Source organism: Chiloscyllium punctatum, chromosome 6 (assembly GCF_047496795.1).
Source record: "Chiloscyllium punctatum isolate Juve2018m chromosome 6, sChiPun1.3, whole genome shotgun sequence".
NCBI classification, from domain to species: domain Eukaryota; kingdom Metazoa; phylum Chordata; class Chondrichthyes; order Orectolobiformes; family Hemiscylliidae; genus Chiloscyllium; species Chiloscyllium punctatum.
The window spans coordinates 21,221,531-21,293,619 of record NC_092744.1 but is presented as its reverse complement, the minus strand read 5'-3'; the positions used below and the strand labels follow the sequence as shown (position 1 = coordinate 21,293,619).

Sequence of the window (72,089 nt, the reverse complement as noted above, 5' to 3'; positions counted from 1 at the left end):
CAAGAACACCAAGAAAACAATGGTGTAGAAAATGGTTGTATAACAGTCAGTGAGACTTTGGAAAAAAAATAAACAATTTTAGTTTTACTAATGAGCAAACAACTTAAACACTGATTTGGATAATTTGAAAAAATCCTTACATCCAAAGATCAAGGAAAGAAGTAGAAAATACAAGGTAAAAATCTAAACAAGTTTCTTTTAATGACTTGGTAAAGCCAGAAAGGGATTACATTTTACCCTCAAGTTAGATGCTGTCGTATTAAGTAAAGAAAATTAGTAATGAAAAGTCATTAGAGTAAAGAGAAATAAAGATTTGTCCAATAACTAAACTCTGGTTTAAAACCAGCATCTGAGTACAGAGGATGGGGCTGCTGTTGCAAATAAAAATCTGAGAGACTGTTTGTTTGATCTCTCAGGCTCAAGTGAGAGAGAAGTTGATCCCAATCTGTCAGTTCTGGGTTACAGAAATTTATATTAGAGTTGATCTTAAAGACTTTTCAGCAATTTGTAGAAATTAACATCATTTTGAACTTCTGCAGTAAGGTTCATAGGGACTATAAATTGCAAAACAAAATTTGGAATTGTCCTAAATGTACCAAGTACCCAAGACATTGGCAAATAATATGGTGCAGCTGGCTAATGTCTGGGAAGGAGAATATAACAGTCAATATTGAAATGTGCTTTCATAGTATATATTGTATATTCCAAAGATAAATTATAAAACTATCTGCTAAGTGTCATGAGATTATTTGAGGAACTAGGACTGTCCATAGAATTGTCCATCATTGGTCATCTGTTTTTCAGACTGGATGTATAGATTAGGTGGATAACAATGATATTAATCGTATGCAATGACTGTATGCATAAAAATGCTCTACTTCACTAAAGGGAGCCAAAGCGTCCCAGACAGGGACCTTTCCCTCACCATATTGGTAAGGAGCTCTGAATAAAGGCCAATTGTCCAACAAAACATAGGACTCAAGACTCCTATTTTATATTTGTACCTTCAACAGTGACTCCATGTCATCTTGGTCCCAAAGCTTTGAGCATTTACATCAATTTTGAACCAGAACATTTGCAAGAAAATCAGATGGATGAGACTTTAGCTTACAGAACCAACATATTGAATATTTATTAATGAAATGTGCAGTTTCATAATAATGATCAAAAGGAGAAAGAATTTCAGGTGAAGTGGAATTACTAGTGTAATATGCCATGATTCCATGATATTTTGCATCAAGAATATGATTTACAATGGATTACCAATTCCTCTGTACTTACATGCACACAGCCTCCATATAAATGTTTACATGTGTTACCATGCTAAATAATCTTTTGACAAGTAAAGGCAAAATAGTTCAGGAAAGTGCAGAAACATACTCTGCAAGGCCCAATTTGACAATCTGTCACACAGAATGTAGCAAGCATATTTTACATTGCAGAATTTATTTTTGCAATTTCTTCTCATGCATTTTACACCAAAACTTTGCAAGTGTTAATTTCAAAAGCAGCAAGTTTTGTGATGAAAATAATTGAACTAATTTCAAGCAGTTTAGAAAAAAGCAGTAGCACTCTGTACATTTGCATTACTCTAAGCTCTAGATTATGGGAATCTCTTGAAAGCAGATGGGATCTGTACAGTGAGGTTTGCTAGTGCCACTCAGGAGGGTTGAAACTAGTGTGGTGGGAGTGGGAAGCAGAGCACCAAGTCAGCATGTATGGAGAAAGTGGAGATTAGGAGGATGAACAATCAGGGCCTGTTTAATTAAGAAGATAGGACGATAAGAAGTGTATTGAGTAAGGACAGAGGGAGAAATAATAAAAATATACTGAAGGGTGGGATAGAATGTACAGCTGAAAGGAGAGTTTGTTATATAAATTCAGTGTGTAAGGTACAGATTCAAATTGGAAATTGTGATATAGTAGCAATTATGAAAACATGGATGCAGGATAGTTAAAACTGGGTGTTAAACATACCAGGTTCTAAGATTCAAAGGAGAGATAGAGAATTGGCAAAGAGGTGGGGGAGCGGGAGTCTGTAGATGTGAAGCTGGAAGAGTACAACAGGTCAGACAGGATCTGAGAAGTAAGAAAGTCAATGTTTTTGACTGAAACCCTTCATCAGGGTCCTGACAAAGGGGTTTGGCCCAAAACATTGACTTTCCTTCACCTCAGATGCTGTCGCACCTGTCATATTCTTCCAGCTTCATATCTACTGACTCTGACTTCCAGCATCTGCAGTCCTTACTGGCTCCCGTTGTAGTAGTATTACTGATTAGAATAAGAATCACTTCGACAGTGAGTGAGAATATAATGAGAGGGAAGCACCCAGTGGAGACATCATGGGTGGAACTGAAGAGCATAAAGAATCTAAAACCACAATAGGTGTCTTATATAGATCCGCTGGTAACAGCTCAGAATAACCACGCAACTTTGTGATATAACTGGTTTGTCAAACTTTCTCTATACAGTGCTCCAAACTTGGTATTGGGTATGAGTCTGACATTGTTACAGTGCTGACATTCCAATAATGCAGGCAAAATTGTTGAGTCCTATCAGGTTTAGGAACTAACATGATCAGTGAATTCCACTTGCTCTGACTCAGTTCAATGATATCTTTGTTGTGCATCACATCCACTTTCTTCTGGATCTGTGTGGCTTTGAAAGGATTAAGCCTGTAGGGGTGTTGTTTTAGGGGAAAAGCATTTCCTACTTCTATCTCATGCACAATAGCATTAGTCCTCACCATTTTATTCCTTTATATGTCCTCATACTGGTGTAACAAATGTTTCAATTGGATTCTTTTCTTCTGAGACAGATAGTTCATTAACCTATCCCACTCCTCAAGAATGTTGTCACTGTTTAACATATTTTGAGGAACATCAAACTCCCTGACATCTGGATTTGATTCCGTATTTTGCAGGGCAGTAACTAACACTTGTTTCTCTCGTTCCTTCTCTCTCTTATAACAAGGTTGCAACATATTCACATGACATGCCCAATACATTTTTTTTCCTATCTGGCATCTTTGCCAGATAGTTTACTTGACACAACTTTTTCTCAATTTGAAATGGACCACTAAACCTGGCTTTGAAAGAATCTCCAACCACTAGTAGCAATACTAATATCTGATGCACAAGGGAAAATGTCCGAAGTTCAGAGTTTTTATCTGCCACCTCCTTCATCCTATACTATGGCCTCTTCAGGTGCTGTTTAGCTAAATCACCTACCCAATTTAATCTCTCCCTCAACTCTGATACATAATCCAAGTGTGAGATCTCTGACCTTGGTTCTGTCAATTTGTCTTTAACTAATCTCAAAGGTCCTCTCAATTCATGTCTGAATATTAACTCAAAGGGATTAAACTGAGCAGATTCATTTGGGGCATCTCAAATGGAAAATAATACAAATGGGATACCTTTAGCTCAATCATTCCGGTAATCCTGACAGTACACTGGTAATATGGTCTTCAGGATCTGATGCTACCTTTCCAAAGGGATTCAGGATGATACGCACTTGATTTAAAGTGTTGTGTGCCTCAGCTATCCATGCCTTCCTTAAACAGCCTAGCAATAACATTAGATCTTTGATCAGACTGAATCTCTCTGTAAAGGCCATACTATGTGAAGAAAGTTAATAACTCATCTACCACCCTTTTTGACTTAATACTCCATAAAGGACATGCCTCTAAAAATCTGGTTGACACATCCATTATGGTTACCAAGTACTGGCTTCTACTTTTAGTTCTCGAGAGGGGACCTGCACAATCAATTATAACCCACGTGAAAGGTTCTTTGAATGCAAAAATTAGCAACAAGGTGCTTGTTTTATTACTATCTGTGGCGTACCTACCATTTGACATATATGACATGCACAGCAAAAGTCAACCACATGCTTGTGCATTCCAAGTCAATGGAATTTTATTTTATCTTAGCCTGAGTCTTCCTTACACCTAGGTGATCTCCTATTGGTAGTTCATGTGCTGCATGTAGCACTTCCCATCTTTATGCTACTGGGAACACAATCTGATGCACTTCTGTCCATTTCTCCTCTGCACTAACATGCCATGGTCTCCATTTTCATCTCAGGACTCTATTTTTAAGTTAATAACCCTCAGGACTATTCTCTGACTCCTTTTCTGAGTAAGCATCAACATATATATCCCTGATTATCTCGTCTTTCTGTTGTAAATCCATTAGCCTTTCAGGACTAAACACTTATGTCTGACCCTCTGCCTGTTCAGGCTTTTACTGCACCATTATGTCAAACAGTGTTTCTGCTAACTAAACCTCGACTCCTTTGTCTTTCTCTTTAGATTTTGTTTTGTGCTGTGACTTATGATGGTAGGATCTTGTCACCACACAATCTGGAAATATTTCAGGGTAATTTTCCTTTCACTCCTCCATTCCCTGGTCTTCGTTTGGCTTCTCCATGACAAGGGGTGCCACTCACACCTTCAATCCTGCTAAATAGTACCCAGGAATAATCTGTATTCCTGGAACTGACACTCTGTCAATCATTCCCACTGTTACTCCCCCAGTCTTGAGTTGGCACTCCAACCTGATTTTACACAGGAGAATGCTAAATTTCTGTCCATCTTTCCCACAAATTACCACTCTCTCGGGTAAAAGATCAGAAAGAGTGCAAGTACGTTCATCTTTTACTATTAGAGACTGATTAGATCCTATATCTCTGAAAGTTTTAACTTCATTCCCATCTCCCTCTGTTCTTTCTGAGTAAACCTTACCCACAGAGGCAAATTCTTTGTGAAGATCAGGCACTAACTCCATACCCAGCCCCTGCCAAGGGTGTGCACCCTCCTGCAGTACCTCGACTTTTCTTGGGATTTCCTTTGACACTTTCAATAATACCACAGGCTTAGCTTCTTTTACCATATATTTTCCCACAGTTAACAATCACACAACACCAGGCTACAGTCCAATAGGTTTATTTAGAAGCATTAGCTTTCGGAGCAGCGCTCCTTCATCAGATGGTTGTTGAGAATAAGATCATGCTCACAGAATTTATAGCCAAAAGAATCTAACAAACTTAGATTAAAACTTTGGCGAGGTGCTCATCCCCATTGATAACATGTTGAAGTCTGTGACGAACATGGTGTAGTCATTCAGCTCCTGAGAAGTACTGGACAACGAAGGGTACCCGGTCTGTTGCAGCCTGTGTCTGCCTCCTGAGGAGGTCATTATGATGTCTAACTGTGGTATGTCAGAACTGGCAGTCGATGAGCTGATACTCGTACTCTGTTTTTACGGGGGCATCCCTGAGCACTTTTAAGAGTCCGTCATGTTCCTCCTCATCTGAACAGATCCTGTGAATGTGGAGGGCTTGTCCATATGATGGCTGGCTTAATGTTTACGGTGGAAGCTAGAGAAGTGTAGCACCATGAGGTTATCTGTGAGTTTGCGGTACAGTGAGGTTCTGACGTGCCTGTTCTTGATGGAGATGCATGTGTCCAAAAATGAGACAGATACTAAAGAGTAGTCCATGGTAACTCTGATTGTGGAATGAAACTCAATGATATCACACTTAAGTTATTTCAGTGACTCATCAGCATGGGTCTAGAGGGAAAAAAAATGTCATCAATATACAGAAGAACCACGATTATCTGAATATCAATTATCCAAATATCGGATTATCCAAAAGAGATCTCAAGGTCTGGATAGAAACATTACATCAAAGGCGTGTTTCCAACACTGATCACATCTTTTGTTTACAGTGACTAAACAAATACCTTCTCCAAATGACTGACCTTCCATCCTCTCTCTCTCCACACAATTTCCCTGGAGTTCTACAAAAGGGTGCATCCTAAACCCCCTTCCCCAGATAATCTGTCCAATGTTGTTTTGTACAAGGCAAATATGGAATCTGTCAAAAAAGTTGTGTGTGGGTGCATGCTATTTGGAGACTCACCTCCCAAAAGGCAGCAACACCCATCTTGTTGTTGATGTCCAGTCCGGCTGCCCCCAAGAGAGGGTGGGGGCGGCCAGGGGTTGGGGGGTGGCAGAGAGGGGTAGGCGGGGAGGCGGTGTTGGACAGAGGCCAGCAGGGGGCGATATTAGACAGGGTCAGGGAGTGGTGTTAGACGGTGTGGGCAGAGGGCAGGGATGGGCAGGGGGTGGTGTTGGACAGGGGCGGGGCAGGCGGGGTGTGGTGTTGGATGGGGCAGGCAGAGGGTGGTGTTGGATGGGGTGGGGTGGTGTTGGATGGGGTCAGGGGGTGGGCAGGGAGGCACTGTTGGACAGGAGGGGGCAGTGTTGGATGGGGATGGGGGTCGGTATTGGATGGGGGGGTGGTGTTGGACGGGGTTGGCAGTGCGGAGAGGCAGTGTTGGATGGAGTTGTGCAGGGGCCTTGCGATGTGTGCTGCTGCCTCATCTCCTGAACAGGAAACGGACTTAAAAATCTCCAATCCCCAGAGGAAAGGCATTTAATCAATTAACTGAATAATTGATTATCTGAATGAAATAGTGCCTGCCCATCTTGTTCGGATAATCGAGGTTCCTCTGTACCTGATGTATAGTGTTGGTTGGAGGTTCTGTGCAGAAATGAAATCTTGTTCAAGCTTTTGCATGAAGATGTTGGCATATTGGGGTGCAAATTTGGTCCCATGGCCATTCTGTGTGTCTGGATGAAAAACTAGTTGTCAAAGATGAAAACATTGTGGTCGAGGATGAAGCGGTTGAGTTGTAGCATAGTGCTCGGAGATTGGCCATTGTTGGTATTGAGGACTGAGACTGTTGCCCTGACATTGTAATCATGGGGGATGCTGGTGTTGAGGGCTGACACGTCCATTGTGACAAAGAATGTCCCCAGTTCAACTGGTCCGGGGGTGCTGAGTTTCGGTAAGAAATCTGTAGTGTCACAACAGAAGCTTGGGGTTCCCTGAACAATGGGTTTCAAGATGTCTTCAACATAGCCAGAGAGGTTCTTACACAGGGTCCCATTGCCTGATACAATGTGACATCCTAATGTGTTGGCTTTGTATATCTTCAGAAGGCCATGCTTTTAGGAATTCTCATGCATGACTTTGTTTGGCTTGTCCTAGGATGGATGTGTTGTCCCAATTGAAGTAGTGTCCTTCCGCATCCATATGTGAGGATGCTAGTGAGAGCGTAGTGTGTTGCTGCCTAGTTTCCTGAATGAAGAGACATGACCGTCTCTCACTAGTATCCTCACATACAGATGAGGAAGGATACCACTTCAATTGGGACAACATATCCATTGTAGGACAAACCAAGCAAAGACACGCACGAGAATTCCTAGAAGCATAACATTCCACTTGGAACTCTATCAACAAACACATTGAGTTAGAGTCTATTTACCTCCCCATGAGAAAAGGAACAGAAAGTGACTTCAGCACGGGAAATGACATCACCAACCCAACGAAACCCAAACATATAAATATGAAATAGGAATTTCCAACATTGCTTCTCCTGAGACCCACTGAAGATGTTAACTATTAGAGTAACAAAACGTCTGGAAATGAACCTTCCAGCTCAGCAAGCAAACCTACCTCCAAGATTAGAAAAAACCTTGGGTTTCTTTCTCTGGAGTAGCGGATGGTCAGGGACACTTGTTAGAAGTCTATGTTTTATTAAGGTGACCTTCACTTTTTCTAACGTCTGTAAGTGCAGGCCCAAAATATTTCATTTCCTTTGAAATCAAGGCCAACTTCTATTTGACTTCCTATTAACTGCTGAACTTGTATTTGCTTTTGTAAATTCGAAAATGAGATAACAAGAGCCCTACCGTAGTGTATTCCTATTAGTGCAAAGGGAAAAGCTAGTAGGTGTATGGAATGCTCAATGATGACAGAAATAGAGGTTCTGATCAAGAAAAAGGAGGCATTTGACAGGTCTAGACACCTGAAATCAAGTGAATTGCTCAAAGAGAATAAGGGCAGAAGGAGAATATTGACTAGGGAAAGCAAGAGGGCAAAAAGGTGACATGAGACAGCTTTGGCAAATAGCAATAAGGAGAAAGCAAGGTATACAGAAGAACCTCGATTATCCAAATATCAATTATCTGAATATTGGATTATCTGAAGGAGATCTTGTGGTACTGATAGAAACATTACATCAAAGAGGTGTTTACAAATTAATTTGTTTGCAATAATTAAAAATGAACTCGGCTTACTGAAATGTTGCTGAGAGCAGTCCTGGACATTAGTGGGAGCCCAGGCACCATGTCCAAATGTCTGCATGCCCACGCTCTCTCTCTCTCTCTCTCTCTTTCTCCCCACACTTTCCCTGGAGTTCTATACACAGGTGTACCCTGAACCCCCTTCCCCAGATAATCTCTCCAATATTCTCCTGTACAGGGCAAAGGTGGACCCTGTGAAAAAGTTGCTGTGTGTGTGTGTGTGTGTCTGTGTGTGTGTGTGTCTGTGTGTCTGTGTCTGTGTGTCTGTGTCTGTGTGTCTGTGTCTGTGTGTGTGTGTATGTACACGCATGCGCATGCACTATTTGAGACTCACTACCAAAGGCAGCAGCATTCTTACTGTTGGTGTCCAGTCTGGCTGACCCGGCCATGAGGGGGGCAGCGGTTGGAGGGGCATGGGGGGGGGACAGGGTGGATGGGTTGGATGGGGGGAAGGGCAGTGGTGCAGATGGGGGTCTGAATGTGGGTGGGGGCAGACTTGGGAGATGGGTTGGACGGTGTTGGGGGAACAGACAGGGGCAGGGGTGGATGGGGACGGATGTGGGGGTGGACTGGGGGGGTAGGTGTAGGGTGGCAGTGACAGGGCAGGTTGGTCGGGTTGGGGGCAGTTGGGAGGCAGGTTGGGGGCAGACCCGGGAGTGGTGTTGGCCTTGCTTGGGGGCTACTGGGTACAGGAGTGGACGGGGCAGGGGGTGGATTGAGGGGTGGACTGGGCAGGGTTGGATGGGGTTGGGGGTGGACAAGAGGAGACAGCGTGGACAGAGGTGCAGATGGTGGGTGAGGGCGGACTAATGGGTGCGGGATTGGATGGGGTTGCGTGGTCACATTGGGGGCAGGGGTGCATGGGTGGCAGAGATGGGGGCGCATGCTGGGTGGGGCCAGACAGGCAAGGCAGAGGTTGGCCAGTGTGACAGGGGGGCAGACTGAAGTTGGGCTCTCATGCGCAGTATGTTGCTGCCCAGTGTCCTGAACGGGGAGCGGACTTATAAAGTGCTCGCTGTGTCAATCCCTTTGAACTGATGGGGGAAGGGGGTGTGCAGGAGTAGGCTTCAACAATGCTGCAGGTCTCTTACACACAAGTGTGTGTCTGCTCAGAAACAAACCCTGAGACAGAGAGAGGGAGCAAGTCAGGCAGAGAGAGGGAAAAGGAAACCTTAGAAAACTCTGAGCCCCAGAGGAGAGGTATTGAATCGATTAACCAAATAATCAATTATCCAAATGAAATAGTGCCCACCCATCTTGTTCGGATAATTGATGGTTCCTCTGTGCTACAAATATATTGAGCGTAATATAATCTTAGAGTCATAGAGTCATAGACATGTACAGCAAGGAAACAGACGCTTTGGTCCAAATCGTCCACACTAACCAGATATCCTGACCTAATCTAGTCCCAATTGCCAGTACTTGATCCATATCTCTCTAAACCCTTCTATTCATATACCCATTCAGATGCCAATAAACACTGCAATTGTACTGACCTCCACCACTTCCTCTGGCAGCTCACTGCATACATGCGCCACCCTCTGCGTGAAAAAGTTGCTCCTTATGTCCCTTTTATATCTTTCCCCTCTCACCTTAAACCTATGCCCTCTAGTTCTGGACTCGCACACCTCAGGGAAAAGATCTTGCCTATTTATCCTATCCATGCCCCTCATTATTTTATACACCTGTATAAGGTTACCCCGCAGCCTCCAACACAGCCCCAGCCTGTTCAGCCTCTCCCTATAGCTCAAATCTTCCAACCCTGCCAACATGTAAATCTTGTAAATCTTTTCTGAACACTTTCAAGTTTCACAACATCCTTCCTATAGGAGGGAGACCAGAATTACATGCAATATTCCAAAAGTGGCTGAATCAATGTCCTGCACAGCCACAATATGACCTCCCAACTCCTATACTCAGTGATCTGACCAGTAAAGGAAAGCATACCAAATGTCTTTTTCTGTATCCTATCTATCTGTGACTCCACTTTCAAGGAACCTGCACTCCAAGGTGTCTTTACTCAGCAACACTCCTCAGGACCTTACCATTCAGTGGCTAAATCCTGCTCTGATTTATTTTTTTTCCTAAAATGCAGCATCTTGCATTTATCAAAATGAAATGCCACCTGCCCCTCCTCAGCCCATTTGCTCATCTGGTCAAGATCCCATTGTAATGTGAGTTAATATTCTTTGCTGTCCACTACACCTCCAATTTTGGTGTCATCTGCAAACCTATTGACTATACCTCCTATGTTCATATCTCAACCCTTTATATAAATGATGAAAAGCAGTGGATCCAGCACTGATCCTAGTTGCACACTACTGGTCACAGGCCTCCATCCTGAAAAACAATTCTCTACCACCACCCTCTGTCTTCTACCTTTCAGCCAGTTCTGTATCTAAATGGTTAGTTCTCCCTGTGTTTGATGCAATCTAACCTTGCTAACCAATCTCCCATGAGGAACCTTGTGGAAAGCCTTACAGAAGTCCACATAGATCATGTGTAACACTTTTCTCTCTTTGTTACTTCTTCAAAAAACTCAAGCAAGTTTGCGAGACATGATTTCCCATGCACAAAGCCATGCTGACTATCCCAAACCAGTCCTTGCCTTTTCATTTACATGTAAAGCCTATTCCTCAGGATTTCCTCCAACAACTTGCCCACCACCAATGTCAAGCTCACTGGTCTATAATTCCCTGGCTTTTCCTTACCCCCTTTCTTAAATAGTGGCACCATGCTAGCAGGGAGAGAAGAGGACTGCTTAAAGATGAAAAAGACTGTCTATGTGAAGAACCGCAGCAGATGGACAAGATAGTAAACAAGTATTTCATGCCACTATTTACAGCGGAGAAGGATATGGAAGCTTGGAGAAACAGATTGTGATATATTGAAAAGTGTCTGTGTTACAGAGAAGGACATATCAGATGCTTTGAAATGCTTAAAAGTGGGTAAATTCTTAGGATCGGATCAGGTGTATCCTAGAACTTTCTGGGAAGCTATTTCTAAGACCTTATAACTTTATGGATTGCATTACGAATAACTCACTCATTTTCTCACTTATCTCTTCTTATCTCAATTTCAGCTTTCCTTGTCTCCAGGCCTGTTATCCATTGTCTCATTGTTCACCAAATCCTTTCAAATCTTTTCCATCTCGGTTGAATCTCCACTATCAATTCTCCTCATCCCCAGTACAGCCTTGGCATAAATAACGGCTTTTTTTCCTCAGCTACTACTGCAGTTACACAGTAGTGTGGGGGAAAGTGAAGAGAAGAAAAAAAATGAAGAAGACTCTCCAGACTCGAAATGATAACTCTGTATTCTCCCAGTTGAGAACTTACTGAAATTCTCCAGCACTTTTGATTTGTGTTTAGATCACTATCATCCGCAGTTGTTAGTTTGATTGTAGAATGGACTCCATTTATTGCAAATATAAATCGGAAATGAGCAGACTGAGAAGAAAATTGGATGGCTTTTTGGAACAGCTTGTGGTGGAGCCCACAAGGGAGCAGACTATTCTGGACTGAGTGCTATGTAATGAGCCAGACTTTATAAAAGATCTTAAAGTAAGGGAACACTTAGGAGGCAGCGATCAGAAAAATGGTAGAGTTCAGTCTGCAGTTTGAAAGAGAGAAGGCAAAATCAGTTGTAATGGTGTTACAGTTAAATAAAGGTTACTGTCAGGAGTTTCTGGGTGTAATTGAGGAGACAGATCAGAGGTTCATCCAAAAGAAAAGAAATATTATTTGAGGTGGGGGGGGGGGCAGTGGTGGGAGGGGATACCTCAGTCATTGCTGCCAAAGGAAATCAGGAAATATATCATAGAAAAAGAGAGAGCCTATAAAGTGGCCAAGAGCACTAGGAAATAAGATTGGGAAGACTACAAAAACAAACAGAGGATAACAAAGAGAGAAATAAGGAAGGACAGGATCAAATATGAATGTAAGCTAGCCAGTAATATTAGAAATGACAGTAAAAGTTTCTTTCAATACATAAGAAACAAGTGAGAGGCAAAAATAGAAATTGGGCCGCTCCAAATTGATGCAGGAAGGTTAGTGATGGGAGATAAGGAAACAGCTGAAGAACTTAATAAGTACTTTGTGTCAGTCTTCACAATGGAAATCATGAGTAATGTCCCAACAATTAAGGAGTATCAAAGGGCAGAGTTGAATATGGTAGCCATTATAAAAAAGAAAGTGCCAGAAAAGCTAAAAGGTCTGAAAAGTGATAAATCGCCTGGCCCCGATAGGCTACATCCTAGAGTTCTGAGGGAGGTGGCTGAGGAAATAGCAGAGGCGTTGATGTAATCTTTCAAAAATCACTGGAGTCAGGGAAAGTCCCAAATGATTAGAAAATCACTGTTGTAACCCCTTTGTTCAAAAAAAGATCAAGACAAAAGATGGAAAATTATAGGCCGATTAGCCTAACCTCAGTTGTAGGTAAAACTTTAGAATCCATCGTTAACCATGAGATTTCTAAATTCTTGGAAGTGCAGGGTCAAATTAGAACAAGCCAGCATTGATTTAGTAAGGGGAGGTCATGCCTGCCAAACCTGTTTGAATTCTTTGAAAAAGTAACAAATAGGTTAAACCAGGGAAACCCAGTGGCTGTCATCTATCAAGACTTCCAAAAGGCCTTTGATAAGGTGCCTCTTGGGAGGCTGCTGAGTAAGGTGAGGGTCCATGGTATTCAAGGTGAGCTACTGGCATGGATTGAGGATTGGCTGCCTGACAGAACGCAGAGAGTTGGGATAAAAACTCCTTTGTCAGAATGTTGTGTCCCACAGGGTTCAGTATTGGGGTTACAGCTGTTCACTTTATATATTAATGATCTGGATGAAGGGACTGGGGGCATTCTGGTGAAGTTCACCAATGATATGAAGTTAGGCGGACAGGCAGGTAGTTCTGAGAGGTGAGGAGGCTGCAAAAAGACTTGAACAGTTTAAGACAGTGGTCCAAGAAATGGCTGATGAAATGCAATGTGAGCAAATATGAGGTCTTACACTTCAGGAAAAAGAATACAGGGATAGATATTTTCTAAACAGTGAGAAAGTTCCTAAAGCCAAAGTACAAAGGGATCTGGGAGTGCTAGTCCAGGATTCTCTAAATGTTGACTTGCAAGTTTAGTCCGTGGTTAAGAAAGCAAATGGAATTTATCTCAAGACGGTTGGAATGTAAAAGCAGTGACGTGCTACTGAGACTTCATAAAGCTCTGGTTAGACCCTATTTAGAATATTGTGTCTAGTTTTGGGCCCCATAGGAACGACAAACTGGCACTGGAGCATGTCCAGTGGAGATTTACACAGATGATCCCTGGAATGGTAGGCCTAACATACGATGAACAACTGAGGATCCTGGGATTGTATTCATTAGAGTTCAGAAGGTTGAGAGGAGATCCAAAAGAAACTTACAAATTAATGGATGGCTTAGAAAGGGTGGAAGCTGTAAATTGGTTTCCATTAGGTGGGGCTACTCGGACCCATGGGCACAGCCTTAGAATTAGTCAATCTAAAAAGGAGACATTTCTTCAGCCAGAGAGTCGTGGGCCTGTGGAATTCATTGCCACCAAGTAGTGGGGGCTGGGATGTTAAATTTCTTGAAGGCAGAGATTGATAAATTCTTAATCTCGCAAGAACTTAAGAGATACGAGAGCGTGCGGGTTCGAAGCGTTGAAGTGCCTAAGATTGAATGGCGGAGTGGACTCAATGGGCCGAATGGCCTTACTTCCACTCTTATGGTCTAAAATTATCCCAGCGGATGAGCAAAATGAGCGGAATTCGAGCTAGTAGTGGAGTAAGATGCTGCAGCCAGGGCTTTTCTGCTCCATCTTTTCCTTTTTAAAACTCTCGTATATTTTTATTATTCTCTCATGTTTCTTCTCCACGACAAACTGAACTCTCGCCCTCAGCACATAACTGGCAGCTTCTCGGTCAGGCACACTCTGGGCAAGCCGTGCCGTCTCCCTTCCTCTCGTGGTGCTCCCCCGGTCCGGCGTGGCGATCTCTAGGCAGCACGTGGTAGACTTCTCAGACCGGCCTGGCTCTCAGCATGGACATCCGGGATCTAGGTAATTCCAGATCAGTCTGCCGGCTTCTGGAGTCTCGAGGTGAAGCCCGGCGCCGTCTGGAGTCAAGGCCCGTTGCTGTCTGGAAGCCAGTTGCCAGTGTGGACTGGGTTGGGAGGACTGTTGTCTGAACTTTTTTATTTCTCTACCTTCTAACTTATTCCTGCGATCTATAATGGGGGCGGGGGGGGGGGGAGCGGGGTGCATAACATTTCTTTATTTTTCTATTGTTTTCCCTATGTATTTTGACCTATACCTAACTATGCCCTCCCTAAGATGGCGCAGTCCGTGGCATCTTATACACTTTTCACTGTGTTTTTTTGAGTGCATGCGACAAAACAGTGAAAAGCATTACGAACGAACAGAAAGGCCAACTCAATAAAAGTGCAGCTTATGCATGGAATTCCTACCCAGACCATTATAAAACGTTGGCGGAAATGTGCAAAATACAAAATAGTCCTCACATATAAAAAGAAACATGAAACAAAATCGAACTAAATTCGTTTATTAATCATTATAGCAAAAACATAAATGCATTGAAAATGAATGCAATTTTAATAAACAGCAAGTATTATTTATGTGGACAAAATCTCCAGACGGAACATTTTGCTCACAGAAATTGAGGAAGCATAGAAGATACTTAGGCCATCATGTTTTTCTTTGTGTTATTCTCCGGTTTCAGTAAGATAATATAACATTTCGGAGCGAAAATGCAGACAAGTAAACCAAAGCTTGACGCCCAAATGGCAAACACTTCGACAGCCACCGTGTACTTTCCAGGAGAGCTGTCATAAGACGGAATAAAAGTGATCCAAACAGCACAGAAGATCAGCATACTGAAAGTTATATACTTAGCGTCGTTGAAATTATCTGGAAGTTTCCGGGCAAGAAAAGCTAACAGGAAGCACACAGTGCAGAGAAGACCAATATAGCCAGATACAAAATAAAAGGCTTTTAAAGAGCCCACGTCACATTCCAAAATAATGATATCTCTATAATAGGTCACGTTTTTCTTTGGATAAGGAGGTGATATAATGAGCCAGATTGTGCAAATTAAACCTTGAAGAAATGTAAGAACGAACACGCCTAACCGTTGCTGCATGGGTCCAAACCATTTCATCAAGTTGTTGTTGGGAAGAGTTGCTTTAAAAGCGACAACAACAAGAACAGTTTTCCCCAAAATACAGGAAATACAGAGAACAAATACAATTCCAAATGCAGTCCGCCGCAACATGCAGGACCATCCGGTCGGTTTCCCAATGAAGGTAAGTGAGCACAGGAAGCAAAGCGTTAGGGCAAAGAGAAGGAGGAAACTCAGCTCCGAGTTGTTCGCTCGAACGATAGGAGTTTCCCGATACTGGAAGAATACAGCAGCTGTACCCAGTGCGAGGCACACGCCTACCAATGCAAGTGCCACTAAGACATAGCCCAGAACCTCTTGGAAGGAAAGAAATTCAATCTTTTTGGCAACACATCGATCTTTATGTTGATTCGACCAGTATTCCAAAGGGCACTTCATGCAATTGGTGGAATCTGCAAGAATGAAAGCAACATTTTTTTAAAAATTGAGATTGATTATGGCCACAAGATTACGCGGTAGTCGGCCCGATGTTTGTACATACCTGTGATGTTGCTGATCTCACCATCGGCGCACTCTGCGCAGTCAAAACAACATATTGGTTGACCTTGCCTGCTGACCTTTCTTGTTCCAGGAGGACAAGGTTCTGAGCAAAGGGCACGTGGAATCTAAAAAAAAGTGAAGGATACTTGCGTTATCCAAAAAAAACAGATTAATAGCGTAATATGCATGGAGATGTTGTTATATTGTCATTGGTAGAGGTGTCGGAGAAAGTGAGGAATGCAGATGGTGGCGATCAGAATCGAGAGTGTGGTGCTGGAAAGGCACAGCAGGTCAGGCAGCATCCGAGGAGCAGGAAAATCGACGTTTCAGGCATAAGCCTTTCTGCCTGAGACGTCGATTCTCCTGCTCCTCGGATGCAAACTTGTGAGCTGTAAGTTTTTTCTTTCAAATATTATACCAATACTGTTTTGAATGTTGACTGTAGAACGTTTTGCTTCCACCTCTTCAGGCAGTGCATTGCAGATCATGACAGTTCTCTCGATATTATATTTTTCATCCAAGGCTAAGGTCCTATGAATGGCTATCTGAAACTGTGTGCCCCTAATTTCCTCTTTGCCACATCCAGTCGTGTCTAGTGGTGGTCAAGTATCAGATGAAAGGAGATAGAGTGTCCATGAAGGAAACCACCTCAATGATCTTGGGACACATCATTTCTGTGCTCAACATCTTCAACTTAGGAAAGCTAACTAGTAAAATAACACCAACAGCCCCTTCCCTGACTTTAGGTCCGGGCCATCACAGATGTCAGACATCGGCAACTCAGCTATCCATCACACATTATATCGAGAAATAGCTGAGCACAGTGGATGCAACAGAAACTCCAGACTGCCCGATACAAGTACGACATTTGTGCAAAATTAGCTAACTGTGTCCTGCCCATCAAACAGGACAATTCACAGAGTCATAGAGATGCACAGCAATGAAACAGACCCCGCGGTCCAAATCGTCCATCCTAAATGTATCTACTGCCACTTACCAGCATTTCGCCCATATCCCTCTAAACCTTTCCTATTCATATACCCATATAGATGCCTTCTAAATGTTGCAGTTGTACCAGCCTCCACCACTTCTTCTGGCAGCTTATTCCATACATGCACCACCATCTGTGTGAAAAAGTTGCCCCGAGGTCCCTTTTAAATCTTTCCTTTCTCATCTTAAATCAGTGGCCTCTTCTTTTAGACTCCCCAATCTTGGAGGAAAGCATTTGTCTATTTACTCCATCCATGCCCTCCATGATTTTAAAAATCTCGACAAGTTCACACCTGAGCCTCCAATGTTCCGGAGAAAACAACCTCAGCCTATTCAGTTTCTCCCTATAGATTAAACCCTCCAGCCGCGGCAACATCCGTGTAGACCTTTTCAAAACCCTTTCGAGTTTTACAAGATCCTTTCTGGATCAGGGAGACCAGAATTGCACACAACATTCCAAAAGTGGCTTAAACATGTTCCTTACAGCCACAGCATTACATTCCAATTTTTTTGGCATTGAAAGATTAAGGGAAGAAGTGAAAATGGGAACAAGTGCTCTGGAAAACTATTCAGTTGTTCGTACAAAAAGGGAATAATTGCCAGGGCTGTAAGGAAGGACAATAAATAACAGCCTGACCAGTGACAGGCAGAGTCTATTGGTCCATCAAAACAGTCGCTCTTTTTTTTCAATTTCTTTTTGCAACTAAATGTCATTATTTAAACCGTGTTTCTCAGTGCCACAGATAAAGAAAATACCTGCTTTTCAGCGGAGCTCCAGGTGATATCTCCGATATTCAGGACAAGTTTATGTCCCTCCGGCGCTGAACCATCATAATATCCAATTTTCACAATTTCAAGCGAACCTTTCAAATTCATTTGTAAATTTATGAAGTCATACGCTGGGACTGGATCACCATTTTCGTCAAAATACATGATTTCCTCAGTGTTGGCAGTGAAATTTACCAAGTCTAGGTAATGCAGCAGCTACAGAACAATACAAGGTATATAAATCTTTGGCTGTCATTTGGATACATGTATTAAAATATATTTCTAAAAATGAACACCGATTATTTAGAAACAAATGTTATCTCAAATTAGTACCCGGCGAGAAACAAATAAAATTTTAAGATCCATCGAACATTTTTGCAAGTTTCTGACCTTGAGTTTCAGATTGAAATGTCAATATTAGCACAATGGCTCTGATTGAGAATATAGCAGAGATTTGACTGATGGTGCAGAGTAGCTCCCAGTGAGTGATGAATTGGCGGAGTCACATTTTTAAAAATTAAATATTCCACGAGATATAAGGCCTTTTAATGCAGTGAAAAGATGAAGCTCGCCACTGCCTATCTGACAACAAACATTGAATACTTACCACATTGTTATTAGTTGTGAGTCCTTGCCGATAATTTAGCTTTCCTATTTTCTACATCACAACAGTGGAAAAACCTCGCAAGTACTTTATTGTTCATAGGTTGCCGCTGAAGGTCTTCAGGCCTTAGATATCTTTACAATACCGTATATAAGGTTTGATATCCACCTTTCTATGCGACTGAATTTCCAATATTTCTGATATTCAGTTTTCCTTTTGATATATTCTTGACCTATTGTCATTCTCCGACGGCAATATTCAATTATTCCAAACAGGATTTTAAAAAGAAAGCCGAAAGGAACAAAATTAAACATTTTCCTACCTGCCAGGGTTCAAAGCTTGAAATGTGAGCACAAGTATTATTCATAAACGGGCCATTGCCTTCTTCACAAGATAGCATATCGTCAAGTGCATGAGCGACAGCATAGACCGCTTTGTACACACGGTAGGAACTTCCGTCCATTATCGCTGGAAGGTAGCCATTTTCTAATCCATCTAAATGTTCATTCCCTGTGCATGGCTGGACTTGAAATGTGGAATTTCCAGTCTTTGTTGTGTGGCCCGTCGTTAAAGAGCACGAGAATAGGGTTTCCCAAAAGGTCTTCACAAAAGTGTCGTCGGGAAACTTAGAAGGATGAATTTTTAGAAGATAATCTCTGAGGCCGGCTATTTCTGTCCAAGGAGTTGTTAGACCAATGGCCCCAATGAGAAACCTTGCTTTGTCTTCAGGTGGCAATATATCTTCTGTAAGCCAACCTTCACTTCCAATCCACTGTAACCCCGTTACATTTTGGCGCAAAATCTCCTTAATTAACACTCTCATATCTCCGCTATGCACAAATCCAATCACAACCTTTGTGGTTGCCTCTTTCATCACCTGCACTACTTTGCTGATTTTCTCGGCGGGATCGGTTCGGTAAAACGATTCAGAATAGGCCATGCAAACCCCAACTTTTTGGGCCTCTTCGATAAATGTTCTCATCGCAAAATTCCCATAATCTGTGTTGCTTCTGATTGTCCCAATCCAATTCCAGCCAAATGTTTTCACGAATTCAGCGAGAAGTTTGGACTGATCTTTATCGCTTGGTATAGTTCTGAAGAAAGTCGGGTATTCTTGCTTATCGCTTAGGCAGGGGCAAGTGGAAAAATGACTAACCTGCAGAAAAATGTGAATATATATTCATCATTATAGAATCATTTTAAAAACGTTACATCGAATGTTGTCAGTGTGAATGCATTTTGTTTGTTTATGAATTTTATTAAGTGCTACATTACATATGAACGCTTACCGTTGGAAATAATCGAACAAAATATATCATTTATAGAGAAAAAAGGACACATGAGAGGCTGAAGTTTGCAATAATTAGCACATGAGATTGTATGAGAAGGAACTAATCGATTATTCTGCTGGAATCTTGAACATTGTCTGGGGCTGAAGTAACCTTAATGATTGCAGTGTCGCTACGCGTTGTGTGCACTTATGAGCAAAGGGACGACGTAAGAATCTCGGGGTCATATGATTGGATGAGTAATCCAAACGACAAAGTTGTGGAAATTTGGCTTTAAAGCCCACCATGGCACGTTGCAAAATTTAAATTCAATAACATTTGAAATAAAATTAAAAACCAACCACGATAAAACTGTTGGCAGCACGGTGGCTCAATTGTTAGCAGTGATGCCTCACAACGCTCGGGATCCGGTTTCGATTTCAGCATTGGGTGACTCTACGTGTGGAGTGTACACGTCTCCCCGTGTCTACCTGGCTTTACTCCAGGCGCTGCGATTTCTTCCACAATCTAAAAATGTGCAAGTTGGGTGCATTGGCCATGCTAAATTTCCCAAATGTCGAGGTGTGTGCGGGCTGTGTAGTAGGCATGATAAATGCTGGGAGAGGGTGGAATACTGTTCGGAGGGTCAGTGCCCATTTTATGAGCGAAATAGTCCTCGAACTGCACTGTAGAGAATCTATGATTCTAACGGCATTGTAAAAATGCAATCAAATATTTGACATCTTACCATTGGAATTCCGAACGTTCCAACCGTTCTTGCGACTGTCATGGAGGACGTGGATATATCACAGCCAATAATTGCTGCTACATTTGAGGAACCTTTACATTCAGGGTACTCAATTAATTCTTGTTTTCCATTCACCAAAGCCAGAGCTGCTTTGGCCGCTATTGTGGAGATCGAGCAGTCATCGTAGATCTCATATCCCAGGGTGATATTCGGAAGTAGAGTTTTGCTCTGGTTTATTTCTTCAATAGCAAATATCATTGTCTGTATCAGGCGAAAGGTTGCGATATCAAACCTGTGGGGTAGACGTGATTGGAAATGATGACTTGGAGGTGCCTGTGTTGGACTGGGGTCGACAAAGTTAAAAATCACACAACAGCAGGTTATAGCCACCGATTCACGCTGGAACTTGCGGTTTTCCAGAATGGCCGTCTTCGGAACACATGATCACTATACGGATGGGTCACATTCTTGAGCAGTATTGGACCATTAGCCCCGCCATATCCCATAATTCACGTCGGGATTCCATTTGTTTGAAAACATGGCCGCCAGTGGGACTATCCAATCAGCCCTGGCATTCCTAACCTCATGTCAGCTCCCACAGCAACCGATCGGCAAAGCCTCTGCTGTTCCACACCTCTCTTTAGCCCGGCATTGTGCGCTATGTAGGGTCGACACCCTGGGACCCATTTTCCTCTGGCTAATGCAACTAACACTATGGGCAACTTAGCATGGCCAATTCACCTGAACTACAGGTCTTTGGAATGTGGGAGGAAACCGGACCACACAGAAGAAACTCACGCAGGCACAGGGAGAATGCGCAAACTCAGCACCGATAGTCACCCGAGGCTGAAATCGACCGTGGGGCGCTGATGCTGTGGGGCAGCAGTGCTAACCACTAAGGCACTATGCCGCCCAGGTCTCCATCCAATGACCTCAAAGGGAACGCAGCGCTGCGATATCCACATCCTGCTATGGGCCCTCGCCATTCCGTCGAATATTGCTGAGCGCATGCAGAGAAACTTTCAAGCCCGTACCAAAATAGCAAGCTAAAACAGTTGCTTTAAGCACGATTAACAGCGTATACCAATGCTTTGTTCCTGACTAAAGAATGCCTGTCAATATCGGTAATGGTATTGACTTGATGGCCTCTCGTGATGTTCTTCCCCATACAAGGAGATATTCTTTGTAACATTTTTCTTCAGTCTTTCATAACATTACAGACCTCTGTTAGGTCATCCACAACGTCAAGAGAAAAGAAAACCAGCCGGCCTATCCCTTTCAGATTAACCATCTGAGCAGCATCTCTTATATTTTTCTACTCTGCCTAAGCATCCAAAGTAATAAGTGATCTCCCTATTATTCTTAGCTAAATGTACTATTATATATATTTCAATATTCAACTTCATTGCGCTAACTTGCCTGTTTTGCAAATGTATTGATCTCTCGCAATTTATTGCAGTCCGTTCAACATTTAAAATCTCTACCTCCAAGTTTCCGCCACCTACATCTTTAGAAATTGTATTTTGGGTTCGGTCCAAATCATTACATCTTTGCCGAACATTGTTCAGATTTTGTTTGCAAATAAACGTGGAAGATTGCTTAACGAATTCCGACAACATCACCCTTGGTACACAGAGTACTTCTAATTAATACCCACGTCGTTTATATTCAGTGTACTTGCGATGCATTGCATATACTGTTTGAGATTCTATTAGATGTTTCTGTCGCGCACATTGTCATTTTTTACAGTACAACAAAAAAAAAATTCGTCAAAAATTCCACGTTGCTACAAGTAACCACGGTCTTATTAAACAAACACAAACACAGGGAATGCCAGAGAAACTCAGCAGCATCTGCTGCAGAGAAGTAGAGTCCCAAACGATTGAATCTTATGTGACTCTTCATGAGATCTAATTTTGTACTTACGTGAAATTCGACTTTGTGGAGTAATGTAGATAGCTAAGAATAATCATTATTCTGCCGAAGTAGTTATCGCATTCAAAATATCAGAACATAATTAAGGTTAAAGACAAAACTGCTTAAATGCTGCAGTTGGTGATTCCCCACTAAATCCAAAAAATTATTCGGTACAGTGGTTATGTGAAATCGGGATTTTTTGTCTGGTTGCTGCTGTTCAAAGATGTGCACGTTAGGTGTATTGGCCATGCTAGCTTACCCCGTACTATCTCAGGATGTGCAGGCTAGGTGGGATAGCCATGTTAAATGCGGCGTTACGGAGAAGAAGTGGGGGTCTGGCTCTGGGTGGGAGCTCTTCAGAGAGGTCGAATGACTTCTGCGCATAGGGATTCTATAATTCTATGATTGTGTTACCTACCTTTGGCAATACAAGTCTGATGGAGTAACGGCAAATGAAGAAACATCATAAATCACGTCAAAATTTAATGAAAATATCCCGCCCAGGATAATATCGCCATCTTCAGTCAAATTCGGCAAGTCATTTTTCGTTCGAGGCTTGCAAACCATTCCACATGATTCTCGTGTAGGTACAACAGCCAGCAACTGGAATATCAGAAACAAAACCATCACTACCTTGCAAGGAACCTGTCACTACATTAAACGGTACAAGAAAGAACGCGCAGTTTTACCGAAATCATCATGGCTCGAGGACATCCCACAGCGCCGCACAGCAACGAATCACGTGAGAACTGATGAAATGGATTACATCTCCGAAACACCGCACAATCAACTTGTTTGCGGGACACTTTCATTGATGCGGCCAATGTTCACTATTTCTGCAGACAGAGTCTACGGAAATAATAATTGGATTTAAAACCCCGAGTGAGCTAACATTTTCCAATCAGATAACAGGAATGTAAAAAAGGCTTAATCCTGCTAATAATCGTCACAAAGACTATGACAAAAGCAGGACGTTCAGCCCATAGAGTCTGATCATGACTGATTGATAACCTTCAACGCCAATTTCATTTCATTTTCGCCAAAAACCTTGATTCCCTAATTAAGTCAAAATCTGTCTATCTAATATACTCGAGCATACTTCACGGTCACCGTGAACACTCCTCTACGTTGAAGAATTCCATAGATTTATTGCCCTCCGAGTGAAGAAATACATAGAGCTAAAAAGCTCTACAGAACAGAATAGGCCCATTAGCTCATTATGTCAGTGCTAGTCAAAACCAAGAATCTAGCTATCGTAATCTCATTAACCAACACTTGCCTGTATCTTGGTACGGAAAGTGCACACAAATGTTCTGAGGGTTTGTGCTTCCCTTACAGAGAGTGAGCTCCAAACTCCCACAACCGTGTTTATAAAGACGATTTTAAAATCACATCTCCTCTTTACCTTCTGTCCCTTACCATAAATCTATGCCCTTCATCACTGATTCCACCATCAAGGAGAAAAGGTATTTTCCTGTCTACCCTATCTACCCTCTCGTCACTCAATCTTTTTCACTCTTAATCCCTTCTGTTCTAAGGATAGCAATCTCGTCTGTCCAATCTATCTTCAACTCTCCTCCTCCAAATCTCTGTTTTAAATGGGTGACTACCTATCCTGAGATTAAGCTCTGTGCTATTATATTTTGCACAAAGGTAAATGACTTATCTGCATTTAGCCTGTCACGTTCCCTAAGAATTTTGTATATTTTCACACACCTCTTGAAGAATGTTAAAAATCCAAGACACCAGGTTATAGTTCAATAGGTTTATTTGGAAGCACTAGCTTTTGAAGCACTGTTCCTTCAGCAGGTGGTTGTGGAGTATAAAATCGTAAAACGCAAAATTTATAACAAAGGTTTACAATGTGATGCAACTGAAATTATATATTGAAAAAGACCTGGATTGTTTGTTAAATCTCTCATCTTTTAGAATGACCATGTTGGTTTCAGTTCTTTCATATGCAAATACCAGAATCTTTTTTTTTAAGTTACAATTTCAAGTGAACTTTAACAACAGGTGCCATGTCGGACCAGATAATGCATTGAAGGTGTGTGGTGCCCTGTATGAGGCTGTCTGTGTCCATATGTTCAGACTGATCCAATTTCTAAAAAAAGAGAGATTTATAGAATCTTACATGGATTCCTGCAAATTTTGAGCAAAATAAAACGTAATTCTGTAAGTATACATTCACCCCAAAAACTTATGTGTGTGTGTGTGTGTGTGTGAGTGTGTGTGTGTGTGTGTGTGTGCAGGGGCAAGGTATGAGTGTCTATGAGAGAATATGTATACGTATATGTGTGTGAGTGTGAGTGGAAAGTGCTATAAGTTTGTGAACTGGTGCATGTGTGGGTGCGTGTGGGCATGTCTGTATGAGTGTATGAGAGAGATCTTGTGTTTGAGAGAGGATCTGTGTGAGTGTATGGGTATGTAGGACTGTATATGTGTGTGTGTGAGAGAGAGAGAGAGAGTACGCAGTGGGGTCACCTGTAGTGTGACTTTAACCTAAGGGTTCGTTTGAGGCCATCCCCATGGGTACTGAACTTGGCATTCAGCCTCTGCTTGACCACTGTGCATTGCTGCTTGTCCTGAAGTCTACCTTGGAGGATGGTCACCCAAAGGTCCGAGTTCGAATGTCCCAGACCACTAAAGAGTTCTTCAACTGGGAGGAAATACTCCTGTCTATTGATTGTTGTGCAGCATTCATTCATCCATTGCCGTTGCATCTCTTCGGTCTCATCAATGTACCATGCCTCAGGGCATCCTTGCCTGCAGTCTTTGAGATAGATAAAGTTGGCTGAGTCACATGAGTATATGTCATGTACATGGAGGATGGTACCCCCACATGTAATGGTGGTATCCATGTCGATACTCAAGCATGTTTTGCAGCATTTGCTGTGACAAGGTTGCATGGTGTTGGCCTGACAGCTGGGCAGTTTGCTGTGAACAGGTTTGGTAGTTATTTAAATGCAAAAAGTGGAGGTCTGGGGAAGGTATTGACGAGGTGATCATCGTCATTGATAATGTGTTGCAGGCTGTGAAAAACATGGTGTAGTTTTTGGCTCCTGGGAAGTACTGGACTGAAGTGTATCCTGTCGGTTGCAAGTCTTGTCTTTCTCCTGAGGAGGTCATTACAGTTTCTTGCTGTGGCACATCAGAACTGGTGGTCGATGAGTTGAGCATCAAACCCATTCTTATGAGGGCATCCTTGAGCACTTCCAAGCACCCGTCATTTTCCTCCTCTTCTGAACACATCCTGTGCATTGATAGGGCTTGTCTATAGGGGATGGCTGTTTTGATATGTTTATTGCAGAAGTTGGAGAAGTGTAGCATCATGAGGTTATCCGTGGGTTTGCAGTAGAATGAGGTGCTGAGGTACCCATCTTTGATGGAGATGCATGTGTCCAAGAATGAGACAAATACTAGAGAGTAGTTCATGGTGAGTTTGATGGTGGGATGAAGCTCGTTGTTATCACTATGTAGTTGTTTCAGTGACTCCTCACCATGGGTCTAGAGGAAGAAAATGTCGTCAATATAGCTGGTGTATAGTGTTGGTTGGAGGTCCTGCGTAGAGAAGAAGTCTTGTTCAAAATGGTGTATGAAAATGTTGGCACATTGGGGTGCAGGTTTGTGTGATTTTTAACTTTGTACACCCAAGTCCAACACCAGCACCCCTAAATCATAACTCTGTGGAAGAGCTCTGTCCTGGTAATGGCATCAGCAGCAGCAAGTAGGCAGTCCATGAGTGGGCCTAGCATGAACTGGTGGTGGCAACTTCAGAGAGAGTTTGAATTTCCGGAAGCTTCAGCATTGATGAGGTGGTCCTAGAACTGAGTCATAGCTTCTTTATACAGCAGCTTTAGTTTTTTATCTTTCTCTTAGAATTCAGTTAAATTCTCTGAACTAAAAATACATACTTGCCCTTCGCCACTTTTTCTTGTTATCAACAATTTCATCAAACATCATCTCTTAGGAAATTCAATTTCCTTATCTTTCTTCTTTCATTTGTCCTCCTGGTTCAATCTATGGCTTTGTGAACTTGTTATCATACAGTCAGGATAAATCACAGAATATAATCCTGTCATGTCTTAGTTGCCTGATGTTCCACTGGCTTTGCAATCACAGTAAATATCGTTTTCACATGTGATCCAGCTATATCATTTTCAACAACAAAGGGTAGTCGTGGAGCCTAGAGTGTCTCTCATACTCCTGCCATCACTTCTTCACACTGCAACCTCATTTTATATAATGGAGTACTCCATGTTTCACCATGAATTCCACATATTACCACTTTTATTTTGACAATAATCCTTCTGAATTACATATCTCCACATCTCTCACTATCAAAGGTTAACTTGCTCCTGTAGCTCTAAAAATGTTAATTTTTTTCACCTACTCCTCCTCACATATATGTCTAAACCTTAATTTTGCAGGTAAATTATTTAAAGAGATCATTTCTTTGGGATTTTCTTCTCACCAACCCCTGGCTAAGTTATACATTCTGATGCATAATTTTAGTTTCCATTGTGATTTCCTTTACTACTTCAACAAAGCTCATCGGCTTATAGTGTTTTTCCACATCCATCATCTCAGTTTCTTGAAAACCACCAACATTGCAACGTCACGTGGTCAACTTTATTGCAGTGAAAACACCTGAACTTTCTTCTTTTCTCTTTCTGCCTCATAGATTTCCTTTCTATCCTCTTCAATGAGATTTATTTTTCTCCCACCACCTCAGGATTTCCCTTTTCCACAATTTCTACCCCTCATGGACTGAAATTGATGTCATAAGCCAAACTTTGACTTTTAAGTTAGCTCATAATCATCTGCAATTTCGGCTGCTAATCTTGAACTTTTAACTTTCTGCTCTTCCACGTGAGCTTTCATTACATCAGGACGTGAATTTTTGAATTCTTTCAAAATAACAATCTCTCAAGGAACATCATGCATTTGATCTATTTTCAGACTCAATGTACTTTTGATCAGATCCCCTCCTTAGATATTTGAAACATTGTCTACAGGCTTCTAGCAGTAGCCCATATGCACTTAAGATGGCATCCTTCATTCTTCTCTAGATAACTCCGCTAATAGTGATGCAAGTAGGTCACTAGCTCAACCTACCATCTTTGTTTGGATTAACAATACCCACATGGTCAACAGCCATTTCATTTGTTCAGCTACTTTCTCAAATGAAATGAAAAAGTCTTCTACACCCTTCTCGTCGAACTTGAGCAATGCTTGCACAGATTTAATCAGATATCCACCGGGTCTTCAGCTACAATGGGTTTGCTCATCATCACTATCCTCCTTACTAAGACAAGCTTCTCTTTTTGTCTCTGCCCCTTTGAGTTGACATTGAGTTCTCAGTTCCAGCCTCTGAAGTTCAGAAACCTTCTCCTTCTCCCTTTTTTCTCTATTTTTCTCACTTTCGTTTCTCCTTTTCTTCTCCAATGCTTGTATGTGCAATTAAAACGGGTTTATTTCTTTTTCATGCTCAAGCTGCTTCATTTTCAATTGAATATTAGCCATTTCCAAAGATTCCAAAGGCATTCCTGGTAATTATAAATGCTGCATAATTCTCTCAACTATCTCCCTTTTCCTCGTTGGCAGGGCCAACCCAACTCCAGGTTGTCTGCCAATTCAAACATCTTTGCCTTACTCATTTTCTGTAAAACTCATGACGTGACTTCTTTCATCTCCATGAACCACTTAGAGCCATCACTACACAAAGCACACCCTGTTTCAACGAACCAAATGCAGCACCCAAAAGACAGTAACAGATGCCACTCATTGACTTTGAATACAATAATCGTAAACCCAACATGAAATGAGAGATTTTGCTCCCAGCCAGGCACCCCCACCGCCCCCCCCCCCCACCCTAGGTTCTTACCGACAAGACCAGATCCCTCACAATATTTCAAGAAGATAGCCAAAATCCTCATTGTTTTCTTATTTTCCAGGCAAATGTAATAGACTCGTTGTTAAGTATAACACAATGTATCAAACACTATAGTTAAAACATAACAAAAGAAAGAAGAACATAATAATTTAACTGTATTGGAAAACTTACCGGGATAATAGATACAGTAACTATTATGAATTAACTCTTTCTATATAGTCACATCCCATAACCACATCCCTTGATAAAAAGGCAAATTCAGAAATCAGAATTTTATCACATGTAACCCAGTAGCAGAAGTGTGTGTGTGTGTGTGCAAGCAAAAACTCCAGAGAGAGCAGCAAACAATAAATATTTACAGTAGCTTCCCAATTTGGTGACACTTCAACAGCAAAATCTTAAAACTAAAAAAAATGTCAGAAGGCACATGAAAGCAGATTATTGTGCCACAGGTTTATTTGAAACCACAAGCTTTCGGAGCATTATTCCTTCTTCAGTTGAAATTACTTTTGCCACATAGTCATTTCATCTGCGAAAGAAGCACTGCTCCAAAAGCTTGCGATTTCAAATAAACCTGTTGGACGACAAACTGGTGTCGCATGAATTCTGACCTTGTCCATCCCATTTCAGCACCAGCACTTCCACGAGATGTCTGGAAACCTAAAAAAACTCGGAATCCTGGCCTGTGAGAGCAGTCCACATCCATCTAGGCTGTTTCAATTGTTCCAACTTTAAAAAAGCCTCTCAAGAAGTTTACTTCCACTAGCCAGTTCATCACCCTTGCAACAAAACATTTCTTAAAACAAATCAGGATAAAATACATCTGTGAAAGCCACAGCATCGTTCAATACCGCTAAGGGCGAAGTTCAATCATTTCACAACTTTACCATGTCTCTAAATGAAGCTTTATTGTTTCCCTAAATAACAAAGGGGCAGAACCACACCTCCACTCTGTATTTTGAAATCTATTTTTGTCATTATTTCTTTGACATTTAGGTGTAATCATCTCTTCAATTTATCTAGAACATAGAACATAGAAAAGTAGGGCATAGAACAGGCCCTTCGGCCTACGATGTTGTGCCGAGGATCTATATCTTTATCTGCACTTGAGTTTCTATTGTTTATTTCTCCCGAATCGTGACTTGTCTTTTTACAACCTTCTTCTGCCTACCTCCTTGTTTCTTCCGACGCAGTATCTGATCTTCTCCTCTGTGAAAAGCACACGTTTGCCTGTGAACTTACAACTGTCAATCCCTTTCGGCAGTCTTGTGTGAATTTAAAAAGCCGCAAGTGACCATCTTGTCAACTTTAGTCATGGACTGCTACAACACAGACCAACACAAAATGCCAGTATCAACGCATCAGGCTATAAAATAGCCTTCACATATAACAAAATCGAAGTAAACTACATCTTTATTAGAACAAAACCAAAAGGCTATCGAAAATAAATGGAAATATTTAATCAGCAATAAATATTTATTTTCGAACGACAATCACCAGATTTAATATTGTGCGAGGAGAAATAGAGGAGGTTTAGAACTATAGTGAAGACACTTTGCCCATCATGTTTTTCTTTGTGTTATTCTCCGGTTTCACTAAGATAATATAACATTTCGGAGCAAAAATGCGGACAAGTAAACCAAAGCTTGACGCCCAAACACTTCGACAGCCACCGTGTACTTTCCAGGAGAGCTGACATAAGCCGGAATAAAAGTGATCCAAACAGCACAGAAGATCAGCATACTGAAAGTTATATACTTCGCATCGTTGAAATTATCTGGAAGTTTCCGGGCAAGAAAAGCTAACAGGAAGCACACAGTGGACAGAAGACCAATATAACTGGACAGAAAATAAAAGGCTTTTAAAGACCCCATTTCACATTCCACAATAATGATATCTCTATAATAGGTCACGTGTTTCACTGGAGAGGGAGGTGATACAATGAGCCAGATTGTGTAAATTAAACCTTGAAGAAATGTAAGAACGAACACGCCTAACCGTTGCTGCATGGGTCCAAACCAGTTCATCAAGTTGTTGTTGGGAAGAGTTGCTTTAAAAGCGATCACAACAAGAACGGTTTTCCCCAAAATACAGGAAATGCGGAGAACAAATACAATTCCAAATGCAGTCCGTCGCAACATGCAGGACCATCCGGTCGGTTTCCCAATGAAGGTAAGTGAGCACAGGAAACAAAGCGTTAGGGCAAAGAGAAGGAGGAAACTCAGCTCCGAGTTGTTGGCTCGAACAAGAGGAGTTTCCCGATGCTGGAAGAATACAGCAGCTGCACATAGTGAAAGACACACTCCCACTACAACGAGTGCCACTAAAACATAGCCCAGAACCTCTTGGAAGGAAAGAAATTCAATCTTTTTGGGAACACAACGATCTTTTTGCCGATTGTGTCAGTATTCCAAAGGGCATTTCACGCAATCGGTGGAATCTGTAAGAATGAAATATTCTTCGTTTTAATACTCAAAAACATATTGTCCACAAGATAGCATTTATTCGACTCCATATTTGTACTTGCCTGTGCTGTTGCTAGTCTCATTATCGGCGCACTCTGCGCAGTTAAAACAACATATTGGCTGACCCTTCCGGCTGACCTTTCTTGTTCCATTAGGACAAGGTTCTGAGCAAAGGGCAGGTGGAATCTAAAACAAAGGAAACCTGTGTTACCCATATATTGGATACATAACGTAACACACACGGAATTTATCATTGTTGGGGGTATGTTGTACAGACAGGAACCCGACTGTTCCACTGTGACCTGTAAGGTGTTTTTCCCATCAAATATTAAACAAATAGTTTTTTTCAATGTTGACTGTTCAATGCATTGTATCCACCCCTTCGCTCAGCACATTCAGGATCAAATAATTCTCTGGATATTATATTTTGCATGCGAGGCCTTGATCCTATGAGTGACCAATCTTCTGCCACTGGAAAATGTGTCTGTGATTGTCTCTATGATGCATACAGTCGTGTGTGTTGGTGATCAAGCTTCCATGTCAAAAGAACTAGGTGATCCATGAACCTGTCCGACTTCAATGATAGTGGAACGCATCATGTGTGCATTCAAGTATTTTCAAACATTTTCAGCTCAGTAGAGCTAACCACTTTACCAACACCACAACCCCATTCCCGGACTTCAAATCCCGAATATCACAGAAGCCAGACCTCAGTAACCGAGCTATCCAGATATCGAGAAACAACTGAGCACAGTGGATACAAGCTAAACTCCAAATTGTCCAGAGATTTGTGGAATAGTATCCAAGTACCCTTGCTCACATCCGATCGTCAGCAAAATTGTAATATTATTAATGCTGTCAAACACTACTCGCTCAACAGTACAATGCAACTAAGAATTTTAGATTTAAAATTAGAAGGAGATTTTATTGGCATGTGTACTCAAGTACAGAGATACAGGAGGACAGTGAAAAGTGTACAATATTGCATTGTTCAGTGCCATTTTAGGCATGCATTCGGCTTTCTCTCTCCCTTTTCCCTAAACTCATTCACTGTCCCCTGCGCAGGTTCTGCATGGACGGTAAATAGATTAAAATAGTTTTTAAAACTATGAAGGAAGAAAAAGCTACGTTTATACGAAACCGACGAGATAAATGAAAGAGAAGTGACTGTGAGGTAATTGCATTATCACTACTAATTCCCTTCCAGTTAACACGTCAACCATGAAGCTCTTTACAATGAAATTGCAACATCAGTTTGAAGATTGCTTCGGATGTCTTGAGTGAGGAATTGGTCGACGTGAATGCAGATTGCATTCTTTAAAATGTATCGCTAATCTGTAGAACAGGTGTTGTAAAATATGAGTAGGAAGAGTCCCTAAAATGTATAGTTGAGACCTATCTGTGAAACTCTCTCATACGTTCAACGGAGGTACATTTTTTTTCTAAACTGCTAATGGTAATTATTGTCTGTTAGCTCGCAGTGCTGTGCGCTGTTCCGTGACTGCAGCTGTATTAATACCACCTCAAGCAGTCATCCTCAAACTGCATGCGTACTGCCAACCAGGGGTAGCCACGCAAACTTGCATTCATGTCACATGATTTGCAAGAATGACCGAATCTACAGCACAGACACGAACTGTTCCTTGCCTCTTCGAATACACCATAAAACGTTAGTGTAGCACTCTATGCCCACTCAAACGTCAATTGTTTTCTCTCTCGCGAGTTTCTGTATCTTCCCATTAAACCCATCGATAAAACCATTTAATCTTTCTGCATACATATAAACAATATATTTTAAAAATCCCATTTCCGCGAAGAATTAAATGTAGGATGACTTCAAAACCGAATGGATAGGTTTCATTTCGGAAGCATAGCAATGAAAAAAAATTGAAGAGCATTTTTGAGATTTCATGTAAGCATTCTCTGGGTAACTTAGCATTTATGATTGAACAGCAGGTGCCTTCTCTACGTCTATGCTACCAAGGCCTTCATAATCTTGAAATACGATATCAGATTATCGTTCTGAAAGTAGCCAAACTTGACGATTGGTTACAACAAACAAATATAGAAATTACTAGATAAATTCAACGCCTTCGTAGCCTCTGTAAAGAGAACAAAAAAACCAACGTTTTGTGTTCAGGGTTCCACCATTTTGGCTCTAAACTTTCCAGATTCATCCAAATAATGTGTACAGAAAAATCCCAATTCCATGAAAAATTAAAAGCAGGATGAATTCAAAAACTAATGCTTAGATTTCATTTCGACTGCTTTGCATTAAATAAAGCAATTAGGAATGAAGGATGAAAACTGCATTCCCAACTGTTGAGTCGCACAGAAATACTCACAAGGAGAATAAAGAACATAATCAGATTTCAGGGTTCAGGGAAGAAATAAAAACGGGAACAAGTGCCCTAGAAAACTAAACAGCTATGTATAAAGCCAGGGCTCTATGAAAAGGCAATACATAAGGGCCTTACCAGTGATGCCCACAGTCTAACGGTTCATAAAAACACTTGCGCTGCTTTTGAACTTTTTCACATTTTAGTGTCACTTTTGTACTGTGGTTTCTCAGTGCCAATTGTAAGGGAAATACCTCATTTACAGTGGAGGTCCACACGATATCTCGAATACTCAGGACAAGATTTTGTCCATCTGGCGCGGTACCTTCATAATATCCAATGTTTACACTTTCAAGTGAACCGTCCAAATTCATTTGTAAGTTTATTAGGTCATACGTTGGGACTAGATCACCATTTTCGTCAAAATACACGACTTCCCCAGTATGATCAGTGAAATTTATTGAGTGTAGAAAGTGCAGCAGCTACAGAAGGACAATGAAAGTCATATTAACGTTTGTCGGTCATTCGGAAGCATGCATTACAATTCATTTAAAGAAATGAACACCAATAATTTAGAAATGAATAATGCTACAAATTAGCATCCAGACATGAACAAATACAGTTTGGCGAACCATCTTCCCTTTTTACAAGTTTCCGATCTTCCGTCTTAGATCAAAATGTCAATATTAGCCGGAATGACTCTAATTGAGAATATATGGAGTCCAGCCACACGGCAAAGACTTGACTGACAGTGTGGAATAGCTTCCAGTGAGTGCTTAATTGTCAGAGTGACATGATTTACCTTAAACTTTCTACTGAGAACTAAAGCACCGTCATACCGTGAAAAGACGAAACTCGACAATGCCTATCTCACCACAAAATGTGGCATTCATATTTTGAGTACTTATCACATTGTTACTAATGGCACACCCTTGGCTACAAATTAACCTTTTCATTTTCTTGCATCACAATAGCGACTAAACCTCAAGGTGTTGCTGTCCTTGAAGGGATTCAGGCCTTGGAGGTCCTTATAGTCATATATTTAGGCTTGATATATAACTTTCTGTGTGAGTGAATCTGCAGTGTTTCTAAATGCCATTTTCATCTTGACGCATGTTTGTCATAATGGACTGGTTTTCTCATTCTCTGACGTAAATACTGTATTGGATTCTTCTGAACATGACTGATTGCTAAAAGGTAGCGTGAAAACGGCGACAAATGAAAGTAAAATATTACACTCTACAAAATTGAGATCTATCTGAAAGAAATTTGAATTTTCTTCCTACCTGCCAGTGATCAAATCTTGAAATGTGAGAACAAGTATTATGCATGAAAGAGCCGTTGCCTTCTTCACATCTCAGCATATCATCAAGTGCATGAGCGACAGAATAGACGGCTTTGTACACATGGTAGGAACTTCCCTCCATTATCGCTGGAAGGTAGGCATTTTCTAACCCACCCAAATGTTCACTCCCTGTGCATGACCGCACCTCAAATGTGGAACTTTCAGTCTTTGTTATGTCATCCTTCATGAAAGAGCAGGAGAATACAGTTTCCCAAAATTTCTTCACAAGAATGCTGTCAGGAAACCTTGAAGGATGAATTCTCAGAAGATAATCTCTAAGGCCAGCTATTTCTGCCTTCCGAGTTGTTAGACCAATGGCCCCAGTGAGAAAGCTTGCTCTTTCTTCATGTGAGCCACTATCTTCCCGAACCGACCCTCCACTTCCAATCTATTGTATCCCCGTCACATTTTGGTGCAACATCTCTTTAAGTAGCACTCGCATATCTCCACCATGCAGGAATCCAACCACAACCTTTGTGGTTGCCTCTTTCATCACCTGCACTATTTTGCTGATTTTCTCAGCGGGATCGGTTCTATAAAATGATTCGGAGTATGCGATGCAAACCCCACTTTTTTGGGCCTCTTTGATAAATGTTCTCATGGAAAAATTCCCATAATCTGTGTTGCTTCTAACCGTCCCAATCCAATTCCAGCCAAACATTTTCACGAGTTTAGCAAGAAGTTTGGACTGATACTTGTCGCTTGGTATCGTTCTAAAGAAAGTCGGGTATTCTTGTTTATCGCTCAGACAGGAGCAAGTGGAATAATAACTCACCTGCAGAAAAAGAGAACAAACATATAAAAATATGATTTCATCATTTTTGGATTCATTTTTTAAAAAATCACTACAATATTTTCAGTATCAATACATTTTGTTTATGAATTGTAATCATTGCAATAATAACTATAAACGATAAAATTAGATTAGATTAGATTAATTAGATTAGATTCCCTACAGTGTGGAAACAGGCCTTTCGGCCCAACAAGTCCCCACCGACCCTCCAAACAGTAACTCACCCAGACCCATTTCCCTCTGACAAATGCACCTAACACCTGGCCAATTTAGAATGGCCAAATCACCTGACCTGCACATTTTTGGACTGGGGGTGGAAACCGGAGCACCCGGAGGAAACTCACGCAGACAGGGGGAGAATGTGCAAACTCCACACAGATAAGTGCCTATGATTAGAAATAATTGATCAAAATAAATCCTTTGTAGAGTTTTAGAAAAAGGACAAACGTCAAGCAAAAGTGTACTCTGGTCAGCACGTGGTTATATGAGACCTACCTCCCTGAAGGAACCAGTCGAATGTTGTAATGGAAACTTAAATATTATTTGAGTAAGAAATAAGATTTTTATGACTGAGTTTTGCAACATGTTGTTTCAGTGAATTCATGAGCACATGGAAGGTATGAGGAAGATGATGGCATAGTGGTAATATTATTGGACAAGTAGTCTAAAACACAGAGGATTTAGGTTTAAAATCCACTGTGGCTGATTCACAATCTTAAAACAATTAATCTGGAATAGACTAACAATCTGCTCTGATGAAATTCTGGGCTGCACAAAGGGTCAGTAAGTTAACACTGCTGCCTCACAGCACTTAGGACCGTTTCAGTTTCAATCTTGGGTGACTATGCGTGTGGAGTTTACATGTTTTCCCTGTGTCTGCGCATGTTTAGTCTGGGCGCTCTGGTTTCCTCCAACGGTCCGAAAATGTGCAGTTCAGGTGGATTGGCCATGCTAATTTGCTCCTTCGTACTCAGGTACGTGCGGTTAGGTGATAGGCACCATAACTGCGGAGAAAGGGGCTGAAAGGTTTTCGGAGGGTCACGGCCCACTTGATGAGCCAGATGACCTTGATCTGCACTTTAGGGATTCTATACTTCTACCGATGTTGTAAAAATGCAATCAAATATTTGAAACGTTACCATCGGAATTCCGAATGTTCCAACTGTCCTTGCGGCAGCAATGGAAGATGTGGACGAATCACAGCCAATAATGGCCAAGACATTGGAGGAACCTTTACATTCAGAATATTCAATTAGTTCTTGCTTTCCATTCACCAAAACCAACGCTGCTTTCGAAGCTACCGCAGATGTCGAGCAGTCATCATAGATCTTATACCCCAGAGTGATATTCGGAAGTAGAGTTTTGCTCCGGGTTATTTCTTCAATAACAAATATCATGGTCTGCATCAGGCGAAAGCCTGCCAAATCTAAGCTGCGGGGTAGATATGAAAGGAAATAGTATGCATATTTTATTTGTTACCTGCTTCTGCGGATCTCATTCGTCCAGATCTCCCAGCCCTGCTTCCACACTCGCCTCAAATGGGAACCGCAACATAATCGCAAATTCTGAGTAACCAACGTAGGCTGGACTCACGGTTTGCAAGAAAGGACTCTTTGGGACCCATGATCATGATTCAGAAGGATTATAATAGTTGTCCGCCACATGCCCAGTTTCATACCCTGATTCATGTCGTGTTTACAAGTGTTTTAAAGCCTGTTCGCCAGCAGGAGCCCCAAACACATACGACTCCAACGTCAACCTATCGGCAAAGCCTATGCTGATCCATCCCTCTCGTTACCTTGACATCCATTCAACTCGGGATGCGTCCGACGCACTGGAATCCCGGGTTCCGTAACAGCCAGGAGCTCAGTGCTACCAACCATTCAGCACCCCTTTGTCTATAAAGCCCCAATCTGCTCACCAGCCAAGTCCCCCATGTCACCCAATTGCAAAACAAGTGCTGCTCATCTCTACCCCAGACTGTTTTGTCTGACAAGTTTGAGGAGCTACAATTAAATCGTTGAAGGAATGAGTTCCTGCAACTGCTTGCAAATACCTAGAGACTCACAGTGCATGTGGAAATGCATTAAAACTGCTGCAATCATTTGCAAACAGGTATCAATATCGTAGAAAGCTTAAAAATGCTTAAAATAATTAAAAATACGCACACGATAAACGAATGGAACACCGCGCGATCTTTATCCTCATGGCTTCCTCCTATGACCTCAAAAGGAATGAGGTTCCGCGACATCCGAGTCCCAGTACTGACCCTCACCAATTCTGATGCTCTGTGAAATCAGGATTTTTTTTTTGTTTACTGCTCTGCCTAAACTTGGGCAGGTGAGATGGATTGGCCATCCGGGTGGGATTCTCTTCAGAGAGGTTGAATGACCTCTTTCCGCATTATAGGGATTCTATGATGACTTTACCTACCTTTCGCAATACATGTCAGAAGGATTAACAGTAAATGAAGGAACATCATGAATCCCGTTTAAATGGACTGAAAATATCCCGCCCAGGATAATATCACAATCTTCACACAAATTCGGCAAATTGTATTTTGCTTGAGGTTTGCAAACCATTCCATGTGATTCCCAATTGGGCACAAGAGCTAGCAATAGGAATATCAGAGAAAATCTTCGCTTTCTAGCAAGGAACCTGTCACTAGATTAAACGGAATACGAAAGAAGGTGGAATTATATAGCGTCTGTTATTGCCGGATGGCATCCCATAGTGCCACAGATAAAATGAATCATCTTAGACCTGAAAAGGGCTAAATCTCTGAGACACTGCACATTCAACTTGTCTGCGGTATACCTTTGTTGACGCTGCCGACCATGACTAATTGGTCATTATTTCTGCAGATGGAATTTATGTGAAATGAAAACAAGCGAACTTTAAAACCTCAAGTGAGTCAATCAGAATATAGGAATATAAGAAGTCTTAATAGTACTGATTGTCATCACAAAGATTATAACGAAAGTAAGACATTCAGTCCATCCAGTCTGTTCTTGATGACTTGATAATCCTCACTACAATTACCTTCCTTTTCCTCAAAACTCTTGATTCCCTGATTAAATTAGTATCTGTCAATCTCATACCTTCGAACATACTTCACTATCAACATGTACACCCCTCTGTGGCGAGGATTTCCATAGATTCGCTACCCTCTCAGTGAGGAGGGTCATAGGGCCAGAGAACTCGACAGAACAGAATATAGTCCTTCAGCCCATTTTTTTCAGTGTTGGTCAAAAATAAGCACTTAACCGACCTAATTCCATTAACCAACATTTGCCTCGTAGTCTTGGCATTGTAAATGCACATCTAAACATGTTTTAAATATTCTGAGTGTTTCGGCCTCCACCACCCTGATAAGCAGTGAGTTCCAAATTCCCACAACCGTTTGAGTAAAGAATGTTTTTCCCATCTCCTCTGAACCTTTCCCCTTAACATATATCTATGCCCTTGGTCATTTATTCCTCCACCAAGGAAAAGTTAATTTTCCCCTGTCTACCTTATTAAATCCCCTCATACAATTTTATGCCTCAGTCATAACCGTTTTCAATTCCCTCTGTTCTATGGAAAAGATTCCTATCCAATCAGTCTTCTGCTGTCGTACTCCATTTCTCTGTCTTAAGTGGGCTGAACACTCGTCCTCAGGTTCACCCCTGCTCCCGTATTTCGCACAAAGGGAAGTAGCCTTTCCAGATTTATCATCTCAAGTTCCTTAAGAATTTTGCATGTTTTAAATTAGCTCTTGTAGAAGAGCTCAGTTGTGGCGATGGCATTGATGGTGGCAAGAAGGCACAGCATAGACTCATGGTGGTTGACAAGTGAGCTCAATGCTGATTCGTATTGGTCAGCGAGAGGGTTCAGCCTGGACACGAAAAGGCCCAATGTGAACTAGTGGTGGTGGTGTCAGAGTGAATTTGTGTTCCTAGTGGCTCCTTCATCAATAAGGCAATTCGAGTGCCGATCATACTGACTGCAGAGAGGGCGAGTTTTGGATCCCAGCAGCATCTGTATCCGGCACAGATTCATGAAGACAGTGGCAGACATGAGTTTGGGCCCAGTACAAGACACTGTGACAGCGGCAGTGGCTGCATCCTTGAGTTATCATTGACGCGGAGTTGTGGTGGTGGCGGAGTCAACTTTGGGCTGGGGCGGTACCCGGCAGCATTAATGCCACTTGGAGGTCAAGCAAGCACATCGAGTGTCAAGTGCGATGGTGGAGGCAAGATGTTGCTGAAGAGTTGCTGAAGAGACTTTCATCCAGCAGAAGCAGCATTGCAAAGTGACTCTTGCCCAGTCACCATGCCTCTGGCCTATGGCAGAGTACTTAATAATAACGACAGTAAACATTTTCTTTGTTTATTCATTCTTCTGTCTTCATTTTCTTTGTTGCTTTCAGTGTTTTAAGTTGGTGCTGGCGAACAACGACACTATACAAAACTTTCATTGTATTTTGCAAAAAACATGCAGATGATAATAAATCAATCAAATAAATAACTCTTCAAAGCTATATGAGTACATGCTCAATATATTGCATTTGCCTTGAAATAAAATAAAACTTTTATTTGACTTCCTATTATCTCCTGTACCTGTAATTTTAAAACCATCTTATGCACAAGAACTCATAACTCTTATGTTCCGCTTGGGGACTCTTCGGCCTCTCGGACTAAATATCGAGTTCAATACCATTAGAACTTGATTCCATCTCACCATGTTTTGTACTCACCCCACGCTGTGTCCTGTTATAATATGGGTTGTTTTTAGCGCAGTCATCCAAACTCACCTACTTTTAGGCCATTTGTCATATTGCATGGATCGTAATCAAAACAGATCACCCACTTTCTCACTCCTAGCTGTTTTAATCTCTTATTTCGCTTTTTTTTCCTGGCCTGCTCTATAATTCTCTCCATCTGGGGTTTGTCTCCACCTAACCGCTTATCTCTTCCCTACTTCGGCTTTGGCATAAATATTAGATTTTCTTAATTACTAACAGCTGTGATGAACAGTCATCGAACACGAAATGTTACCTCTGTTTTCATCCCACAGATGCTGCTAGACTTGCTGAGTTTCTTCAGCATTTTCTATTTATTTTTAAGCTCTTCTGTACCCGCTTTGTTTCATTGGGTGATAATGTACTTCATTCCGTATGGAGAGTTTGCCCATGCAAATCATAGATGACGTTAACAATCACACATCACCAAGTTGTAGTCCAACAGGTTTATTTGGAGGCACTAGCTTTCATTGCTTCTTTATCAGGAGGTTGTGAAGCAGGACCAGAGGACAGAATTCATAGCTAAAGGTTACTGTGTCAGGCAGCGGAAACGATAAACCTAGATTAAGTCTTTTATCTTTTAGAATGGGTGATTTAAAGGAAATTTTGGGACTTGCATTTTAAAGGACCGAATTGAACAAACCCATTCTAAAACCTATTCTGGCACTGTCATCTTTTGCTATAAATTATGTGTCTTACGGTCCTGCTTCACAACCACCTGATGAAGGAGCAGTGCTTCGAAAGCTAGTGTCTCCAAATAAACCTATTGGACTATAACCTGGTGTTGTGTTTTTAACTGTGTCCACTCCAGTGCAACTCCAACTCTTCCAAGTCAAATCATACATGAGCAGACTGAGAAGAAAACTATGCCATCCCTAAAACGAAAGGAAAACCAATGCTAATGGATAGACAGGCCAACATAATAAAAGTGCAGCTTATACATACAATTCATATCCAGACAAACATAAAACTTCGGTGCTATGCATTTGGCCTTAGGCTACAAAGCAGGTTTCACAAATAACAAGAAACCTGATAGAAAATCGAATTAATTTGCTTTTTTATTCATTAGAAAAAACACAAATGCATTAAAAATGTTGGCAAATTGCTTCATCAGCAAGAAATATTAAAATTGCTCAAACATCTACAGGAATAAGCTCCTCAACACCTTATAAATTGGAAGTAAAGGAATAATTATTTCTCAAAGTTGTTATCTTTATTAAAATTACTGCCTCTGCTTTTTTTTTTGAGAGCAGCAAGATATGAAAAACTCTTACAATTTACATGGCAACAAATAAGGCATGCAACTGTAAAATAACAGAACAAAAGTAGAAATTAGTGGAAAAGCTCGGCGGGGCTAGCAGCATCTGTGCGAAGAAAGTATAGCTTAAAGTTTAGAGTCTGGTGATATTTTTCATCAGAACTATTAGCAAGTAAGAAAAGCTAGCATCTATACTGAAGCCAATGTAAGGGTGGAGAAAGAACTGTTTGGACACATTGTGTAGACGGAACCCAGAGACAAAGCCATAGAGGTGGGTAGGCAAGGTGATAATGAGTAGCAGGCCAGACAGTAGAAAAGCTGTGTAAGAGATCATAAGAGCTAACAGTAACAAAGTAGATTAGTAGTGCACCATATACACTGTGACAATGGGCCTGTGAGTATGTGCAAATGGGTGATTCTGCAAAAAGCAACCCATGTCATAACATGACCAGACCTTGGATGGAAAAAAAGGAAGAATCAAATCAGGCTCTAAAGTTCTTCAAGTTGATGTTGAGTCCTAGCTGCAGTAAGGAATCCTGCAAGCAGAAAATATTTGCTCTTTAAACTTGCACTCGAGTGCACTGAAAGGTGGCAGTATATTGGTCTAGTTACATGCTGTGTTGAAGTGACAGGTAACTGAAAGTGCAGGGTTCTACTTGTCGGTGTTTTGCAGATCAGACATCCAGGCTGTATTTTGACCTTTCGTTGGAGTGAAGACGGCATTGTAAACAGCGAAGTCAATAGATTACTAACACAGTGGTTAGAATAAAGTGCAGGAGAAACACTGCTTCATCTGGCACATTTGTCTCAGGCCTTGGATGCTGAGGAAGGAGAAGGTAAATGGGGAAATATTGCATCTTCTGCAATCGAATACGAATATGCCATATGGGTGTGAGGAGATGGTGGCAGTGCAGGAACAGTATGCCAGAGAGTTCCAGAAGGAATGGATCCTGCAGAATGCTGACAGAGGAGACTTGTCGTGGTATTCACTTGGAGGTGATGGAAATGGCAGTTTACAATCCTTTCGCTAAAGAGGCCGGTGTGGTGGCAAGTCAGGGCGAGAGAGATCCAATCCTTGTTGCGGATGGGAACGGAAGGGGTGAGGGCTGAAGTGTGGAATATGGATCAAACATGGCTCAAGACTCTGTTGACCTCCGTGGTGCATATTTCTTATCAACCACATACCTCTACTCCTGTGGAATGTGGCATCATCAGAACACAAGAGACAGAGCATGGGACTGCCACTTCAACACACCAAAGTGTTCCCATGATAACATTTCTATTACAGTGCTGCTGCAGTGTACAAGTGAATGTCAACACAGGCTCAGAAAACAGCATCACATTTTCTGCTTGAGGACCATTTAGCCTCAAGAACTCAATATTGAGTCCAATATCTTTAGAGTCTGATTTCGTCCTTCCATGTTTTGTACCCACACCTCACTGCTTCCTGTTATGAGATAGGTTGATATTATTGCAGCCACACATTCTCAACTACTTATAAGCCAGTTATAAAACAGGTGCGTTCAGCACACTTCACCCATTTTCTCACTCTGAGCTGTTCTTATATGCTATTCAACTTTTCTTCTGTACTGGCCTACTATCCGTTATTCTTGGTTTATCGATCATTTTCTAATCTCTCCCTCTGTTTTGGCTCCATTTCCATCTATACGCTCACCTCTCAGCAACTTTGTCTTCAGAATAAATATCAGTTTTTCCAAGCGACGAGTAGTTCTGATGAAGAGTCATCAGACTTGAAATGTTAACTCAATTTTCTTCCAACAGAGGCAATCAGTTTCCATCTGTGTTTCAGACCTGCAGCATCCACAGTTCTTTGTTTTATCATAGAACAATGTGTATGTTCTAAGCGGAGAATATGCAACACAAAGTGGTAAACAAGCAGAATGACAAGAAAATTACCTCACCCGAAGAGCTAAAGGAAAACGAAGAGGAAAAGATTGAAAGGTGAACTTCATTGAATTAACAGAAATTACTGGAAACAATCAGCAGCATCTTGCATCATCCGTGAAGAGAAATCGGAGTTAATATTTCGAGTCGGTGCAGTTCTGAAGGGTCACTGGACACAATCATTAACAACGATTTCTCTGCACAGATGCTGCTAGACCTGTTGAGGTTTTGCTGCAATTTCTGTTTTGGTTTCTGGTTTCCAGTATCTGCAGTTCTTCCTTTATTTTCGTTTCGTCAATATCAATACAGCTGTTGCATGGGATTCATATCCAGACAAACGTAAGGTATCAGCGCCAATGCATGCAAACTTAGGCTACAAAGTAGTCTTCATAAACAAGAAGAAACTTTATAAATACTGAATCTGCTTTTTTTAAATTAGAATAAAACCACAAATATATCGAAAATGATGGCCAATTGTTTAATCAGCAAGAAATATTTATATTGGAACAACAATCTCCAGACTGAACATTTTGCGGGCATAAGCTTATCTTTGTGCTATTCTCCGCCTTGAACATTTGGGAGCACAAATGCAACAAGCAAACTAAAGCTTGACGCCCAAATCGATGGCCCCCGTGTACGTTTCAGGAGAACGGGCATGAACCGGAATAAAAGTGATCCAAACAGCAAAGACGATCTTCTTTGAAGAAGCTCTCTTCCTCCATTCCTGAAGAAGGGCTCATGCCCGAAACGTTGATTCTCCTGTTCCTTGGATGCTGCCTAACCTGCTGCGCTTTTCCAGCAACACATTTTCAGCACAGAAGATCAGCACACCGAAAGTTATATACTTTGCGTCTTTGAAATTATCTGGAATTTTCCGGCAAGGAAAGCAAGCCGGACGCATACAGTGGGACAGAAAACCAATATAGCTAGCCACAAAGTAATTGTCTCTATAATACGTAATGTTTTTCAGTGGGTAGGGAATTGATACAATATGCCACATGGTGCAAATTAAATCTTGAGGAAATGTAAGGACGAACACGTCTAACTATTGCTGTATGGTCCCAAACCAGTTCATTAAGTTTTTGTTGTGAAGAGTTGCCTTAAAAGCGACCACAGCAAGAACGGTTTTCCTCAACTACAGGAAATACAGAAAGCAAACACAATTCCAAATGCAGTCCACCGCAACATGCAGGACCATCCGGTCGGCTTTCAAATGAAGATAAGTGAGCACAAGAAGCAAAATATTAGCACAAAGAGGAGGAACTCAACTCCGAATTGTTCGCTCGAATGATCGGAGTTTCCGGATACCGGAAGAATAGACAAGCTGGACCCAGTAAAGACACACTCCAACTACAGGAAGTACCAGTAAGACGTAGCCTAGAACTTGTCTGAAGGAAAATAAAATAATATTTTCGGTGATTGAACCAGAATTCCAAAGGACAAGTCACTCAATTGGTGGAATCTGAAATAATGAAAAACTTTGTTTTTTAAATACGAAAATGACTTTGGTCACGAGATAATATAGTATTGGGCAACGTGTTTGTACATACATGTAGTGTGTTAATGTCACCAACAGTGCACTCTGCGCAGTCAGAATAACATGGTGGCTGACCTTCCTTGCTGATATTTTCATGCCCTGGCAGAGCAAGGTTCTGAACAAAGAGCACGTGGAATCTACAACAAAGGAAATGACACCTGTGTTATCCGTATAACTGAGTCATAGCGTAACACACATGAAAATACTGGAATTTGGTCTTTGGTAAAAGTATAGTATAAAGTCGGTAAAATGATGGCTCCAATGTAACCTGTAATATTTTCTCTTCAAATATTGAAGCAACAGTCCTTTGAAAGTTGATCGTTCTATGCGTGGCCAGTACCCTCTGCGGTAGTGCATTCCAGATCATGACAATTCTCTGGGTATTTTATTTTGCGTCTGAGGCCTTAGTCCTATGATTGACGGATTTTTTGACACTGTAAGAGGATATTCATCATTTTGTATTTGCCACATCCAGTCGTGAATCATGATGGTCAAGTATGCTCGTCAAAGGAGGTAAAGGCTCCACGAACCTACCCCATTCCCAGTAATGGTGGAATTCGGCATGTATGTGCGCAAGAGTTTTCAATCATTTTCAACTCAGGAAGTCTAACCAGTAAACCAACCCTTTCTGGTCCTTATATCCCAACCATCGCAGATTTAAAAAAAGTTCAGCAAGTCATATTCCATCCAAAATGATATCCAGAAACAACTATGTGCAGTAGACAAAAGTCTGGTCAAACTCTTCGGAGCAGGTGTGATGTGTGGAAAATGTTGGAGTATGTCCTGCCCGTTAAACCTGACAATTCCAGTTGCAATTCAGCCAAATATCATCCTCAGCCCAGACTCAACAGTTAGCAAAATGGTAACATCAATAATGCCGCGAAACACTACTTGCTCATCAATAAACCACAATTTCACTGAAACCCGAACAGTGTTCAGTTCAATTTGCCATTGCTCAGATAATGAAGAAGACAAGCCCACATGCATGAATACCTGGATATATTCAAGGCTTAAAAGGATTACTGGCGTGTAATATACACGCCACACAAGTTCCAAGACAATCAAAAGAATGGAATGGCAAACCAAGTCACGCACAGCTTTGGCTTGACTTTTTATTGTATTACTTCTTTCACATTGTATCACATTGTCCTTCGACTTCCGGCCAACAGTACTGGAAATGGATCGCCACGAGATGATTGAGGTGTTTGCCGAAGAAAGTTCACCAAGGTTTCCTCAGCAGTATTTAGGAATAAATCCTTCACTCGCCAACGAATCACACGGAGCATCTCAAAATGAAACAACGTTACACAGACAACTGTTATTTCAGTTAACAGATACTTTGTCAAAAAAAGTTATGTGCGAATAAATATGTATTTTTCATCATTGCTTTTACGCGACTAACATTGGGCAAAACTTCAGTAGTGATGCTCTGCCTGTTAAAATCTCTGCTAGCGCAGAGACAGGTTAGCACTTGCAAGATTATTGCATCATGACCAATTATTCCTTTCCAGTATACACATGAACATCGAAGCTGTGGTCAACGAAGAAAGAACATCCAATTTGAAGATTGCTTCAGGGGTCCTAGATGAGGAATTGGTCACTTTGAGCGCAGGTTGCATTCGGCAAAATAGTTTGCAAAAGTCAGTTTGCAAGATAGGCGGAAGAAATCTCAAGAATGTCAGGTTGAGACCTCTTAGTGAAACTCTCATAGTCAATGGAGGTCCGATAGGTTAAGTTATTCGGTATTCTGTTCTCTTTTGTTTGTGTTTCATTTGGTGATCTTGTAGATAAATTCTGTTTTTGTTTAAAACTAAGCTGTTTGACCAGCTGTTCCTCTGCTGAATATCCACTGTGCACCTACTTAAAACAACTCAGGTCTGGGCTAATTTTGAATTATTGAGGGGGCCTGGCCTGGTCCATAACAGAGAGTATGTATTTTCTCTCTATCTCGTCAATCAAGGCCATTCATAATCTTAAAATCCTCCATCTGCTCACTGCTTTGAAAGGCGCCTGGTCGTGTGGCCGAGCGATCTTAAGCGCTTGGATTCAAGATCCAATCTTTAAGGAGGCGTGGGTTCGTATCCTTTTGCCGCCTGTTAAAATTCCTATATGCCTTTTAGTTTTAAAAAAAGATGGCTTTCAGTGCAGACAATCCACGGGGTCGTGTGGGGGCTCTTGTGATCGCGTTTGGGGTGGCTCAAGGGGTTAGCAGTGCTGCCTCAAAGCGCCAGAGACCCGGGGTCAATTCCCACCTCGGGAAACTGTCTGTGGAGTTTGCACATTCTCCCCTTGTCTGCGTGGGTTTGCTCCGGTTTCCTCCCACAATCCAAAGATGTGCAGGCCAGGTGAATTGGCCATGCTAAATTGCCCATAATGTTAGGTATCTTAATCAGGGGTAAATTTAGGGGTCTGGGTGGGTTTCTCTCCGGAGTGTCGGTGTGGACTTGTTGGGCCGAAGTGCCTGTTTCCACACTGTAGAGAATATAATCTAAAAGCAAAGTTGATGATTGGCTACAACAAACAAGTACAGAAAGTGCTAGAGAAACTCAGCTTGTCCAGTAAAATCCGTACAGAAAAAAACAGAACCAACCTCTAGACTCTTCATATTTCTGAGTGAGTATAAATAATGCATACAAAAATATCACAACTCCAGGAAGAATTACAAACAGGAAGATTTCAAAACCTAATGGGTAGAATTCATAAATATTGCTTCGCAAAATAAGAGAAAAAGAATGAAAATTGCATTCCCAGTTGCTGAAACGCGCAGAATATTCAAAGTCAGAAGGAGCAGCAAAGTGTTATCGTTAAGGGGTTAAGGGAAGAAGATAACAAGTGCTGTCGACAACTACTTAGTTGTAAGATCAGGCCTTTATGAAAGGAGGATAAATAACGACCTTACCAGTGACGTCAACAATTTACTAATTCATAAAATTACATGCACTTCTCAATTTTGTCGTGTCTATATCCCAATTTTTTTTATTATGATGTCTCAATGCCACTCGTAAGGGACACATCTGCTTTCCAATGGAGCTCCACATGATATCTCTGATAGTCAAAAGACAAGTTCTTCTCCATCTGGCGCTGCATAGTATTCATTGTTTACAATTTGGAGAGAACCTCCCGTATTCCTTTGTAAATTTACTAAAGCATATGATGGGTCAGGATCACAATTTCCATCAAAATGCACAATTTCCCCAATCTGAGCAGTTAAATTTACCGAGTGAAGATTCTACAACAGCTACAGGAGAATAATGCAGGGCATATAACCCTTTAGCCGTCAGTTAGATACATGCAATAAAATTCATTTTAACAAATGAGTGCGAGTTCATTAGAAACGTTTTGAAGTATCATTTGGAAAATAACAAATAAAGTTTGGAGATCCTTCTTCCATTTTTGTAAGTTTCTGTTTTTCCATCTCAGATTAAGATGCTAATATTAGCTGGAATGGCTCTGATTGAGAAAATGTGGAGTCTAGTCCCACTGTAGAGATTTGATTGACGGTGCAGAGGAGCTCCCAACGAGTGCTAAGTTGGCGCAGGACATTTTCAAATTAAACATTCCACTGAGAACAAAGACTCTGCAAAAACCCAGAAAGCAAATTTTGCTAATATCTTCATCAAAAACTAAAACCAATTCTCCGAGCGTCCATTGTTATTTCTGGCACGTCCTTGGGTACAATTTAGCTTTTCTATTTTCTACATCACAAATGTGACAGAACCTTGTAATCACTTCACAGTCCATACCATGCTGCTGAAGGGTTTCAGGTCTTGGATGTCCTTACAATCATGTCCTTGGGGTTCAATACACACCTTTCTGTTGTGAGTGAATTTATGATGTTTTGTACAATCAACTTTTGCATTGATCTATACATTTCCTATTGTCATACTTTTCTTCTCATTCTCCGATGGAAATATTAGATTCTTCTTAATAAGATTGATTGTTAAAAGTGAACACTGATAAAGGCCAAAAGTAGAAGTAGAACAGCACATACTTCAAAGTTTGATAGGGACAACGGAATCTATTGAAACAAATTGAAATATGTCCCATCCTACCAGGGCTCAAAGCTTGAAATGTAGGCACAAATATTATTTATAAAGATTCACTGCTTTCTTCAGAGGACGGTATATCATTAAGAGTGACAGCACAGGCCGTTTTATACACATGGTAAGAACATCTCTTTTTTAATTGCTGGAAGCTATACATTTTCTAAATCATTTATATATATGTTCCCTGTTCTTGAAATAGAGTCATAGGATAATAGAGATGTATAGCACAGACCCTCCAGTCCAACTCATCCACGCCTACAAGATATCCCAACCCAATCTATTCTCACCTGCCAGCACCCGGCCCAAATCCCTCCAAACCCTTCCTATTCATATACACATCCAGGTGCCTTTTAAATGTTGCAATTGTACCAGCCTCATGATTTTATAAACCTCTATAAAGTGGTGAACTTAGTGCTCTAGTGCTCCAGGGAAAACATCCCTCGCCTATTCAGCCTCTCCAGATAGTTCAAATCCTCCAACCCTGGCAACATTGTTGTAAATCTTTTCTGAATCCTTTCAAGTTTCACAACATCTTTCCAATAGGATGTGGAACTTCTAATCTTTGTCATGTCACCAATTGTGAGACAGCTCAAGAATAGAGATTCCCAAAACTACTGCCAAAAATTGCTAAAAGAAAAGCTAGAGGCATGAACTTTTAGAAGATAATCTCTGAGGAGGTTAATTCTATCTGAGGAGGTTTGTTGGGCCAATGGCCCCAATGAGAGGTCTTGCTATTTCTTCAGGAAGCAACGTATTTTCTGCAACCAATTGTTTACTTCCAACTCAATGTAAACTCGGTAGATTTTCATGCAAAATATCTTTAATTAACATTTGCACATCTCCACCATGCAGGAATCCAAATATTATTTGGATATTTGTGGTCTCCTCCTTAACCACCTGCAGTACTTTGTTGATTTTGGCAACAGGATCGGTTCTGTAAAATGATTCTGCGTATGTGATCCAAACCCCAATTTTCTGGGCCTCTTTGATACATGTTCTCATCCTGAATATCCAATAAGAGGTACAGTTAGTAAGTTTGTAGATGTCACCAAAATTGAAGGTGTAGTGGACAGCGAAGAGGGTTACCTCAGATTACAACAGGATCTGGACCAGATGGGGCAATGGGCTGAGAGGTGGCAAATGGAGTTTAATGTAGATAAATGCAAGGTGCTGCATTTTGGGAAAGCAAATCTTAGCAGGACTTATACACTTAAGGTTAAGGTCCTAGGGAGTGTTGCTGAACAAAGAGATCTTACAGTGCAGGTTCATAGCTCCTTGAAAGTGGAGTCGCAGGTAGATAGGATAGTAAAGAAGGCGTTTGGTATGCTTTCCTTTATTGGTCAGAGTATTCAGTGCAGGAGTTGGGAGGTCATGTTGCGGCTGTACAGGACATTGGTTAGGCCACTGTTGGAATATTGCGTGCAGTTTTGGTCTCCTTCCTATCGGAAAGATGTTGTGAAACTTGAAAGGGTTCAGAAAAGATTTACAAGGCTGTTACCAGGGTTGGATGATTTGAACTACAGGGAGAGGCTGAACAGGCTGGGGCTGTTTTCCCTGGAGCGTCAGAGGCTGAGGGTTGACGTTATAGAGGTTTATAAAATTATGCGGGGCATGGATAGGATAAATAGACAAAGTCTTTTCCCTGGGGTCGGGGAGTCCAGAAATAGATGGCATAGGTTTAGGGTGAGAGGGGAAAGATATAAAAGAGACCTAAGGGGCAACGTTTTCACACAGAGGGTGGTGCGTGTATGGAATGATCTGCCAGAGGAAGTGGTGGAGGCTGGTACAATTGCAACATTTAAAAGGCATTTGGATGGGTATATAAATAGGAAGGGTTTGGAGGAATATGGGCTGGGCACTGGCAGGTGGGACTAGATTGGGTTGGGATATCAGGTCGGCATGGACAGGTTGGACCGAAGGGTCTGTTTCTATGCTGTGCATCTCTATGGCTCTGTAACTGCATATGACACACTTAGCCCGGTCCAATCAATGTCCAATGCAAATTTATGAGAATCTCCCTACATTTCAGTTTCAGCACTTTAGAAATAAAATTTATTATTTTGGCTTGTTTTGATGATAACTTGCTAACTTGTGATATTGCATTTAGTGATTGGTCTAGTTGTAATGAAAGATTTACCTTACCTATACATGTAGGTTCAAAGTGATCCACGATCTCTCCAAACTTTGTAGCAAAATGTATTATTTCATATGGAACTGTGTTGAACTCCATTGTCACTAATTTCCGATTTTGTCAATGTGTTAATCTCTCCTCCAATCTGGTCTGGTCTTCTCAGCATTCATAACTCTCAGGTTTCTGTCCTCAGTGTTTTTAGAAAGTGCAGTTTCGGTGTTAAAGTCCAGATTATTCATGCAAACAACATTGATAGCTGAATTGATATGAATGAAAAATCACTTTCCTCCTTCTCCCTCTGTGATTAATAAGTCTTTGTTTTCACTCTTTGCTTTCTGTAGTGAAGATAATCGGCAAACCTTTCTGTCAATTTCCCGTGACTCCACATTGTCTCATTTTATTGCTTAGCAAAAGTCGAAAGACTTTTGAAAGTTCATTTAAAAATGCACTCATTCTCTTTCTATACCTCCTTCTCAAAATAAAATCAAAATAATTGGACAGGCAAACTTTACCTTTCTTAAATCAATACGAGCATTTTATTGCTTTTCGCTTCATTTCTAAATGTTTTAAATCTGCACTTTTGTCAGGTTTCTGTTACATTTCCTGTCGCTGATGTTCGGTTGGCTGGTTTGTCATATTCCTTTCCTCATTGCATTACTTACATGAACCACTCACCTGTCCTCTAATAATGTATTTGTGTTTTGTTTAAAACTAAACATCTGTCTTTGGGCGGCATGGTGGCACAGTGGTTAGCACTGCTGCCTCATAGCGCCTGAGACCCGGGTTCAATTCCCGCCTCAGGCGACTGACTGTGTGGAGTTTGCACGTTCTCCCCGTGTCTGCGTGGGTTTCCTCCGGGTGCTCCGGTTTCCTCCCACAGTCCAAAAGATGTGCAGGCCAGGTGAATTAGCTATGCTAAATTGCCCATAGTGTTAGGTAAGGGGTAGATGTAGGGGTATTGGTGCGTTACGCTTTTCGGGGCGGTGTGGACTTGTTGGGCCGAAGGGCCTGTTTCCACACTGTAAGTAATCTAATCGTACAGCTCCCAAGATTCATTTAAAATAGGTGGCTGCAATCAAACTGGATTTTGTTTAGTGTATCGTGCAGATACTTATTATTTTCAGTTGCACATCGTTTCCTACCATTCCCATGCTGTTCTACATCGTCTATTCTGAATGTTGTTGCCCAGTTTACTTTCCCAATCTGTATTCGTAACCTCGAAAAATTAATGCCCCCCCCTCCCATTTTTTAACCGACTTCCACCATACTTATGTTATTCTCCATTCTCATTCGCCATTCAAATAAAGTGTATGATCACTGTGACAAAAGAGCTGTTACTTCTCTTCTCTGCTTCATTCCTCACATCCAGACCCAAATCTTCACTTGTTGGACTATTCTTTCTATCATCACAATCATCAAGTCCACATCTAATTAACAAGTAAAAAACTGAAAGAGAATGGGGCTTAAAACGTAATATATTGAGAAGGGGGGCATAACTATCCACGGAAAATAGTTTATAACTTGGTGGCATCTTTGTATTTGTGTGCAGTCCCAATGTAATTCAGTGATTTAGCCATCTGGTCATCAACAACGAAAAGAGCATCGATGATTATGAGAACACAATGTTTCGGACTATCAAAAAGTCCATGCAAGAAATTGACGTCAGGGTAATTGCACAAGAGGCTTTGGGTAATTTAATACACCTTGATGAGCATTATTCAGATTTTGTTCGCAGATACGCACAAAACATTGCTCAACTGGTTCTAATAAAACTACCGCAGGTGCACAAAGCGTATGTTGAATTAATACCCACGTCATGTATATTCGATATAACTTTAATGCATTACATATAATGTTAGCAATTCCTTTAGAATTCTCTGCCGAGTACGTTACGATTTTTAAACTACGAAGACAATAAGGAAAAGTTAGTGGATAATTCCATGTCGCTCCAAGTCACCATTCTTCTCTTAAACACAATACAGGATTCGTCAGAGAACCTCAGCAGGTCTAGCAGTATCTGATGAGAGAGCAACTGTGTCAACATTTCCACTCTGATATCAATTTTCTTGAGAACTGATTTGGTCCATACGTTGCATGCAATATCAAATTGAAATTCAACATTGTAAAATTATTTACAGAGCTGAGAATGATCATTATTCATAATCATGTTAGGAACAAAGGCAAAACTCTTTAAATGCTACAGTTGATGACTACCCACTGAATTGGGAAAATTAATCGAGATGTGTGATTATATGAAATCAGGATTTCTTTATCTGTAATGCACTGGCCTACCTTTCACAATACATGCCTGTTTGACTAATGGCAAATGATGAAACATCATGATTCACATCGAAATGTGCTGAAAGTTTGCCGTCCAGGATAATATCACTATCTTCAGACAAACTCATTAAGTCATATTTTGTTCACGGCTTGCAGACCACTCCATCTGATTCCCATGTATGCACAAGTGCTAGCAACGGGATTATCAGGAACAAAGCCATCATTTTCTTTCAAGGAACCTTCATTAGACTAAGTGGAATAAGAATAAACGTGAAGCCAAATAACGCCTCACAGCGCCACACAGCGAAGGAATCACTTAGGACCTGATAAAACTGATTCCTTCCCTGAGAGATTGCTCAATCAACTTGTCTGCGGGACATCTTCAATGATATGGTCAATCATGAATAATGGATCCTTATTTCTGCAGATAAAGTTCACGTGAGATTTAAAAAAGTGAACTTAATAACTCCAAGTGAATCAAAATTTTCCAATAAGACAACAGGAATGTAAGAAGGATTAATCCTGCTAGTGATTGTCACTAAAACCACAACAAAAACAGGCTATTCAGCACGTCGAGACAATCCGCCATTCAATTAGATTATGGCTCTGATATTCCTCGACTCCAATTTCTTGCCTCAATTGACCCCCTTGTTAATTAAAAATCTATCTATATCAGATACTCAGACGTACTTAAAGATGAAGCCCTACCACGCCCATGTGGTAAATAATTCCACAGATTCACTATCCTCAAAGTGAAGATATTCATAGAGCCAGACAGATCTTCAGCACATGAAATGGCCCTTCAGCACACTGTATCCATGCCTGAAAACCACAAGGACCTAATTATCCTCTAATCCCATTATCCACCACTTGGCTCATAGCTTTATATGTTGGGGCATTATAAGTGCATATCTAAATGCTTATTACTAGTTCTGAGGGTTTCTGCCTCTGACACTCTTGCAAACAAGGAGTTCCAGATTCCCACTACCATCTGATTAAGGACGCTTGTCCTCACACCTCTTCTGAACCTTCTGCCTCTTACCTCAGAGCTGTGCCCTTGGTCATTTATTCCCCTATCAAGGGTACACTATCTTTGTGCTGCTCAGTTAGATAAGTCTTAGTCACGTCCGATCTCAATCTCTTCTGTCCGAAGGAAAACCTGTGTCTGTCCAACCAAGCTTTTGTACTCCTCATCTCTGTCTTAAGTGGGCGACCACTTATACTGAGATTAAACCCTCTGCTCCTATATTCTGAAACGTGGGTTTATAACCTTTTGCATCTACCCTGTCAAGTTCCCTAAGAACTTTGTATGTTTCAAGAATATCACCTCACATTCTTCGAAGCGCTATGACTGCAGGCGCAACATGTACCACTCCCTTTGAAATAAAGGCCAAGTTTCCATTTTCCTTCCTATTACCTACTGAACATGTCTTCGTTTTAGTAAATTATGTGCAAGAGTGCTGAAATCACATTTTCCCTCCGGAGACCCTGCAGTTTCTAGGTCTCAATATCAGCTTCAATAACTTTAGAGCCTGATTCCATCCTTCCAAGTTTTTTTTTTGCCCACTCCATACCGAATTCTATTATGTCATGAGTTACTTTTAACTCTCGCCTACTTCTAGGTCCACTATTGTTGCTTTCAGCACAGCCCTGCCATTTTCTCACTTCAATTTTCTGATCACTTCTTCAGCTTTTCTTTTGTCCTGGCCTGCTATCCTTTGTTTTATTATTAACCGGCCCATTTCAATTCTCTGTCTGTCCAGGTCGATCTCCACCGGACACCTCTCCCCCAATTTGGATCGGGCATAAACATCAGTTTTTTTTGTTCCGAGCTTCTAGCATTCCTGATAGAGAGCATTAACTCTGCGTTTTCTCCACGGAGGCTGCCATACTTTCTAGGTTTCTCCAGCACTTGCGGTTTTGTTTCAGATCTCCAGCACATTCAGTTCTTTGGTTGATTGGACAGTAATAGACTCTGTTCTATGCGGAGAATGTGTAACTGCAAATCGTGATTGAACAAACTGAAATGAAAATTACCCCAGCCAATGAGTTAAATGAAAAGTATTGCGAACGAAACGAAGGGCCAAATTAATCAAAGTGCAGGTTGTACATGGAAATCATATTCAGGCCAACACAAGCGGCTAACCGTCGGTGCCAATAAGTTTAAACCTCGGTTACAAAACAGTCTTCACGAATAACAAGAATGATGAAGCAAAATCGGAGTAAATTGTTATGGTTCTATTTATTAGAAGAAAGCACAAATGTACAAAAGCAAATGCAAATTGTTTACTCAACAAGAAATGTTAATATTGGAACAACAATCACCAGACTGAACGTTTTATGCAGAAATCGAGAAAGCTTAGAACTAGAATGAAGATCCTTTGTTCATCATGTTTTTCTTTGTGTTATTCTCCGGTTTCAGTAAGATAATATAACATTTCGGAGCAAAAATACAGGCAAGCAACCCAAAGCTTGACGCCCAAATGGCAAATACTTCGACAGCCACCGTGTACTTTCCAGGAGAGCTGACATAAGCCGGAATAAAAGTGATCCAAACAGCACAGAAGATCAGCATACTGAAAGTTATATATTTCGCGTCGTTGAAACTATCTGGAAGTTTCCGGGCAAGAAAAGCCAACAGGAAGCACACAGTGGACAGAAGACCAATATAGCTGGATACAAAATAAAAGGCTTTTAAAGAACCCACGTCACATTCCAAAATAATGATGTCTCTATAATACGTCATGTTCTTCACTGGAGAGGGAGGTGATACAATGAGCCAGATTGTGCAAATTAAACCTTGAAGAAATGTAAGAACGAACACGCCTAACCGTTGCTGCATGGGTCCAAACCAGTTCATCAAGTTGTTGTTGGGAAGAGTTGATTTAAAAGCGATCACAACAAGAACGGTCTTCCCCAAAATACAGGAAATACAGAGAACAAATACAATTGCAAACACAGTCCGCCGCAACATGCAGGACCATCCGGTTGGTTTCCCAATGAAGGTTAGTGAGCACAGGAAGCAAAGCGTTAGGGCAAAGAGAAGGAGGAAGCTCAGCTCCGAATTGTTGGCTCGAACAAGAGGAGTTTCACGATACCGGAAGAATACAGTAGTTGCACACAATGAAAGACATACTCCCACTAAAGCAAACCCCCCTAAGACGCAGCCCAGAACCTCTTGGAAGGAAAGAAACTCAATCGTTTTGGGAACACAATGATCTTTTTGTTGATTGGACCAATATTCCAAAGGACACTTCACGCAGTCGGTGGAATCTGCAAGAATGAAAAAAAATGAATACGCAAATAATTTTGTCCATGGCAGATAGTGTGGCCGCCATGTTTGTACATACCTGTGGTATTGCTAATCTCACCATCGGCGCACTCTGCGCAGTCAAAACAACATATTGGCTGACCTTTCCTGCTGACCTTTCTTGTGCCGGCTGGGCAAGGTTCTGAACAAAGGGCACGTGGAATCTAAGACAAAGTAAAGATACATATGTTATCCATATATTCGATTCGGAGCATAACGCATATTGAGATGACTTGGAGGTGCCGATGTTGGACTGGGGTGGCCGAGGTTAAATATCACACAACCTAATGGAGGAGCGGCGCTCTGACAGCTAGTGCTTAAAAATAAACATGTTGGAGTATAACCTGGTGTTGTGTGATTTTTAACATATTGAGATGTGCGTATTTTGCCATTGGTAGAAGTGTATTGCAATGCCTGGAACCTGACTCTGCCACTGTTCTCTGTCAGTTTTTCACTTCAAATATTAAGCCAATAGTATTTTGAATATCGATTAATCGACACGTTACTGCCCATCAGATAATGCATTGCAGATCATGACAATTCTCTGGGTATTATATTTTGCGTCCAGCGCCTTAGTTCTATAAGTGACCAATCTTCTGCCACTGGAAACTGGGTGTCACTAATTTTCTTGTTGCCACATCCAGTCGTATATGGTAGTGGTCAGATATCAGTTCAAAAGAGATATCTGGTCCCTGAACCTGTTCGACATCAATGGTAGTGGATTACATCACATTTGCGCTCAAGTGCTTTCAAACATTTTCAGCCCAGGCGATCTTCCTGAGATATGGAGAAACGGCTAAGCGCAGTGGATACAACAGAAACTCCAAACTGCCCAATGCAGGTACGAAATTTCTTGAAATTTACCTAAGTAAGCCCTGCCCGTCAAGCGTGACAATTTCACTGCTGACCTAGCCAAAACCCATCCTTCACTCACACTCGATCGTCAGCAAAATCATAACTTCATTAGTGCTGTCAAACACGACTCGCTCAACAGTACAGCATAACAAGGAATTTTAAGATAAGAATTGGACCGAGATTTCTTATCACGTGTAATATCATCATATAATATTAGTATTATTAATATTATCAAGTACAGGGATAAAGGACTGCAGTGAACAGTGTACACTGTTGCCATTCCAGGTGCCATCTTAGATCCCAAAGTACCTAGGTACCTAGAAAAATAAACAATATAACTAAAAGTTCAACAATAATGTCCTTAGTATAAAGTAGAAAAATAAATAAAGATAATGTTTCAACACTGCAAACCTCCTTACGAACTTAGCCATGCTGGCTCGCTTTCACCAAATGGGCTCGATCTCTCCCTGTTGGACTGGATCTCCTCTGCGTTGGGGTCGGTCTTCCCGTGCTAGACACTGCCGCATCAGCCGTGGTACATCGGGCTACCTGCTCTCGCCGCCACAGATGCCCGGGAAATCCTTTGTTGCAAGGATGGAAGCGCTATCTGACGCTTACCCACCCTGACTCGCTTTCAATCGCGCTGGGCTCCCTGTCTCTCACCGCCCCTACCCCTTACACCTGCCCCGCGCGCTCTGTCACTGTCCCCCGCAAATACTCCCATCTCCCACAAAAGGTAAGTAGGTGAAAGTAAAAGGGGAAAAAAAGATCATTAATATGGTGTTATTTGCCGAAACTGAACAGCGTTTGGTTCAATTTGCTATTGCTCTAATAATGAACAAGTCTCACCCACATGGACGAAGACCTGGATATCACCCAGGCTTAAAAGCATTCCGAATGATTAATATATGTGTTCAGGGAAGGCCAGGCACTGATGTTTGCCAAAAAAAAACTAGAAACGCGCAATTGAACTCCAGGACACGCGCAGCTTTGATTTGACAGTTTGTTGCTGTTATTCCATTCACGTTGAAACGATGTCTTTCAGCTTCCTGCCAAAAGGAAAACGACCACTACCAGGTGATTTGTGGTGTTTATAAAATAAGGGTCAGCGATATCTTCTGAAAGGCTGTTATGAAGAAATCCCTTTCTTTCCAATGAGTTACACAGACCATCTCAAAACAATGCCACAAACACAACTCCTGCTTTAATTAATAAATATTTTGTCGAACAAACATATGAAGTTGTGTCATTAAATATGAATCATTTTACGACTGTCTTTGAATGATTAACATTCGGCAAGATATCAATAGTCTTGCTCGGCCTGTTAAAATCTTTATTAGTCCAGTCAGGTTAGTAAATTCAAGTGAAAATATGGAACAAGTTTTGACCAACAGTGTTATAATGAATTGCGCATTTGACAGTACAAGTGTTATTGATACGTTTGTAGGAAATCGACGAGAAAAATGAGAGAAAAATGACCACTAATGTATTTCTACCAATACACAGATCAACATGAAATCATCCAGCAAGGAAAGATAACTTCGAAACCTGTAGGTGAGGTATTTGTGGCTGTGAACACAGATTGCATTCATTAAAATTTTGGAACAGCTTTCGCAAAAATTGGAATAGGAGGACGCTCAATAACGTAAGGTTAACGTGTAGGTGAAACCTTTTCTTCAGTCATTAGAGGTACAGTTTTTCTTCAAACCTATGATGGTAATTATGAGGGAAGGCGATGACCTCGTGGTATTATCGCCGGGCTGTTAATCCGGAGACCCAGATAATGTTCTAGGGACCCTGGTTCGAGTCCTGCCACGGCACGTGGTTGACTTTGGATCAAAGAAAAATCCGGAAGTAAGAGTCTCATAATAACCATGGAATCATCGTCGGTTGTCAAATGTTGAATCGTACAGAAATGCTCGCAACGAGAAAGAGGAACAAAATCTTAGGTTTTAAGGGATTAGGGAAGAAGTGAATATGTGAACAGGTGCCCGAGAAAACTATACAGTTGTGTGTAAAAACCAGGGCTATAAGAAAGGACAATAAATAACGGCCTCACCAGTGAAACCCACCATAATGGTTCACAAAAACATTTATGCTCCTTTCCAATTCTTTTTTCACGTCTAAATGTCACTTTTTTTTAGCCATTGTTACTCAGTACATTCGTAAGGGAAATACCTGCTTTCCAATGGAGCTCCACACGATATCTCTCACATTTAGAACAAGTTCTTGTCCCTCCGGTGCTGAACCTTCATAATATCCAATTTTTATAATTTCAAGTCTATCTTCCAAATTCATTTGTAAATTTACTAAATCATACGTTGGGACTGGATCACCTTTTTCGTCAAAATACACGATTTCCCCAGTGTGAGCAGTGAAATTTATTGAGTGTAGATAGTGCAGCAGCTACAGGAGAACAATGCAAGACATGTAAATGTTTGATTATCATTTGGATGCATGTATTAAAAATATTTTTTACAAATGAATACCGATAATTTAAAAATGAATGATATCACAAATTAGCATCTGGTGAAGAATAAATAAAGTTTAGAGATCATCTTCCATTTTTGCAAGTTTCTGATATTCGGTCTCAGATTAAAATGTCAATATCAGCTGTAAATACTCTATTTGAGAATATATGGAGTCTGGTCCCACTACGGGGATTTGATAGACAGTGCAGAGTACCTCCCAGTGAGTGCTGAATTGTCGGCGTGACATATTTTAAATTAAGCAATAAGGCCCAGTCAGACTCTGTAAAGACAAAGATTATCAATACCTACCCCACAACAAAAACTAATACAGTTATTCACCGTTACTCCTCGGCAAGAGTTTATATTTTCTGTTTTCTACATCACAACACTGACTAAACCTCGTAAGCACTTTACTGGTCTAAGATGCTGCTGAAGGCCTTGGAGGTACTTGCAATAATGTATTTCGGTTTGATATCCACATTTCTATGCGAGTGAATTCCCAATATTTCTTATGCTCAATTTATATTTCGATACGTACTTTTGGAATGCTTTCCTCTCATTCTGTGAGGGAAACATATTTTTCCAAACAGGACTGTTTGTTAAACGGAACCACAAGTGGAAATAGAACAGTACAAACTCCAAAGCTAGGGATTTTTCTGGAACAAAACGAAATATTTTCCTACCTGCCAGGGTTCAAAGCTGGAAATGTGAGCACAAGCATTATTCATAAACGGGCCATTGCCTTCTTCACAAGACAACATATCGTCAAGTGCATGAGCGACAGCATAAACGGCTTTGTACACATGGTAGGAACTTCCGTCCATTATCGCTGGAAGGTAAGCATTTTCTAACCCATCTAAATGTTCGTTCCCTGTGCATGGCTGGACTTGAAATGGAGAACTTTCAGTCTTTGTCGTGTCGTCCTTCATTAAAGAGCACGAGAATAGAGTCTCCCAAAACGTTTTCACAAAAGTGTTGTCAGGAAAACTAGAGGGATGGATTTTTATAAGATAGTCTCTGAGACCGGATATTTCTGTCCTGCTGGTTGTTAGACCAATGGCCCCAGCAAGAAACCTTCCACTTTCTTCGTGTGAGAATATATCTTCTCGAATCCACCCTTCACTTCCAATCCATTGTATCCCTGTTACATTTTGGCGCCAAATCTCCTTAATTAACACTCGCATATCTCCACCTTGTAAAAATCCAACAACCACCTTTGTGGTCGCCTCTTTCATTACCTGCACGATTTTCTTGATTTTCCTGTCGGGATCGGTTCTGTGAAACGATTCAGTATACGCGATGCAAACCCCAAGTTTTTGGGCCTCCTCGATAAATGTCCTCATACCAAAATTCCCATAATCTGTGTTGCTCTTAACAGTCCCAATCCAATTCCAACCAAAGGTTTTCACGAGCTCAGCAAGAATTTTGGACTGATATTTGTCACTTGGTATCGTTCTGAAGAAAGTCGGGTATTCTTGCTTATCGCTCAGACAGGAGCAAGTGGAGAAATAACTAATCTGCGGAGAAAATCGGAAATCAGTGAAAACAAGTCTTCATCGTTTTTGGAATCATTTTAAAAATGTCTTCAGGGTGAATGAATTTTATTATTGCATATAAGTGCAATATTAAATCTAAACACCTTTGCATTTAAATAATCACATGATATAACCCATTCATGCAGTTTAAAAAACTGTCAAATGATATGCTGAAACAGCGCCATGACAAAAAGAGACCTATCTCCCTGTAGGGCTTTACCAGTAGAATTTTCTACTGGAATCTTGATCATCTTCTGAAACCACGTTTTCTTTATGACAGCATTGTCCTGACACGTTGTGCCAGCACCTTCGTGAACAAATGGGCGGTATGTGGGAGATGGTGGCACAGTGGTAACATCATTGATTAAATTACTTACAGCCCAAGAAGTCCACACCGAACCTCAGAAGAGCAACCCACCCAGACCCATTCCCTACACCTAACACTACGGGCAATTTAGCATGGTTAATTAATCTAACCCGCACATTTTTGGACTAGGGTAGGTAACCCTAGATACGGGGAGAATGCGCAAACTGTTGCCTAAGGCGGGAATTGAACTCTCGTCTCTGGCGCTGTAAGGCAGCAGTGCTAACCACTGTGCCACCGTTCCGCTCGTCATAGGAAAAGTTTTCCAAGACAGAAGAAAGTGTGGGAACATGAGGACAAATTGCATTATGACACATAGAAGAATTTCAATACAACAAAAGCTTGAAGAAACAGAAAAGCTACCATGATGAAAATTTGGGCGGCACGGTGGCTCAGTGCTTCACGCTGCTGCCAAACAGCATCAGGCCCGAGTTTCAATTCCATCCTTGGGTAACAAGGATGTTTCCCGTGTTTCAGTGGGTTTTCAACGTGTGTTTCCGTTTCCTTCCACAATACAAAGGTGTGCAGGTTATGTGGAGGTGCCATGCAAAATTTTCCCATACTGTTCAGGGTTATGCATTGATCTGGGGATGGAGTGGAATGGTCTTCGGACAGTCGAGACAGACTGGATGCGCCAAATGTTTCCTATCTATGGATTCTATCAATCTATATGCGTTTTAAAAACGCTGCCAAATATTTGATGCGTTACCATTGGAATTCCAAACGTGCCAACGACTCTGGAGACTGCAATGGAGGACGTGGATATAGTACAGCCAATAATGGCTGCGACATTTGAGGAACCTTTACATTCAGGGTGCTCAATTAATTCTTGCTCTCCATTCACCAAAGCCAGCGCTGCTTTCGACGCTATCGCAGAGATTGAGCAGTCATCGTAGATCACATATCCCAAAGTGATATTCGGAAGTAGAGATTTGCTCCGATTTATTTCTTCAATAGCAAATATCATGGTCTGCATCAGCCGAAAGTTTGAGATATCAAAACTGCCGGGTGTATGTGAAAGCAAATGATATGCATATTTAGTTCACCATCTAATTCTGCGGATTTCATTCATCTAGACGTTCCAACACCATTGAGACACTCACCTCAACTGAAAACCGCAATGGAGACGCAAATTCCCAGTAACCAACTCATGCTGGGACATTCCGTTCTGCCAAGAAAGTCTCTTTGCGAACTCATGATCATGACCCAGACGAGCACATGGATGACCAAGGTTGGGTCAATTATCCGCAACATACCCAACCATTCACCCCGACTTATGTCGGGTTTACAAGTGTTTTTAAATCCGTACATTAGCGGTCCTGTCAATTTCACGCCGGCATCCACAAAAGGTGCTAGCTCCCACGGAAATGCATCAGCAACAGTCCCTGCAGAGCCATATCTCTCGTTACCTCGGCATTCAGCATGCATTAAGCACGATGCGCGACCGACAGCTGGCATCTGTTTACTCTCAGGGCTCCACTAACACCCAGTCCCACAGATTTACCAACATCTTGCATCCCTTTATCTATCAACCCCCACCATAGTCATGACCCGACACTCACTCCCGTCGCACAGCAACACAAGCACTACTCATTTCCACGCCACTCTGCTTTTGCCCTCTTCTCTGTTTGACGGGTCTACGGATCTACAATTAAAACCTTGAAAGAATTAACTCTTGCAAATACCTGCAAATATCTGGAGGTACACATAACATCTGGAAACACATTGAAAACGCCTGGAAATATTTGCAAACAGCTATCAGTACCCACGAAGTCTTAAAAACAACACTTAAACCTCTTAAAAACACATATAGTATAAACAACTATAAGCAATATCAGCAAAAAGACTGGAACACTGCGCGACCTTTGTTCACATGCCATCCTCCAATCATTTCATGGGACGGCAGCTCCGCGACCTTCCTGCCCCATTATAGGCCCTTGGCAACTCCATCGAATATTACTGAGCGCACAGAGAGGAAATTACAAGACGATTGCAAAGTAAAAAAAAGTTCTCGGAGCAATTTTAAACACTCAGTCGCACCAGTCTCTGCCATACTCCTGACCAGAAGGTGTGTGCATTTATGGGCATTATTGGTGACTTGATGGCCTTTCCTGACGGTCTTTCGCATCAGATTAAACATCCTCTTTCTATCAACTCTTTCCGAGTCTTTTATGATGTTAAATACCCCTGTTAAGTCACCCTGACGCTTCCACCAGGAGAGAAAGCTAGCCGCTCAACCCTTTTCCGATATCTAAACCCACAAATTTCCTACGTCATCCTCATTAGTCATCTTTGTACCATCTCCACGTTCTCTAAGAAGATGAACAGAACTGCATTTAGCAAACGTAGTGCGCTCTAACCAATGTTAAACGTTCAATTGCCCGCTTATCGGCGTTGAAATGAAGCTCAGTGTTTAACACTGCTGCCTCACAGCGCCAAGGACCCCGGCTCGATTCAACCCATCGGGCCACTGGTTGCCTAGAGTTTGCACGTTCTCCACGTGTTTGCGTAGGTTCTTCCTAGAGTGTAAAGATGCGCAGTTTTGATGGATTGCCCATTCTAAATTTCTCCATAAAGTAAAAGAATGTGCCCGCTACGTGAATTAGATATGAGAAATTCCGGGATACGAGGATTGAGCAGGGAGACGGGTCGGTGTGGACTTGATGGGGCAAATAGGCTACTCCCAAGCTGTTGGGGTTCTATGGTTCTAACTCCATTACGGACCATTGCTTAATAGACTGTAATAATTTCACCGCTTGCACAGGGAGTATTTCTAATTAATATTCACGTCGTATACATTCAGTGTATCTTCGATGCAGTGCATATGCTATTCGGGATTCCATTCGCAATTGCTGTCGAGTACATTACTGGTTTTCCGCTGCAGGGACAATAAAGACGTTCGTCAGCAATTCAATATCGTTACCATAACCATTCTTCCGTTAAATGCAACTCCAGAAAATACCAAAAAAGCTCAGCGGTTTAGGCAGCATGCGTGGACAGAGTCACCGTTTCGATTCTTAGTTGACTGTGCTGGAGTACTCATTTTGTCCCTCCGTCTTTTGCAAAATCAAATTGAAATTCTTCATTGTAGAGTAATTTTAAAAATTAAGAATGATCATCGTTCTGTGGAAATAATTATCCCATTCAAATATCTGAACATAAGCATGTTAAAGACAAACACAAAACAGTTTAAATATTACAATTAATGATTACTCGCAGAATTCAGAAAATTATTCCGTGCGAGCGGTCACGTGAAATCAGGATTTCTTTATCGCTTACTGCTCTATCTAAATGTGCAGGTTTGTGGTTCCGCAATGCTAAATTGCGTTGTAGTATTGAGGGCCGTGCGGGTTATGTGGAGTAGCCATTGCAAATTCAGGTTTACGAGGATACAGTGGGATGTGGGGATTAGGTCTGAGCGGGCTGTAATTGAGAGAGGTCAACTTGTCTATTTCTGCACTGCAGGGATTCTACGATCCACCTACCTTTCGCAATGCATATCTAGCGGACGAACGGCAAATGAAGACACATCATGAACCACATCCAAATGCGCTGAAAATATTCCGCCCAGGACAATATCACCATCCTCTGACAAATTCGGCAATTCATCTTTTGCTCGAGGCTTGCAAACCATTCCATTTGATTCCTGCGTAGGAACAACAGATAGCAGCAGGAATATCAGAAACAAAGCCATCGCTTTATTGTAAGAAACCTATCACGAGGTTCAACGGAAAGAGAAAGAAAGTGGAGTTATATACAGTCCCTTCTAAACCGAGCCATCCCACAGCGCCGTAAAGCCAACGAATCACTTTGCACATTGCACAATCAACTTGCGTGCGGGAGATTTCCGTTGATGAAGCCAATCCCGATTAATCGATCGCTATTTCTGCAGATGGAATTCACGTGAACTAAAAATAAGCGAGCTTTAAAACCTCAAGTGAGTAAACATTTTCCAATCACACAATAGGAAGGGAAGAAGGCTTAGACGGGTAATGATCATCGCAGACATGTTGGACAAAATGTGGACATCCAGCTCATCGATTCTAAACACGGCCCATCTGATCATCTTCAACTCCAATTTCCTTGCTTTTTTCTCACAAAACTCTTGATTCATTGACTTTTTTTTAATAATGTATATCTCATATACTCGAATATACTTAACGACCAACCTCTACAATGTTCTTTTGTTGTAGTCTCATAGAAACATAGAAAAATACAGCGCAGTACAGGCCCTTTGCCCCTCGATGTTGCGCCGATCCAAGCCCACCTAACCTACACTAGCCCACTATCCTCCATATGCCTATCCAATGCCCGTTTAAATGCCCATAAAGAGGGAGAGTCCACCACTGCTACTGGCAGGGCATTCCACGACTTGCTAAGAATCTACCCCTAACATCTGTCCTATACCTACCGCCCCTTAATTTAAAGCTATGCCCCCTCGTAATAGCTGATTCCATACGTGGAGAAACGTTCTCATGGTCAACCCTATCTAAACCCCTAGTCATCTTGTACACCTCTATCAAATCACCCCTAAACCTTCTTTTCTCCAATGAAAACAGCCTCAGGTGCCTCAGTCTTTCCTCATACGATCTTCCTCCCATACCAGGCAACATCCTGGTAAACCTCCTCTGCACCCGTTCCAGTGCCTCCACATCCTTCCTAAAGTATGGCGACCAAAACTGTACACAATACTCCAGATGCAGCCGCACCAGAGTCTTATACAATTGCAACATGACCTCAGGACTCCGGAACTCAATTCCTCTACCAATAAAAGCCAGTACGCCATATGCCTTCTTCACAGCACTATTTACCTGGGAGGCAACTTTCAGAGATCTGTGTACATGGACACCAAGATCCCTCTGCTCATCCACACTACTAAGTCCGACCATTAGCCCAGTACCCCATCTTCTTGTTACTGTTACCAAAGTGAATCACTTCACACTTACCTACATTGAACTCCATTTGCCACCTTTCTGGCCAGCTCTGCAGCTTATCTATATCCCGCTGTAACCTGCCATATCCTTCCTTACTGTCAACAACTCCACTGACTTTCATATCATCCGCAAACTTGCTCACCCAACCTTCTAGCCCCTCCTCCAGGTCATTTATAAAAATGACAAACAGCAATGGTCCCAAAACAGATCCTTGTGGAACACCGCTAGTAACTGTGCTCCAAAATGAACCTATACCATCAACTACTACCCTCTGTCTCCTTCCAGCCAGCTAATTCCTAATCCAAACCTCTAATGCACCCTCAATGCCATACCTCAGTATTGTTTGCAGTAGCCTATCATGGGGAACCTTATCAAATGCCTTACTAAAACCCATATGCACCACATCTACCGCTTTACCCTCATCCACCTCCTTAGTCACCTTCTCAAAGAATTCAATAAGGTTCGTGAGGCACGACCTGCCCTTCACAAAACCATGCTGACTATCCTTGATCACAGCATTCCTATCCAGATGTTCATAAAGCCTATCCCTTACAATTCTCTCTAAGAATTCTCTCTTTGCCCACAACAGAAATGAGACTAACCAGCCTATAGTTACTAGGGTTATCCCTACTCCCCTTCTTGAACAAGGGAACCACATTTGCTATCCTCCAGTCTTCTGGCACTACTCCTGTAGACAACAAGGACATAAAAATCAAGGCCAATGGCTCTGCAATCTCCTCCCTTGCTTTCCAGAGAATCCCTAGGATAAATGCCATCAGGCCCAGGGGACTTATCTATTTTCACTCTTTCCAGAATTTCCAACACCTCTTCCCTACATACCTCAAAGCCATCCATTCTAATTAATTGTGACTCAGTATTCACATCGGCAACAAGCTCCTGTTCCTGAGTGAATACTGATGAAAAGTATTCATTCAGTGTCTCCCCAATCTCTTCAGCCTCCACATGCAACTTCCCAGTACTAACCTTGACTGGAGCTATTCCTACCCTAGTCATTCTTTTATTCCTGACATACCTATAGAAAGCCTTTGGGTTTTCCCTAATACTACCAACCAAGGTCTATTCATGTCCCCTCCTTGCTGCTCTTAACTCTCTTTTTAGATCCTTCCTGGCTACCTTATAACTCTCAATCACCCCAATTGAACCTTCATGCCTCATCTTTACATAGGCCGCCCTCTTCCCTTTAACAAGGGATTCCAATTCCTTACTAAACCACGGCTCCCTCACACGACCCTTTCCTCCCTGCCTGACAGGTGCATACTTATCAAGGACACTCAATAGTTGCTACTTGAACAAGCTCCACATATCGATTGCACCCTTCCCTTGAAGCCTACTTTTCCAAGCCATGCATCCTAAGTCATGCCTCACCGCATCATAATTTCCCTGCCCCCAGCTATAACTCTTGCCCTGCCGTGCACACTTATCCCTCTCCATCACTAGAATAAAAGTCACCACATTGTGGTCATTGTCCCCAAAGTGCTCATCTTCCTCAAATTTTAACACCTGGCCTGGTTCGTTACCCAGAACCACATCCAGTATGTCCTCACCTCTTGTTGGCCTGTCTACATATTGTGTCAGGAAACCCTCCTGCACACATTGGACAAACACCAACCCATCTAACGTACTCGAGCTATAGATTTCCCAGTCAATATCTGGAAAGTTAAAGTCCCCCATAACAACCACCCTATTACTTTCACTCTTCACCTGAATCATCCTCACAATCCTTTCTTCTACGTCTCTAGGACTATTAGGAGGCCTGTAGAAAACTCCTAACAGGGTGACCTCACCTCTCCTATTTCTAACCTCAGCCCAAACTACCTCAGATGGTGAGTCTTCATCCATCGTCCTTTCCACCACTGTAATACTATCTTTGACAAGCAATGCCACACCTCCCCTTCTTTTACCCCCACCTCTGACCCTACTAAAACATTTAAACCTTGGAACCTGCAACAGCCAATCCTGTCCCTGTTCTACCCATGTCTCTGTAATAGCCACAACATCGAAATCCCAGGTACCAACCCACGCTGCAAGTTCACCTACCTTATTTCGTATACTTCTCACATTGAAGTATACAGACTTAAAGCCACCTTCTTGTCTACAGGCACCCTCCTTCGAGATTGATGCCATGTTCCTAACCTCCCTACACTCCAGGTCCTGCACCCTAAAGCTACAGTCTAGGTTCCCATGCCCCTGCAGAGATAGTTTAAACCCCCCCAAAGAGCAGTAGCAAACCTTCCCCCAAGGATACTGGTGCCCCTCAGTTTCAGGTGTAGACCATCCTGTTTATAGAGGTCTCACCTTCCCCAGAAAGAACCCCAGTTATCCAGATACCGGAATCCCTCCCTCCTGCACCATCCCATAGCCAAGCATTTAACTGCTCTCTCCCTATTCCTCGACTCTCTATCACGTGGCACGGGTAACAAACCAGAGATAACAACTCTGTTTGTTCTAACTCTGAGCTTCCAACCTAGCTCCCTGAAAGCCTGCCTAACATCGTCATCCCTTTTCCTACCTATGTCTTTGGTGCCAACGTGGACCATGACTTCGGGCTGCTCCCCCTCCCCCTTAAGGACCCGGAAAACACGATCAGAGACATCACGTACCCTTGCACCTGGGAGGCAACATACCAAACGTGGGTCACTCTCGCCCCCACAAAACCGCCTATCTGTGCCCCAAACTATCGAGTCCCCAATAACTATTACTCTGCTCTTCTCCACCCTTCCATTCTGAGCAACGGGGACAGGCTCTTGCCAGAGGCCTGAACCACACTGCTTACCCCTCGTAAGTCTTCCCCCTCACAAGTATCCAAAACGGTATACTTGTTCTTGAGGGGAACGGCCGCAGGGGGTCCCTGCACTGGCTGCTTCCTCCCAGTCCTCCTCATTGTCACCCATCTGTCTGCAAACTTTGGAGTTACTACTTCCCTAAAGCTCCGATCTATGACCCCCTCTGCCTCCCGAATGATCCTAAGTTCATCCAACTCCAGCTCCAGCTTCAGTTCCCTAACACGTCTTGGTGGAGCTGGAGATGGGTTCACTTCCTGCAAGTGTAATCAGCAGGGACGACCATGGCATCCCTCACCTCTCCTGCGCGCCTTTATAGGAAAAAAAACCTACCCAGGTAAGTTTGCGCTACACCAGCTTCCGGGTCCACTCCGCGCCTTTTAAAAAAAGACTTTCAAATTTAAACTGTTAAACAAACGTCACTGAGCCTTCATGCAGCCACTGCCAAACAGTCCTTACCTGCTCTGCTGAGAGAGTGAGGTCTTCCTATTGTGTGAATGGAAAATGTTGACTCAGTTGTGCTTTTAATTTTGTTATTTAGGAATTTTGTAGATAAGTTATTTTTTAAAATCAGTAGGTAGTTACAAGTCAAATGGAAAGTTGGCCTTCATTTCAAAGGGAATGGAGCATGCACTCATAAAGCTTAGAATATTTGAGGTGACCATATTGAAACATTCTAAACTCTTAGCGAACCTGACTGGGTAAATCAGAAAGGTTAATTAGCCTTGATGGAAATTAAGAGTAGAGTGTGTAGTTTAAGGCTAAGTGGTCATCCACTGAAGACAGAAATGATCAGTATAAGAGCTGAAGTGAAATTGCACAGACTAGGTTTGTTTTTCTTAAAACACACGCAATTCAAAGGGAACATGATTGAGATATATGAAACATGAGGAGTATAAATAGAGTAGATGGAAAGATACATTCTTTTCGATGGATGAATCAATAACCAAGGACAGGTATTTGAGATAAGGGCAAAAGGTTCAGAGGAGATGTGCAGAAAACACTTTCCAATACAGAACCTTCTACCTTGTGGACTGGACGTTGAGTTCAATAACTTTAGATCACGGTTTCTTCTTTCTATGTTTTGTAGCCACTCCAGACCACCTCTTAGAGGTCTTGCGTCATCCAGTCAAGCAGCGCAGAAACAGACCATTCAGTACAACTCATCTCTGCTGACCAGACATCCCAATTAGCCCTTGCTCTATTCTCGAACATTTGGAACACATCCCTCGAAACCCTTCATTTTCATGTAAACATCCAGCTGCCTCTGAAATGTTGAAATTGTAACTGCTTCTCCCACTTCTCCTGACAGCTCATTCAATGCAACCACCACCGTCTACATGAAAATGATTACCTCTCGAGTCATTTTTCAATCTTACCCCTCTCACCTTAAATCTATGGTAAAAGAGAGCAATTTTAGCGTGGTTTCATTGAGGGGAGGTCATGCCTGACAAAAAAAGCTAGACTTCTTGAAGGAAGTAATGAGCAGAAGCGACCAGAAAGAGCTAATGGACGTTATCTAACCTGGATTTCAAGAGCGCTTTTGAGAAGATGCCATACAGGAGGCTGCCGACTAAGATAAGGGCCCATGGTGTTAGAGGCAAGGTGCTCGCATGGATAGAAGATTGGCTCTCTGGCAGAAAGTACATAGTGGGACTAAAAGAGTCCTTCTCAGCATGGCAGCCGGTGACAGGTGGTGCTCCACAAGGGGTAGTGCTGGCAACACAACATTTCACTCAGTGCATTAATGGTCGAGATGAAGGAACTGACGGCATTCTGGCTAAGTTTGTAGAACAAAGATAAGTAAATAAACAGAGGTACAAGTAGTATTGAGGAAATGTCGAGGCTGGAGAAGGACTTGGACAGTTTAGGAGACAGGGAAAAGGAGTGACAGATAAAGTACAACGTGAGAAAATGTGCAGTATGTTCGAAATGGAGAGAAAATTCAGAAGTCTGAAGTGCAAAGAGACTTGTGCGTTCTATCCAGGATTTTGTCAAGGTAGACTTGCAGTTTGAGTCAGTAGTTAGGAATGAAAATGCAATGTTGGCATTTATTTTGAAAGAACTTGGATATAAAAGCAGGGATGTACTTCTCAGGCTCTCTAAGGCTCTGGTTAGACTACATTTGGAGTATTGTGCGTTTTGGGGGCCCAGATCTCAGGAAGGATGTAATGGCCCTAGAATGTCCTCAGGGGAGGTTCATGAGAATGGTCCCAGGAATGAAAAGCTTAACATATGAGGAACGTTTGAGAACTCTGTGTCTATACTCAATAGAGTTTAGAAGGATGAGAGGGGGATCTAATTTAAACTGGCAGAATACTGAATGGTCTGGACAGAGTAGATTAGGCAGCATCCGAGGAGCAGGAAAAACGACGTTTCGTGCAAAAGCCCTTGATCAGGTCATTCCTGACGAAGACTTTTGCCAGAAACGTCGATTTTCCTGCTCATCGGATGCTGCTTGCCCTGTGGTGCTTTTCTAGCACCTCTCTAATCTAGAATCTGATCTCCAGCATCTGTTTTCACATGTACAGAGTAGATGTTGAGAAAATGTTTCCATTGGTCGGAGAGACGACTGCCCAAGGTAACAGCCTTAGAGTAAAGGAAAGACCTTTCAGAACATAGGTAATGAGAAACCTTTTCAGCCAGAGAATAGTGAATCGTTGGAATTCACTGCCACAAATGGCTATGGTGTCCAGGTCTTTCAGTATATTTAAGATAAAGATAGTTTAGTACTTGATTGTGAAGGGGATTAGTGTTTACTGGGAAATAATGTGAAAATGAGTTTGCAAAGATTTTCGACCATGATTGAATGGCAGAGCAGGCTAGATGGGTTGACTGGCCTAATTTCTCACTCCAATGCTTATGGTCTTATGGTCCTTTGGACGGGAGTTTTAGACTCCCCTACC

At 41.7% G+C, this 72,089-nt stretch overlaps 2 protein-coding genes and 1 pseudogene across 2 annotated transcripts; all 3 read right to left on the bottom strand.

The window, feature by feature from the left end:
• Positions 1-14,859: 14,859 nt before the first annotated feature.
• On the bottom strand, positions 14,860-20,503 carry LOC140478478 (extracellular calcium-sensing receptor-like). The gene is made up of 5 exons (XM_072571737.1): positions 20,219-20,503; positions 18,525-19,358; positions 17,587-17,814; positions 15,842-15,965; positions 14,860-15,752 (listed from the first exon to the last, which is right to left on the bottom strand). The coding sequence occupies exons 1-5, from the start codon at positions 20,474-20,476 to the stop codon at positions 14,860-14,862; spliced, it is 2,337 nt and encodes a 778-aa protein (XP_072427838.1). The 5' UTR covers positions 20,477-20,503.
• Positions 20,504-29,570: 9,067 nt separating this feature from the next.
• LOC140478617 (extracellular calcium-sensing receptor-like) lies at positions 29,571-50,732 on the bottom strand (annotated as a pseudogene).
• A 4,546-nt stretch (positions 50,733-55,278) lies between these two features.
• On the bottom strand, positions 55,279-62,442 carry LOC140478616 (extracellular calcium-sensing receptor-like). The gene is made up of 5 exons (XM_072571834.1): positions 62,158-62,442; positions 60,233-61,066; positions 59,257-59,484; positions 56,264-56,387; positions 55,279-56,186 (listed from the first exon to the last, which is right to left on the bottom strand). Exons 1-5 carry the CDS (start codon positions 62,422-62,424, stop codon positions 55,279-55,281), a joined length of 2,361 nt encoding a protein of 786 aa, XP_072427935.1. The 5' UTR covers positions 62,425-62,442.
• Between the last annotated feature and the right edge of the window lie 9,647 nt (positions 62,443-72,089).

Excerpts from the sequence above, each read along its gene's own strand:
- LOC140478478 (XM_072571737.1), bottom strand. The coding sequence starts at position 20,476 with ATGATATTTGCTATTGAAGAAATAAACCAGAGCAAAACTCTACTTCCG. Across the intron at positions 19,359-20,218 it reads GAACGTTCGGAATTCCAATG|GTTAGTCATTTTTCCACTTG; the intron begins GTAAGATGTCAA and ends ATTTTTCTGCAG. Across the intron at positions 15,966-17,586 it reads GGAGCTCCGCTGAAAAGCAG|ATTCCACGTGCCCTTTGCTC; the intron begins GTATTTTCTTTA and ends ACTTTTTTTTAG.
- LOC140478616 (XM_072571834.1), bottom strand. The coding sequence starts at position 62,424 with ATGCAGACCATGATATTTGCTATTGAAGAAATAAATCGGAGCAAATCT. Across the intron at positions 59,485-60,232 it reads CCAGCTTTGAACCCTGGCAG|CTGCTGCACTATCTACACTC; the intron begins GTAGGAAAATAT and ends GTTCTCCTGTAG. Across the intron at positions 56,388-59,256 it reads GGAGCTCCATTGGAAAGCAG|ATTCCACGTGCCCTTTGTTC; the intron begins GTATTTCCCTTA and ends ACTTTGTCTTAG.